Source organism: Sorghum bicolor, chromosome 2 (assembly GCF_000003195.3).
Source record: "Sorghum bicolor cultivar BTx623 chromosome 2, Sorghum_bicolor_NCBIv3, whole genome shotgun sequence".
In the NCBI taxonomy this organism is placed as follows: Eukaryota; Viridiplantae; Streptophyta; class Magnoliopsida; order Poales; family Poaceae; genus Sorghum; species Sorghum bicolor.
The window spans coordinates 20,543,105-20,614,475 of NC_012871.2; the positions used below are offsets into that span (position 1 = coordinate 20,543,105).

General features: G+C 44.5%; 4 protein-coding genes across 9 annotated transcripts; 3 read left to right on the top strand and 1 right to left on the bottom strand.

Moving 5' to 3' along the window:
• Window positions 14,354–16,313, top strand: LOC110432971 (5-amino-6-(5-phospho-D-ribitylamino)uracil phosphatase, chloroplastic-like). Of its 2 annotated transcripts, none has more exons than XM_021454359.1 (2): window positions 14,354–14,541; window positions 14,749–16,313. In XM_021454359.1, the coding sequence occupies exon 2, from the start codon at window positions 14,884–14,886 to the stop codon at window positions 16,030–16,032; it is 1,149 nt and encodes a 382-aa protein (XP_021310034.1). In that variant the 5' UTR covers window positions 14,354–14,541; window positions 14,749–14,883; the 3' UTR covers window positions 16,033–16,313. The 2 variants fall into 2 exon arrangements, with proteins under 2 accessions (XP_021310034.1, XP_021310035.1); XM_021454360.1 differs by having other exon boundaries at window positions 14,537–14,663.
• LOC8062554 (beta-amylase 2, chloroplastic) lies at window positions 20,457–31,569 on the top strand. The gene is made up of 10 exons (XM_002459804.2): window positions 20,457–21,164; window positions 22,022–22,300; window positions 22,392–22,469; window positions 22,554–22,757; window positions 22,823–23,017; window positions 29,662–29,826; window positions 29,948–30,208; window positions 30,392–30,610; window positions 30,820–31,039; window positions 31,134–31,569. Exons 1-10 carry the CDS (start codon window positions 20,745–20,747, stop codon window positions 31,160–31,162), a joined length of 2,070 nt encoding a protein of 689 aa, XP_002459849.2. The 5' UTR covers window positions 20,457–20,744; the 3' UTR covers window positions 31,163–31,569.
• LOC8062555 lies at window positions 31,788–47,916 on the bottom strand. Of its 4 annotated transcripts, none has more exons than XM_021454029.1 (10): window positions 47,668–47,916; window positions 38,739–38,783; window positions 37,489–38,164; window positions 36,927–37,022; window positions 36,307–36,455; window positions 34,984–36,107; window positions 34,820–34,878; window positions 34,271–34,399; window positions 33,738–33,873; window positions 31,788–32,515 (listed from the first exon to the last, which is right to left on the bottom strand). In XM_021454029.1, exons 6-10 carry the CDS (start codon window positions 35,701–35,703, stop codon window positions 32,195–32,197), a joined length of 1,365 nt encoding a protein of 454 aa, XP_021309704.1. In that variant the 5' UTR covers window positions 35,704–36,107; window positions 36,307–36,455; window positions 36,927–37,022; window positions 37,489–38,164; window positions 38,739–38,783; window positions 47,668–47,916; the 3' UTR covers window positions 31,788–32,194. The 4 variants fall into 4 exon arrangements, with proteins under 4 accessions (XP_021309704.1, XP_021309702.1, XP_021309703.1 ...); XM_021454027.1 differs by having other exon boundaries at window positions 37,489–38,198; XM_021454028.1 differs by having other exon boundaries at window positions 37,302–38,198.
• On the top strand, window positions 48,038–53,473 carry LOC8061705. 2 transcript variants are annotated; one of them, XM_021454030.1, is made up of 4 exons: window positions 48,038–48,324; window positions 51,915–52,024; window positions 52,488–52,600; window positions 53,140–53,473. In XM_021454030.1, exons 2-4 carry the CDS (start codon window positions 51,922–51,924, stop codon window positions 53,215–53,217), a joined length of 294 nt encoding a protein of 97 aa, XP_021309705.1. In that variant the 5' UTR covers window positions 48,038–48,324; window positions 51,915–51,921; the 3' UTR covers window positions 53,218–53,473. The 2 variants fall into 2 exon arrangements, with proteins under 2 accessions (XP_021309705.1, XP_002459850.1); XM_002459805.2 differs by having other exon boundaries at window positions 48,041–48,324; window positions 51,928–52,024.

Genomic DNA, 71,371 nt, shown 5'->3' on the forward strand with positions numbered 1-71,371 from the left:
CATCAGTTGGAACCAAGACTAAACTACGTGGCACCCTACAGCAAGCAAACTACAAACATGGAAATGTTGTCCAGATTCAAGGACAAAACCACTAACACATATTTGGTTTCAAAAAGGAAGCCACATAACCTATTTACAGTGACTACCAAAGATTTTGAGGCACTCTGCAAATAATGTAGAAAGATATATGCTATGGAGAAAATGCCACTGTAAATTAGAATTTGAATTAGGAAAGACTGTAGTGTAGGCATACGTTTTATGATCTATGAGGGACCATAGGTTCAATGAAACAATAGCCGAAAAAGTAGCAGCACATGTTTGTAACTTTGTATGAGGGACACAATTTTAAGGCTTTAGTTCGATAATTTGATATGTTTTTTGCCACCTAAAAAATATATAACCTGGTACAACCTATAATAAAAAGGGAGGAACCACAACATTAATAGTACCAAACTGGATGCAAGAGATTAAATTCAAGTGGCCGTTTACTTTGCAGAAGTCCGTAGAACCACCAAGTATCTTTTGGACATGATCCCAAAAGATGCAAAAAGAAAGTTCTAGAGTCAGCAGGACCTGAACACAAGAAGGGTAAGAATTAGATTCAATGAAAAATGCAAAGGAATAGGTGACACCATGTATGATTGTTTTTTATGGTCGCAAAAATTCAGAGCATTGTAGGAATTAGATTCGAAGAAACAGCTGACACCATATATGCTTATTCTGTTTGTTTTTGTTGCATAAATTTAGAGCCTTTTATAGGATCTGTTAGTCTAAATTTTTAAATAATTGGTCACTGTACAGTAAACAACTGATTAATCAGTAGTTTCCTGCTATCAATTGCAAACATGTTATTTTACACAATTTGATTGGTCTACAATTTGGGACAAGGGTTGTTGGAGGTGATGTGCCTCCACTATAAGTGTTTGATGGACGTTGTCCCCGAAAAAAATAGCAAAAAATATATAGAAATAAATTGCTTATTAAACCAAGAACCATGGACAATGTGAGTAATTTATCCTAAGATAATTAATCTGTAAAACCTAAAATCCATGGTAAGTTAATAAGCAAAAGGTAATCACTATTGTCTTGAAGGATCAAACCACACGGCAAAAAAGATTAAAACACATGGAATAAATTAAAGATAACTCAAGTGTGTAAAAACCCTATAAATTAGACAGAGAAGTGTTTCGACCTCTACTGAAAGGCACAACGTGTCCATTTTATTTGTACTTGTTTGGTTAATTAATCAAGTGACAACCGTCTTTGGATAGTGCAAATATGACCAAGTAATCGAACTGTAAAACAGTCAAAGCGTTTGAGAAAGTAATCTTTGGGAATGAGGAATGTGCTCAGAACCAACAATAATTGACATCACAAGCAACAATTATTGATACAAGGGTAGAATGAACAAGAATATATCTATCACTTCATATGCAGTAAACACAAGGTCAGATTGCACAATTATGTGCTTATTGACATCACAGACAATGATCATAAGCAAGTATGAGTTGGAAAGCAAAAGCAATGATGAGATCAAACAAAGGAGGAAATCATCACAAGCAATGACAACAAAAGCCGAGCCTTCATAATTAAAAGGTAATTGCATCTGCATAGTGCGTGACTGAATAGTGAATAGGCAATGAATAATACCTCTCATTGGTGCCTCGAAACTACACAAAATAGAATAGGTAGGAAGAGATGCAAAAGAAAAAAGAGAAACAACAAATTGACCATGGCGTTAAGGTACGAAGAGTTGTGAAAAAACTTTAGTAATACTGATCAGATAGGACTTTGTTTAGGGTATCATCTAGGCTGCTAATCTGTGGCATTTATTTCTCAGAGTCAAAAAAGAATGCAATGCTTATGATGGAAGGATTGTGTGACCGAAAAACAGTTTCTGTTTTCCAAAACATGATACAGTAGACCTAATCATGCTTCTCAGAGACATGCAAAGCAGGGCCAGTGATAAGAACCAATGATTTTTTCCTTTTGAGGACACCTACACATAGATAGATACTAGTATGTCAGCCAAGAGCAAGAGCTGAACCAAAGTGAATGAGAAAATTCTAATGCACTAAATAAGTGTATTTTTAAGCACTAAAGTTTTCTACGTATAGTGCATCAACCCATAAGAACTGTTAAGTATGGAGTTTTTTAAGCACTAAAGCTTCGGACCATAGTGCATCAATCCATGGAAATTATTATGTAGCCTGATTGCCCTTTATGCGCATCAAGAAAATAATATATCTAACTCAGACATTGGGAAGTAATGTCATCTGATCATAATGCCTGTCAACTCATTGGTCCTTTGCTCCTCATGTAAATGAAAAGGACATTGCACGGTCATTGTTCAAAGAAAACAACAGAACTGAACTGCTGATGATCAGTTGGCGCAGGCAAAGCAGATATCAGTTCATACAATGCAGAGCAATTGGATGGCTGAAGAGCACAGATCAATGGGACAGCTGGAAAAAAGTTGCATGTCACATAGCGCTAGAGCAAGCAAGATAGATTCGGTTGACATCAAGGCTGACTGAATATATATAATATGTGAACACTAGTGAGGGAAATAACATTAACAGGTACAATAAGAAAAAGGAAAAGAATAACAATAGTTGGAACCGGTAATATGGTGATATGCTTAGATAATATAGGTAGCACTTCAGATCAAACCTCACGGCAAAATAAGAAGACATAGATGGTAAGTAAAGATTCAGATCCAAAGAAGCCATCAAATAGCATTGTCTCTAACACAACATAGATGGTAAGTAAAGATTCAGATCCAAAGAAGCCATGAAATAGCATTGTCTCTAACACAATGCAGATACAATACAAGAGCATTATCCTATATGTTGACCTAGATAATTGGATGAAGAAGGAACAACTGTATTGGGATGCAAGCAATGCAAGATATGTTTCAAAAGCTAAAAAGGCTTCACCCTTTGGGAACGAGGTAGGAGGTAGATAGAGAATGAAAGAGGAAGAAAACATGCAGGATTGATCCAACATATAGAAGGCACTTTATGCAGACATTGTACCTACGGAGCACAAATTTCTAGGCATCAAATGCATGCAAGGCAGAAGGAAAAGTAATTAGGAATAGAGGACATCACCAGCCACACACAACAAGGTGAGGATACTGCATAATCAGAACCAAAAAGTCCTTGAGCCTACAATCTCTACACCATTCGAGTACACATTTTATCAAACCACATTGGAAATAAACCTAAGATTATATTAGATGAACTTCAAAAGCAAAGAAACAATGACCTTTGTTGTATTTCTTCTTCAGGCATGCAAGCATTTCACTTGAGTTCACATAACAAAGAACATGTTGAATAATAATGATAGCAAAAGTATGGTACAAAAGAAGAAGGCAAGAATGTTGCTGACAACCGGTTTACCCTTAAGAATCGCAATGATATTGTAACACCCTAGTGTTAAGCATGCATTAGGGCTTCATAAACCTACATGAGCATTTATATGAGCATGAGCATCTCATTGCATGTGCACTTCATGTGTGGTGTGATTTTACGTGCATCTTTAAATATGAATTAATTTGTGATAGTTGCCATGCTATGTCTAAAAGTGCTTGTTATGCCTAGATTAAATTGTTTTATGCTTAACCAGAAATATTAAGTAGCATTTTTGGAGCACTAAATTTGAAGGATTTGATTTAAACTTAAAATCCTCCAAAATGAATTTATTTAAACCTAGAACTAGCTTTAATATGTGATTCAAAATCCAATTGGATTCTTGGTTTATATCTTAAAGCAAAGTTGTAGAGAATTTTATTTAAAATAACTTTTGTTTTTTGGACAACTTCTGAAAATACTTTTAAATTACTCAAAAAGGCATTTGAAACCAATTTAAAAAACAAATTCAAAAAAAGAGGATGGGGGCGCCCAACTGGGCCGAGCGTCCTGCTTCTGGCCCAATAGTCGAAGTCGGCCCGGCCTGTTCAGCCCTCCCCTCTCCTCAACGCGTGCTCACGCGGCTGATGACACCGGTGGCCGACCACCATCAGACCCTGGCCGGTGCGTGGCCGGCGCGTGGACACGTCAGTGTTCAGCCGCGGGGTGAAGTGGACGCCGAGCCTCCACTCTCCTCCCTCCCTCCACTTCGGCTCGTCCTCGCCCTCTCTCTCGCCCCACAGTAGCAACAGCGCACACGCGCGGTCCACCATTGCTGCCGCAACACGAAGCTCCTCTCCCGCTCGCCGTCACCTCGCTCTATCCCCTTCCTGCAGATCCAAGGCTACCACGAGCACCGCCTTGCCCTCCCACACCGAGTGCGCACGCTCAACCACGAAGGTGAGCCCCGACGAGGCCGGTAGACCTCGCCGGAGTGCTTGGCTCGCGTGGACAATCTCTTTCCCCTACCCTCTTCTCCTTGATCTTGCACGCATCATCTCCGCCTTAACCCCGCGAATCTTCTCCGCTCGTCCCCTTGCGCTCTACTGGTCAGACATGGCTGGCCGGCGGTGACAGGCACCACCGCGCTACCATTCCTCGTGAGAAGCTCACCTCGGAGCTCCTCCGACCACCCCGAGGGGCACTAATCAGTGCACCTCGTCATAGGGAACACGAGGGAGCCAACCACGAGGCCTGGGACCTCGCCGGCGGTGAGGTTCGGCGCCGGAGCTCGCCCCCGCACGGTGTGGCTAACGGGTCGGGCCAGGGACCCACCTCTCTATCCCCAAGTGCGGTCACCGGTGCACTGCACCGGGTGCACCTAGCAGATCCGGCCGAGATTTTGATTTTGATTTAAAATAAATGTTTTTGAGAAAAGGTTTAAATGTTGAAAAATCTATAACTTGAGTTCCAGAGCTTCATAAATGTTGAAACAAATTTTGTTGTACTCTATAAATGAAGATCTACAGTTTCATGTGCTTGCATATTATGTTTGTGTAACTTTTCTGTATAGATTTATTTTAATCTTGAAAATGCTGATTTCTTAGGAAATGTGTAGAAAATAAAATATAAGTCAGAAAAATGTGATTCTTGTTTTGGTAGATTTATATGACTATTTAGCTTCTGTAAAAAATTTGGAGATGAATATGTTCTGTACAAAATTATTAGAGAATTAAATGGTTGCATGATGATGGTTTTAGATTTTTAATAAATAATCTATACATGGGATTAATCTGAGAATTTTTGTAGAGCTTTCCTATGATATTGAGTAATTAAGAAAATTAAGAAATCTGTTGTTTGACACTTTTGCATTTGAAGAGTATTTTCTATTAATTATATCTAGACTGTTTGTGGTTTTTGTGTGGGCCATGTTACTTGCTCAAATGCAGTAAAAAAATTATGGTAGACTATGCATATGATCTGTAGGTTACTGTAATTTTTATGGGATTTATTGAATACCAGAGATATGTGTTGCTGTTGTATGCATATTAGCAAGTAAATAATTAATTAATTACTTTATGTAACGTAATTAAATGGTTTGATGTATCTTTGAAGCATTTCAAAGTATGCTGGTTTGTCTTGGTAAGGTGTAGAAGAGAATGCAATAGATAACTGGTGCTTAGGGTACATGTTCTTGGATGATGTTGACTATCTAATAGAACTTAGTCACGTTGTCTTAGTGTCACAAATCCCCTCCACCGGAGAAGAAATATGCACTTACTTAGTAAATAGCATATCATGATCATCTTGTGATTATCTTCACAACCATGCGCCATGAGCATCCTGCTCTTTCCACTTACTTAAGCATATACATCATACAGGCTCGCAGAAGAATGAAGTGGTGATTGAACCCGAAGAGCCGAAAGTGACTGAAGTGCAAAAAGTTCCCGAATGGGAAGAACACGGAGAAGAGCTGTAGGAGCGCCCAGACCATCGTCCTAGCTTGTTTGAGAAAGCCAAGCCTCGGAGCATTCTAAGTCTCTCCTAATTTTCACTAACACTTTATATATATATATATATATATATATATATATATATATATATATATATATATATATATATATGACAGTTGTATTGTTGCATTAAGTAATAGGAGTTACTTGCAATTGTTGATGCATTAATTATCCTGTCTACTTACCTTGTCCTATGTAGTATAGCTCGAAGTCAATGCTTAGCTTTGCTTACCATGGTAGAAGTCGGGTGATTCACTATCACCTACGAACTATAGGTGGATACAAAAGGGTTGGCGGTATATTTGCTATCTTGAGAAATAACCAAGTGTTGAAAAGTAAGCTGAGACCGGGCAGAGCCTTATGGAGGATGTTAAACCATAGTGGTGGACTGATCGTTGACGACCCTATTATCATGTTGAACGCATGCCTCAAAAGGATAAATCATTCCGACTATAAAGCCGGAACACTATTCGGGTCGGGAATCGATCCGATTCATGCACGACCGGGACACTATTCGGGTCGGGAATCGATCCGATTCATGCACTGTATTGGAGATGGTTGAGACTGATGAGGGCGTGTCGTGCAACCTTGGTATCCCTTGTGAAAGGTCCTAATATGATTAGAGGGGGTGAATAGTCTATTTAAAAATTCTGCAAACTCACTAGAGCAAGAGGTTAGTAAATAACAAAGCGAAGTTTTTTGCTCTAACTCTAGAAAGGGTGTTTACAAGACACCTATCCACCAATTCTAGTTGCTATGATCACTAGGCACACAAGAACTAAGTCTCTACAAGTTACACCAGTGAGCTTAACTACGCAAGGCAAGACTAGCAACTAAACTAGTTACTCTACTTTGCGGTAAGTAAAAGGAGAGGAAGAGTGTTAGTATTTTTAACATCACTTCATATTAAGTTGTCATCCTTAACATAATGCCAAAAATCAAGGATAAAAATAATCTACACGCAGTGACTCTAAATAGAATAGCATTTCACCAGGAAGTATTCTGAGTATCATTGATTTATTTTATGCCAAAAGGATAAAGCAGCATTCTATTCATTAGGCTTAGGTAATCTTATAAAGACTAAAGAAATTATAATTATGTAAACCTATCACAGTCAATAGTATTAATGCTTTAGCGATAACTAGTCATTAGTAAAATATGATAAATGATAAATAATAACTGAGTAATGAAGTAAATGGTATTCTAGAGATAGAGAATAAACCCTCACTAATGTAGCAAGGTGTGGGGGTATAAACCCCTATACCCTCATGGGCCGATATGGGCCACACCATCAGAGGTGGCTCGGCCCACAAGATGAAGACGTGCGGCGTACGACGCTGGTTAGCGTGCACCGCAAGGCTACAAGATATTGTACCAAATAGGATAGTTTACTTGTAACTCTGTCCCTTCACGATATATAAGGAGGGGCAGGGGTCCCCTAGAGGACACATCATACACATTACTCTCTCAACACAAATCAATACAACCAGACGCAGGACGTAGGTATTACGCCAACTCGGCGGCCGAACCTGGATAAAAAGCTTGCCTGTGTCTTGCGTCACTATCGAGTTCGTAGTTTGCGCACCGTCTACCGATAAACTACTACCGTGGGTATACCCTAAGGTAGACTGCCGACCAGCTTTCGTCGACAGTGGCGCGCCAGGTAGGGGGTGTGCGTACAGCTCTCCCGACGAACAAGATGGCCATCATCGCCGACTTCGCGGCCATGGCGGGCGGCTTCATGTTCACCGTCAGCTTCAACAGCTTCACCACCACGACCGCGAAGGAGGCGTAGATCCAATCTGTGCCGATCACTTCTTCACCGACGTCGGCTGGAGCTCCAACCACGCTGGCTACGACTTCGACCACACCAGCAACGTTTCCGACCACGCCGACAACGCGTCGCGCGCTTCCCTGCTACAAAGGGAGGCAGATCGACAATACCGACCTGCTCGGGCCATCGACCAAATTGTTTGGCCTACTTGCTCTGACCACCAGTCGCAATAATAATCGCCGCGAAGAACGACCCTATGACAACAGCGACCACCGTCATGACAAGTCGAAAAGCTCGAGGGCCGGACAATTTTGTCGTCACCGACTAGACTTTCTTTCAAAGATAAGTACACTTTTAATATTTTATTTATTTTTAGCATAATATTTTCAATATTATTATTCTTCAAAACAACTTTTTAGCCGACTAGTTTTTTCTCCTACACGAGCTTTCCAGAGCCGGTACTGTCTCCGACTCCTCCCTACACGTGCACGAGATCCGCCCTCTGCGTTCCGGGTGGTCGGCAGTAGCTCTCTGACGTGGTGACAATCCTACGCGTGCCTAGGTTCCGCACTTTATGCTGATTGTTGGCTAGACCAGAGCTGGTACAAGCTCTAGGATGAATTAACAACTCGTGCTAATTTTATAAAAAAAAATCTAAAACTTGTCTCAGTGCTGATTTTTTATCTAAAGTTTATTTATACATCATGTACTACTTATTCTTTATATTTATTTTTCAGAAGTTTGGCCCAGTCGACAAGCTACGCTCGGGGACTCGTCGACTATTCCCTACGCTGTGCCCGGAGACTGCTCCGACCACCGAGCACGTTTACGTTCTCAACCACGCTCGGAGACTTGTCGACTACTCTCTATGCTGTGCTCGAAGACTGTGCCGACCACCGAGCACGTTTACGTTCCCAACCACGCTCGGGGACTTGTCCACCGGTCCCTACGCCGTGCTCGAGGATTGTGCCGACCACCGAGCACTATACGCTCGGGGACTGTTCGACCAGCTCACCAATTTGAGAGTTTGGGGACTGCACCGACCACCGAGCACTATACGCTCGGGGACTGGTCGACCAGCCCACCAATTTGAGAATTCGGGGACTGTACCGACCACCGAGCGTTATATGCTCGGGGACTGGTCGATTAGTCTATTCAATTGCAGACGAGCATGATATGCTCGGGGACTGGTAAATTCAATTTTTTAGACCTTGCTACAAGGCTCATACTTCGCCTTTCAGCAAGCTCGGGGACTACATCGGTACGATGCATCTGGCGATGCATTTCAGTATCAGATTTTCTATGTGGTTTTTCTCTTTTGACCCTGGCACCACATGCCTACGTCACCTACTACCAGGCTCGGGGACTAAGTGGGCACACTTCACCTTGCGGTGAACATGCTTGCTTTTTGAAAGTCTATACTTATCAGAAAAGTAAAGTGGGCACACTTCATCGGGAAAGAAATATTTTTTTAAGAGCACCATGCATTCTTCGAACAACCTGCTTCTTCGATGTCAATGTTGATCAACTGTTTTTAAAGTTGGTCAAAATACCGTTGCAACTGTTTGGACGACTTTCCTGTTTATTGAAGACGTCAAGCCTCACTGATCGAAGAAGCTCAAGACGGCATGTTACATCACAATACATGTTGCTCGGGGACTAGTTGTGGGGGTATAAACCCCTAACCCTCATGGGCCGATATGGGCCGCACCATCAGAGGTGGCTCGGCCCACAAGATGAAGACGTGCGGCGCACGACGCTGGTTAGCGTGCACCGCAAGGCTACAAGATATTGTACCAAATAGGATAGTTTACTTGTAACTCTGTCCCTTCATGATATATAAGGAGGGGCAGGGGTCCCCTAGAGGACACATCATACACATTACTCTCTCAACACAAATCAATACAACCAGACGCAGGACGTAGGTATTACGCCAACTCGGCGGCCGAACCTGGATAAAAAGCTTGCCTGTGTCTTGCGTCACCATCGAGTTCGTAGTTTGCGCACCGTCTACCGATAAACTACTACCGTGGGTATACCCCAAGGTAGACTGCCGACCAACTTTCGTCGACACAAGGCAATGTTGATATTCAAATAAAATAAAGAAACCTATATAATTACTAATATAAAGTCTGCCCCTCTATTTATAGCCTGGTGGAGTGCACGTGCGCTATAGGATCAAACCAACTTAACCAAAGGCCGAGATGCATCAAGAGAGGAGGTGGAGGAAGCTTCCAGAAGAGGGGGCCGAAACCCTAAAGGGGGCGCCAGCCGGCGCTAGGTGGGGCCGGCTAGCCCCACCTAGCAGCCGCCAGGCCCCCTGTTGCTTCGGGTGTCTTCTCGATCCTTTCTGAGTCTTCCCGTGGCGGATAAGTTTCGTGTTTATTTTGCATTAGAATCCTTCTTTTCAGCTTTCCTGAAATTCACCCTGGAAAATATAAAATATGCAAAACTCATGAAAATTATTAGTTTAAACCCTATACTAGTGTGTATTCATGTTCTCCTTTGGGTTTAAAGTTCTAATAAAAGTTGATGTTATTGACCATCAACAAAGAGATATTTATACCGTTGTGTAGGGGATCACCAATATATGAACAATCAAGCACCGGGAGAATGCCAATCAAATACAATTGAGACACCGATTTTTCTCCCGAGGTTCATATGCTTGCCAGCACGCTACGTCCCTATTGTGTCGACCAACACTTGGTGGTTCGACGGCTAAGAGGTGTAGCACGAACCTCGTCCTCACTAGGACGCCGCAAGAACCTATCCACAAGTGAGGTAGCTCAATGACACGAGCAATCCACTAATGGTTGCCTTTGGCTCTCCGCCGGGGTAGGCACAAAACTCCTCACAATCACCGGGAGATGGCCACGAACAATCATCAACTCATGCCAATGCTCCTCCGCTGCTCTAAGCCATCTAGTTGGTGGCAACCACCAAGAGTAACAAGAAAACCATAGTCAAATCGATCCCCAAGTGCCACTAGATGCAATCACTCAAGCAAATGCACTTGGAATCACTCCTAATCTCACAAACATGGTTAATCTATAAAGGAGATGAGTGGGAGGTGTTTACTTAGGCTCACAAGGATTTCAAGGATGCTAGAATGCTAAGAGAGTGAGCTCGAAGCCGGCCAACATGTATTTATAAGCCTCTCAAACAAATAGAGCCATTGGCTCTTTCACTGGGCAGAACACGGGGTCACCGGACGCACAACACGTGACCACCGAACGCTCGAACCCTACGTCCAGTGCTTAGAAGACAGCCACGTGTCCCCAACTCAAATCATGCGCAATAATCTCTAACAGACATATTCAAACAACCGGACACGGTCAAGTGAGCACCAGACGCATCCGGTACACACTGGACCCGTACGCAGAGAGGTTCTAAATCGCGCGGGGTCACCGGACTCACGCCACCAGATGCTCCTAGTCAGAAACACTCGCAAACTTCCATGCTGATGTCATGCATCACCGGACGAGCCAACAGAGTTTGACCAGCGTCCGATGCAGAGCGTCCGATGCACCCTTCACCTCTGCTAGAAACGAGAGCGCACCAGACACGCAGGTGCAGCGTCAGGGCCTCTGAGGCCAGCGTTCTCCCGCAAATTCTCCAAACTTTCCATCGGCGTAATAGAAAATATGCATTTCATTTTCTCAAAAGCGTCAAATCTCACCTTGCAAGCTCGGTGGGAGGGAGAGAGGAACCCAAACACCTCTCTACCCTTCAAACTCCACCTCATTCTCAAAGTGTGCCAACACCACCATATGTGTACCAACATGTGCAAGTGTTTTAGCATTTTGACAATCATTTTCTTCGAAGGAGTTAAGTTAGCTCACTAGGTTCTAAATGCATGCACATGAACAATGACACCCAGTGGCACTTGATAACCGCTTAGCCAAAGAATTCCCCTCTTTATAGTACGACTATATTTCCTAAATGTGATCACACCCTCTATGGTGTCTTGATCACCAAAACTAAAACCCTAAGCAATACCTTTGCTTTGATATCCATAGGGTTTTGTTTTTCTCTTTCTTCTTCTCCAAGTTGAGCACTTGATCATCTTGTAGTCATCACCATCACCATCATGATCATCACTTGCTCTATCACTTGGCATATTCCAACCTCATTAAGTCTACACACACTAAGTATAGAGGTTAGTACTAGGGTTTCATCAATTATCCAAAACCAAACTAGGGCTTTCACCTTGGATACCTCGATCACCAAAACGGTCCTCGGATACGGTGGTTCCTGTCGAACCCATGATTTGGTCCTGAATAGTGAAAACGATGACCTATAGCTCATTTGATCAGTGAGTGTGGTTTGTGTGGGGAATAAAATTACCAGCTAGTTAGGAATCGATTCGAATTGCCATCGCTCCTAGATAGTGAGCACTTGACTTGAGCTTTGTCATCATAGTAATTACTATGGAACATGTTATGGTATGTGATGAAGTTGAGTATGCTACTTTAAATTGGTACTCTTGTATTGAATCAAATGATTGCTATAGCATAGGTGCTAATCTAGATGACAGGATAATGATACTAAACTTGAGCTAAATACTAGATAGGTTACTTACTTAGTAACTTAAGCTTTTACTCAAAGTTGTGTCAAGCCATCCCACTATACAGCCTTACATGATCCTTAGAGTCATTTATTTCTGGATTACGATGGATAAGTCTAGTTGAGTACAATTCTCATACTCAGGGCTCTGTTCCCATGTTGTTTTGCAGATGGTCAGATGTACTATGGGTATTGCATTAATTGTCTTTACCCAGCTATGGGAGATGACTAGACCAAGGGCGTGGTCATTTTGTCTCATCTTTTGCTTTTGCGGGATTGATCAGACTCTGGCACTGTAATAAAACTATGTGTGTGTGTGTTTTTAGAAATTAAATGCTTCCGCTACTTTTGAACTTAGTCTGTAATAACTTTTATTTGAACTTCGATGTAATCTGAAATGTTGGGAACGTTATGTAACTTATGAATGCCGACGCTGAACTTATTACGATCTTGGTTGTGTATGTAAAAAAGTTTGAGATCCTTTGAGATTTTATGGACTACCAGGATTATATGGGTTTAAGTCCAATGGTTCGACTGTAAAAACGGTTACTATTAGACTTAATCTATTATAATTTGGACGATTCTGTTACAGATGTAAGGAACAACCATGCCAGGTTCCTCATAAGCAACTGAACATCAGATCATATTATTGAGCAATAGATATGAAATTTTCATCACAGGCTGAAGCGAGGAAAAATGGCAAATGGCAAAGTGAAGCTCTTTGGCAACATCCTCTGAGTTATCACTTCGTGACAACAAATCAGTGAAATAACAATGGCAGGGAAAGTATATTGCTACAATAAAGAACGCAAGAATCTTTTTTGAACGAAGACAAGACTTTTAGAGGCTCTAGAAGCATAGCAATCATCATTCGTTCATCAACTTGGAGCTTTAAGGCATGCCGACAACCGGTTTAACCTCAAAAATCGTATGATATAAGCTATAGCCATGCCCAAGTACCTCACAAGCAATCAGTGAAATAACAATGACAGCAAAAGTATGATGCTGCAATGAAAAAGGCAAGAATTTTTTTTAAACGAAGACAAGATTTTTAAAGGCCCCAGAAGCATAGCAATCATCATTCGTTTATCAACTTGGAGCTTCTAGGCATGCTGACAACCGGTTTAACCTCAAAAATTGCATGAACATTAGGGCTAGCATCCGTATGGTGGCTGTGTTGCCGCCGTCGTCGCACCGCCCGCATGAGGAGGGAGAGCCAGGGAGAAAGAGAGAGAGAGAGGAAGCAGAGAGTGAGAGGGCGAGGAGGTGGAGGCGCCGGCACGGCTGGTGGTCTCCCAAAACGGTGAGGCGACAGAGGTGGACCATTTTCATTTTTATGTGAAGCAAAATTGTAAACAACCAGATGACATAAAATTCTACTACAACCTTTTAGAAGTTTCCTAATTCAGTTAAACAGATTTTTTTGGCAAAGATATCCTAATTTTAAATTTATAGAAAATCCAATTTTGAGTTTTATACAAAAGTTCAATTTCAAAATAGTAGTAATGTAGCACCATGTAGAAGGAAGATATATTAAAAAAAACTAGGCAGAATAGTTTTGACGTTGTTTTCGTAATAAATAATAATGTCAACATTAGTAGTAAATTAAATATATTGCTTTTATACTCTTATATAGAACCCAAATGAAAACTGAGTCAACTAGACCTTGTTTAGTTCCTAAAAAATTTTATAATTTTTTTTTTAATTTTCTGTCACATCGAATTTTGCGACACTTGTATAGAACATTAAATATAAATAAAAAGTTAACTAATTACATAATTTATCTGTAATTTGTAAGACGAATCTTTTTAAGCCTAGTTAATTTATAATTGAACAATATTTATTAAATACAAATGAAAGTACATTTGTTTTAAAAAAAATTTAAAAGTAAACAATGCCCTAGCAGAGAGGAGAGAGACTAGGAAGAGAATTCCGATAGAGCTAGCAGATAAGAATCGAAGAGCACGATTCCTAGGCCGCGGGCCTTCTCCTCCTCACGTTTCAACCCACCACCATCAGACGCTCCTCGTGGCGCCACGCGTCACGCATCCGGCGGAGATTCGTCTCCCCTTCTTCCTCCTCCACGGAGGCACGGTCGCACGGACAACCGCGGCGGCTCCAGCAGCACTGCTCACCATAAAATCTCCCGAACGACGCGCGCGACACGAGGAGAGGAAGGGAGGAGGAAAAAAAAAAAACCCACAAGAAAAAGGAAACAAAAGGGAAGGAAACGCGAGGCTAAAACAAGGTTGGCGGCTTCCCGAAGAAACCTCCCGTTCCTCCGCGACCCAGCGACCGACGCCTGCGCCGCCGTCCGATCCCCGAATCGCCGCCGGTACCGCCTCCTCCTTATCTCCTTGCCTTGTCCGCTTCCCCTTTCCTCTCTTCCCCCCCACCCAATCATTGAGCTCGGCTTGAGCTTCAACTGCCGATTGATTGGTTCCTGGCGTTAGTTAGGTACCCGTGCCCTTGTGTTTGCTTGTTGGCCTCTCCTTTCATGTGTCGGATTGGAGTCTGAGCAATTCGTTACTTCTTCTTGCAGTCCGATTCCGGCAGGGGAGCAGACGGTTCGAGCAAATTGGCCCAATAATTTTGGGGGCAGGGCAGCCAGGTTTGAGCTCCGGGATCTCGATTCTTCGTAGCTAGGTGGGGGAGGGCGCCGGATCCAGCGGCCGTCATGGTTGTCGATACGGTCAGCGCGAGCACCTCCATAATTGCCCCCCACCTGTTCGACCACAGGTCCAGGGGCGCCGGCGCCTCCCACCACCACCACCTCCGCCATGTCGTCGCCTGCCGCCCCCTGCCCACCGCCTTCGCCGGCCGCCGCCTCGTGTCCCGGGTCAACAAGCAGCCGTCGCCGCGCCTCGCCGATTGGCCGGTCAGGGCGCTGGCTATGGGTATCACAAAGGAGGCCAGCCCTCGCAGGGAGTACCGGGGGATCCCCGGGGACGGTGGCGACATGGGGGATGTTGGGGTCACCAGCCCCAAGCCGTCGTGGCCTCCGCAGAACAGGGCAGATGACCCCAAGCTGCACAATCCGCTGCTCCGCCTCGAGCGCATGGGCTGCGGGTGGCTCGGCGTCATCTTCGAGTGGGAGGGGGTCATTGTTGAGGATGATGCCGAATTGGAGAGGCAGGCATGGTTGACCCTGGCACAGGAGGAGGGCAAGTCGCCGCCTCCCGCTTTTGTGTTGCGGAGAGTCGAAGGGATGAAGAATGAGCAGGCGATTTCTGAGGTTCTCTGCTGGTCTCGGGACCCCTCGGAGCTTAGGAGATTGGCCTCGAGGAAGGAGGAGATTCACAACAGCCTCCGAGGCGGCTCCTACCACCAGATGAGGAACGGTTCCCGGGAGTTCATGAGCACGCTCGCCAATTACAAGATCCCCATTGCTGTGGCCACCACACGCCCACGGAAGGTTATTGAGGAAGCCATTGAAGCTGTTGGTGTGCGCAGCTTCTTTGATGCGGTTGTGGCAGCAGAAGACGTGTACCGGGGCAAGCCTGACCCAGAAATGTTTCTGTACGCTGCTCAGCTCCTCAGTTTCATCCCCGAGAGGTGCATCGTGTTTGGGAACTCCAATTCGGCGGTGGAAGCAGCACACGATGCCCGTATGAAGTGTGTCGCGGTCGCAAGCAAGCACAAAATCTACGAGCTTAGTGCCGCAGACCTTGTGGTGAAACAATTAGACGAGCTATCTGTCGTTGACTTGAAGAACCTCGCTGATATAGAGTCCCCGGAGTTTGGCATGGAACCTGAACCAGAGATGGAGGAGGAGGAAGTGCCCCCACCATCGACGTCTGTGGGTGTAGATGATTTATTCTGGTAAGAGGCCAGATTGTACATTTGATTGATTCCTCTCCTGCACAGATGTATTATTGTCAACTGTCGTAGCGATCAGAAAGAAGGGCTTATCACCCTTCTGTAATCAGTAGAATGTGATATGTAAAAATGTTGTTTAGAGCTCACACACTGTATATATACTCAGAAAGAAACCAGGGGACTGAATATATGAATCAGGACACTTGAAACTGCAGTTGCTGAAACAATGTATAACACCACAAGGTTTCTGTCTCAGAATCAGTATTCCAGATGCTGTTTATATTGTTCTCTGCAGTCTTCTCGTCAAATATTGTGATCGAAACTGCATTTGATGGAAAGAATTACAGTTTTGATCACCTTTGTGGATGTTTTTTTATTGGAATGATGGCTTTCTTTAGGAGTTTTCGTTACTAAAGCATCTTAGTTCTCTTCTAAATTTTTATATTGAATTGATAGTTCTGCATACAACAATCCCACAGCTGAAGATGTATGTGACCTAAGATCTTATTTTTGAGAAGTTGTTGCCTGAGAATTTATTTTTGATTTGATACTTAGAGCTCACCAAGGTACAAGGTGTCAGCTCAGGATAAGGACTATAGACTGTTATGCTGATGCTGGATTTGGTCTCTGGTGAGTTGATCAACTGAATTGAATTAAAATTAGCCTGGTCAAATATTGCTGTGCACCCGTGCTGCCTGTGCACGTGATGATATGCTAGAATTCAGCGATATGCACTAGTGCATCCTGAGTGAAGGCTTGTGAAGTGGTACAGTTAGGACTTGTTTAGTTCCTAAAAAGGAATATTTTTGGGTACTGTAGTACAAGTGTAACTATAGCAATTAGTGTCCAATCATGGACTAATTAAGCTTAAAAGATTTGTCTTGTAAAATAAATACAAATTATGCAATTAGTTATTTTTACTATATTTAATGATCTATGCATGTGTCCAAATATTCAATGGGATGAGGTGAAAAGTTTTTGGGTGAGCCCGGACTTGTTTAGTTCCCTCCAGTCAACTTTTCATCCATCTCATCAAATCTTTGGTCATATGCATGAAGCATTAAATGTAGAAAAAAAACTAATTGCACAGTTTGGTTGTAAATTGTGAGACGAATCCTTTAAGTCTAATTAGCCCATGATTGACCATAATTGCTATATTAACCCACATGTGCTAATGATAAATTAAGGGCACTCACAATGCATACTCTGTCATAGAGTCTAAAGTTATTTATTATCTCGAACAATGTGGATTTAGAGTCCAAATAAGACTTGGAGTTTTATTTTTTCTACCTCTTTCTTCAATAAATATGCTGCCACATAAGTAAAGTACCATAAATAATATGTAATTAATTGTCTTGTACTTTGTGATAGAGTTTTGTATTGTGAGTGCTCTAATTAGACTTAGTAAATTCTTCTTACAGTTTCTTGGTAGACTATGTAATTTGTTTTTTTATTAGCATTTGAAAGGCTCTCCTAACATTCTTTTGATACCTAAAGATTTTCTTTTCGCGAAGTAAACAAGACCTGCATTATCTCCTAGGCGTTTTCAGGAATTGTGGTTACTTGTGCGAACACATCATTGACACGGCAAATGCAATGATGAGGCTAACAGCTAGCCAATCGTCCAGTCCAAGTGTCCAGCATGAAAAAGATTTCCTTGTCGAGAGCTTGAAGGATGCCAATGGAACCAAAGCAACCAAAGCTCAAAGTCTAAGGCCCTGTTTAGGATGAAGATGAAAAAATTTTGGTGTCACATCGGATGTATCGGAAGGATGTCGAGAGCGGTTTTTAGAAACTAATAAAAAAATAAATTACATAGCTCGTCTGGAAACAATAAGACAAATCTATTAAGGTCTTGTTTAGTTCCGAAAATTTTTGGGAAATCGACACTGTAGCACTTTCGTTTGTATTTGACAAATATTATCCAATTATATACTAACTAGGCTTAAAAGATTCGTCTCATCAATTTCAACCAAACTGTGCAATTAGTTTTTATTTTCGTCTATATTTAATACTTCATGCATGCGTCTAAAGATTCGATGTGACGGAAAATGTGAAAAATTTTGCAAAATTTTCTGGGAACTAAACAAGGCCTAAGCATAATTAATCTGTCATTAACACATGTGGATTACTGTAGCAATTAAGGCTAATCATAGACTAACTAGGCTTAAAAGATTCGTCTCGCGATTTTCAACCAAACTGTGTAGTTAGTTTATTTTTTTATTTATATTTAATGTTTCATGCATGTGTCTAAAGATTCGATGAGATAGATGAAAATTTTTTGGGTAGGAAACTAAACAGGGCCTAAAGCAGAAGCAACACAGCCAAAAGCATCACGGTTGCTGGGCTAGTTGTTCACTGACTCGCTGTTGAAATTCATCCAGTTAGCTACAGCAGAGTACTGCCTGGTGAATCTAACAGCTCAGGCCTTGTTTAGCCCTTGTTTAGTTCCAAAAGTTTTTGGGAAAACGACACTATAGCACTTTCGTTTGTATTTGACAAATATTATCCAATCATAGACTAACTAGGCTCAAAAGATTCGTCTCGTCAATTTCGAGCAAACTGTACAATTAGTTTTTATTTTCGCCTATATTTAATACTCCATGCATACGTCTAAAGATTCGATGTGACGGGGAATCTGAAAAATTTTGCAAAATTTTTTAGAAACTAAACAAGGCCTTACTTCCACCCAAAATCCAAAAACTTTTCAAGATTCTCCGTCACATCGAATCTTTAGACGCATGCATGGAGTATTAAATATAAACAAAAATAAAAACTAATTGCACAGTTTGGTCGAAATTTACGAGACGAATCTTATGAGTCTAGTTAGTCCATAATTGGACAATAATTACCACAAACAAACGAAAATACTACAGTGTCTAAAAAACATTTTGGTAAGGAACTGAACAAGGCCTCAGCAAGAAAGAAGTATCTGATTCCCGTACATGAATCGCTGACATTCCTGGAATGATCGATGTCTGATGCGCAAGGCATGGTTTCTGTGGCAAAATAAGAATCCGATAATCGGTGCATATTCTGTCATGTGTAGTTTTGCTTGCCGCTCCTATCAAATGTAGCACACGCTTTTGTCTTGTTGGTATTTTGGAACAATTGCTTTGTTTCAGGATTTACCGTTGGCTTAGGCCTTGTTTACTTCCATCCCAAAACCTAAAATTTTTCAAGATTCTCCATCACATCGAATCTTTAGACACATGCATGAAGTATTAAATATAGACGAAAATAAAAACTAATTGTACAGTTTGGTCGAAATTTACGAGACAAATCTTTTGAGCCTAGTTAGTCTATGGTTGGACAATATTTATCACATACAAACAAAAGAATTACTGTAGCAATTTTGCAAAAAAATTAAGGAGTTTGTTTAGATGCACCCCAAAACTTTACAAGATTCTCCATCACATCAAATCTTGCGGCACATACATGAAACATTAAATATAGATAAAAAAAAACTAATTGTACAGTTTACCTGTAAATCACGAGACAAATCTTTTAAGCCTAGTTACTCTATGATTAGACAATGTTTGTCAAATAAAAACGAAATAGCTACAGTGTCAAAATCCAAAAAGTTTTTGGATCTAAACAAACCCTTAGTTCGTGACAAATAAGTATCCACTCTGTTCAAGTCAGAATGTTGCAACCTATGCATGGAGCTATTAGTTTCTTTGGAAAACATCTACCCTCGAGAATTGTCTGATAGAGCAGTGGTATGTTTTTCAGAAAAAAAAAAAGAGGCATCGTGCCGTGGAGATGTGAACAACAGAAGCTGTACCTTCAGTCTGCAAATTGTCTGCTGTGTTCGATTCGTTTGTGCATTGGGCATATACATTTGCTTCTCAGTGCATATCACTATACCAGGTAGCAGTTATGCTGCTTCTCCTGTATCTGATCTGCATCGTGTGGAATGGTACATCCAGAGCTAATGCTTGTTCCGTGGAGACGCCAATGTAGCAGGAAAGGAAAGGCGGCATGACGTTTGTCCATTGCTAATCTTTGCTCTGAATGTCTGAATAAACGATTGACATTCTTCAGCGGTAACATCTAATAGAGTAGAGTAGCTGCACAAGACAAGCAAATGCCAGCAAAGCAACCCATGTCTGAAACGCAGCATCAAAAACCTCATGATCTTTGGCTCTTTTGCCCCCTGCTTGCACAGTCACCCAGTAAGAAGAAGAAGAAGAAGCCGGAGATCTGAGAAGCAGCCGCTGGTGATGCACGCCTTCACCTGCACGTATGGCAATTGCCAATGGTCAATGGGAGCGCGTGGCAAGGGGAGAGGCGCGTGCGTGCACATGACATGTGTGTGCCGTGCGCGGCGCCCACTGGGACTGGGATGGGAAAGGGTAACGGTAGCAGCGCGCGGCACGCCCAATCACATGCGCCCCATGTGCGGTGCCAATCCCTTCTTCCCCGTTCCTTCCCAGAGGGCCGAGCGCGCAAGGCGAGCCGAGGCGCCCCGCCGATGCGGAGGCGCTCCAAGCGTGCGTGCCTCCTGGCCATCGCGGCCGTCCATCCTCCCACACGTGTCGCCCCCACGCGGCCACCGTGCCAACCATATCACCCTCCCAGTCCCAGGTCCAGCAGCAGCACGCCGCCGCACGCCTCGCACGCGCGAGCGACCCTAGTCCTCTTCCTCTCCTCCCCCTTGTTCCTGTTCCCCTCTTCCGCATCACCACCCGCGGCGGCGGCGCGAGATCCGGCGGGATGCAGCAGGCGGGGCCGGCCGACGACGACGAGGACGAGGAGATGGGGGTCAAGGAGGAGGAGGAAGACGGCGACGAGGAGGAGGAGGACGACGACGGGTACTACATGGACCCCCGGAGCCCGGCCGCCGCCACCGTCGTGTCGACGCCCGGCGGCGGCGGCGGCAGGGCCGGAGGGACCCCGAACCGGCGGCGCGCGCGCGAGGAGAAGGAGCGGACCAAGATGCGGGAGCGGCAGCGGCGCGCGATCACGGGGCGGATCCTGGCGGGCCTGCGCCAGCACGGCAACTACAGCCTGCGGGCGCGCGCCGACATCAACGAGGTGATCGCCGCGCTCGCCAGGGAGGCCGGATGGGTCGTCCTCCCCGACGGCACCACCTTCCCCTCTTCGTCCTCCTCCTCCGCCGCCGTGGCTGCACAGGTTGCTTTGCTCTCTCTCTCTCTCTGCCTGCTCTCCTTCTTTCCTTTCCTTCCGAGTCTGTCAGTTTCTCAATTGGGAAGAAAGGGAACCAACTGGCACCTCTGCGATGCGAACTGGGAAGAGAAGAGGGGGGACGGCGAAAAAAAAAAAGAAAGAGTGAGCTCAGCTCAGTGTGCGAGTAGTTATACTCTACTGTACTTATGATGTCATAAATGAAATGAAACTCTGTGGTTTCAAAAGAGTGGATAAGTAAATAAATAAATGCTCAAAACTGCAGGGGGAATAGAATGGTCGACCAAATTTAATAATAATTAAACCTTTAAAAAATTAAATATAATAATATAATACACGTAATATTTGTACGTTTGATCCCCTTGCCTAGGTGTCAACTGTTAAGGTCCTTTCGAACCCCGGCCAGGACTATGTGAAAATCCTGGAATACCGTATTATGCGAAAATAGCAAAAGCAGAGAAAAGAATTACCACCGTATTATTTTTAGGTTATCAAATTCGCGTTATGTTGTTTTTCTGGACCGTCCATCGGCCATCGTAATTCGCACGCAAAGGGACGGGAAAAGGGTAGTAGTAGTAGTAGAACAGAAGTGGACAAGCAAGCAAAAGGGACGAAGCCGCAGGGGCCGTCACGGAGCTCACGGCTTTCCATTGCTTGCTGGGTTTCTCCCGTTTCTCTTTTCCTCCCCCGTTCCCGCCTCCCGAGGACGCGCTCCACCACCGGCCAGGCCACCGCCTCCTCCTTCTCCCGGGGCCCTCCCAAATTCGGTGCCACCTGATCCGGATCAAATGCTGACGCGTGCTCCTCCTCCTCCTCCTCCTCCTCCTCCTCCTGTGTTCCTCCAGCCGGCCCGTCCCGTGATGGTCGCCGCCGCGCCGCCCTCCGCCACCCCGCTCGCGATCCCGGCCTCCGCGGCGTTCCCCCTCCGCGGCATCGCGCCCGTCGCCGCGCGCCCCATCTCCCACCGCCCCGCGCCCGCGTCCGCCCTCCTCGTCTCGCCCCCGCGCGCCACCGCGGCTTCGCGACCCCCGGCTGACGACGTCCCCGACGGGAACTCCTCGCACCTCCTCGCCGTCCCCGTCCCCATGGACCCCGCCGCCGAAGACGGCCCCGTCGCCAAGCAGGTCAGGCGACTCCCGCCGCATCCTTTCGCTTTAAACGCCCGCTTGGCTCGCTCATCTGTCTCTCACTTGTCGGACTTTTCTGCCGCTGCAGGTGCCCGATGTGGCGCCGCGCCCGCCGGAGCGGGACTTCGCCGGCACGCCCTACGTGCCGGTCTACGTCATGCTCCCGGTGAGTACCCATCTCTTCCATTTCCTGTCGATTGGACCTGCGCGATCGTGTTCCATATACCAATCAGAAGCGTGTTTTTCGCAGCTTGGGGTGGTGAATGGCAACGGCGAGGTGGTGGACGCGGACGAGTTGGTGGGCCAGCTGCGGGTGCTCAAGGCAGCGGGAGTGGATGGGGTCATGGTCGATTGCTGGTGGGGGAACGTCGAGGCGCACAGGCCGCAGGAGTACAATTGGACTGGCTACAGGCGCCTCTTTCAGATGATCAGGGAACTCAAGCTCAAGTTGCAGGTAAGATGGCTTAACATCTCAATACACCCTTTGGTAACATCTCACTAACAAATTAAATTTGTTAGGTCGTCATGTCGTTTCATGAATGTGGTGGCAATGTTGGAGATGATATATCCATTCCTCTCCCACATTGGGTAATAGAGATTGGAAGGAGCAATCCGGATATCTACTTTACTGACAGGGCAGGAAGACGTAATACAGAGTGCTTATCGTGGGGAATTGATAAAGAAAGGGTTCTGCAAGGCAGAACAGCAGTGGAGGTACAGTCATTTCTTTTTTTTTTTCTCAAACACGCATGAGAATTGTGTATCATTATTTTAAAGGAGAAAGGGTAAATAATCCGGATTACACCAACGCACACCCATAGGTTCACAAAATTAAGTACACGCCTTTTTCTTACAAATACAAACAACCTGGAATGACATAGTCACTAGGAACATTGCCCGACAAGAGATCCCTCGCGCTCCAGCCATATTGTCCAAAGCTGAGCCTCCTCCTCAGCAAGTAGCAGGCCAGCTTAGCCATATTGCCAGCAAAGTCACCAAAGACACATTGATTCCTCATTCCTATGTTTCCAAAGTGTCCAAGCCCCTAGGATAATGAGGAAATCTATGCCTCATTGCAATTGTGCATCGACCATATCATTGGCTCTGTTCCACCAGTACTCAGAAGAAGCACATTCATCATAGGTGCTAGAGTTTGCAGCCCAAAGCGACACAGGAGTCATTGTAGAGAAACACTGCACACCCTAACCAGGGGGTGACCTTCATTATATAGCCAAGAAGGCTTGCAGTACATTTACAAGTTACAATGTGGTACTAATACAAGTCAGGCTAGGAGTACAAGGCTAATGGGCCGTAAGCCCAATATGGGCGGTGATAATTATATTGTAACACCCTCCCTTAGTCTAAGCGGGACTGTCACGAACACAAAGACTGGACCTCCCTTTGGTCATAATGTCCGCGAACTGATGAGACGATGGAACATGGAGCACCCAAACCTGTCCCAAAGCAACCTTCTCACGGATGAAGTGAATATCTATCTCAATATGCTTCGTGCGACGATGATGAACTGGATTCTGGGCCATGTAGGTAGCGCTGACATTATCACAGTAGACGATCGTCGCCGATGAGATTGGTGCATGGAGCTCCTGAAGTAACTGACGAAGCCAACAAGTCTCAGCCACAGCGTGCGCAACAACACGATACTCAACCTCCGCACTCGAGCGAGAGACCATAGTCTGTCGTTTGGAGGACCAAGAGACTAAGTTGTCGCCGATGAAGACATAGTAGCCTGAAGTGGAGCACCGAGAGTCTGGACAGTGTTAGAATTCTGGACTCTGAAAAGAGATGGAAGGAGAACACACACACGCTATCTGGACACATGAGCTTTGGTGCTGCAAGTGGCAGCGTTTTCTATTGATTGTATTCACTATATAAGGGAATTACATGCCGTGTTACAAGGAAACAAAAGAACCAGCTAATCCCGGCATACTCGTGATCACAGGTTGCCATCCCAACCTCCTGGGCCATGCCGCAATCTGTGGCTTGCCTCTTATGGCTGCGGCCTTCTACAATTAGATGCTCAGGACTTTTTCAAACATTCTCCTCCTAAGTCCTAGAGCTGCTAGACTAATTTCTTCATGCCGATGTGTCCGCGGAGCTCAATGAACCGAGTGCGCCCAAGTGCTTTCGTAAGCATGTCACCTAGTTGCAGTTCGGTGCCGACGAACTCGACGTCGATCAGCTTTTTGTCGCAGCACTCCCGGATGAAGTGAAACTTCACGTCAATATGTTTGCTCCGGTCGTGATGCACAGGGTTTTTCATCAAGGCGATGGCGGACTTGTTGTCCACCATGAGCTTGGTTGCGTGAACCACACCTCCTGTGAGTTCAGCTAGCAATCTTGCCAGCCAAACTGCTTCACACGCGGCTGCTGCAGCCGCTATGTACTCGGCCTCACAGGAAGACAAGGCGACCACCTTTTGCTTTGACGATTGCCAAGCAATCGGACCACCAGCGAGGAAGAAGATGAGCCCGCTCGTGCTCTTCCGATCATTGACGTCGCCCGCTAAGTCGTTGTCGGAGTATCCCACCAGTCTGGGCGGCGTTTCACTCCTTCCAGCCAGGCGGTAGTGCACACCCCAATGCACTGTGCCTGCAACATAGCGTAGCACACGCGTTACAGCGGCGAGGTGCTCTTGTCTCGGTGCCTCCATGAACCTGCTGAGGTACCCGACCGAATAGGCCAGATCTGGTCTGGAGTTGCACAGGTACCTCAAGCTCTCGATGAGGCTGCGGTACTCTGTGGCGTCGACGGCCGTCGTTGTGCCTTCCTTGTGGAGCTTGAGCTTCATCTCCATGGGCGTGGCACTGGCGTTGCAGTCAGCCAACCCGGCCTTCTCGGGGATCTTGGTGGCGTAGGCACTTTGTCGTAGTATGATGCCATGTCCACCTTGAGTGACCTCGAGCCCCAGATAGTAGGACAGAAGCCCGAGATCGCTCATGCGAAATGTGCGCAGCATCTGCGCCTTGAACTTCTTGACGGCGTCGGCATCACCACCCGTGATGATGAGGTCATCAACATACACGCCTACAATCAGGCGCTCAGCTCCTCTTCCCCGGGTGTACATCCCATGTTCATCCACGCAGCGCGTGAACCCGAGGCCCAACAGCTCGGCGTCGAGCTTATGGTTCCACGCCCTCGGCGCTTGGCGGAGTCCGTAGAGTCCCTTGTGGAGGCGCAACACCTTGTTCTTGTGCTTGCCGTCGACGAAACCTGGGGGTTGATGGACGTAGACTTCTTCCTGGAGCTCACCGTTCAAGAACGCCGACTTGATGTCCATATGATGAACGCCCCACCCGAAATGAGCAGCTATGGCGAGCACCAGTCTCACGGACTCGAGTCGGGCAACCGGGGCGAACACCTCTTCAAAATCAACACTGGGACGTTGTACGTACCCTTTGGCGACGAGGCGTGCCTTATACTTGGCGATGTTGCCCTTCTCATCACGCTTCACCTTGTACACCCATTTCAAGCCGATGGCACGGTGCCCTTTAGGGAGTTCAACCAGCGACCAGGTCTGATTGTCACGGATTGATTTCATTTCCTCCATCGCACCGACCCAGTTAGGATCCGCCTCAGCCTCCTTGATTGATCTGGGCTCCTCCACACTCACCGCATGACTGACAGTGTGGAGCTCGGCTTCAACAGCGTCGCGGTGCGCTAGTCCAGGCGCTGCATCCGAGCCGAGGATGTTTTCCAGCATCCGGTACCGGTGCTCCGCTTCCTCGTCATCGTCAGCATCAAGGTTGGGGTCGGTGGTGAGTGGCGTTGCGAACTCGATGCGAGTCCCTGGTGCCTGCGGTGTCGAGGGTGCTGACGCCGTTGCGCTAGGTGCCATCGGAGGCACTGAGCACGGCACCGATGAGGCCGACGCAGAGCGCGGTGTCAATGCCGACGAAGTTGGCGTGCGCGCCTCGGGAGAGACGGGCTCTGGGGCCGGTCCCTCAACTTGTTGGCGCCGTAGCTCGTACTCCTCCGCGACGGTGAAGGGGTACACGCTGATGGTGTCTGTGGCACCTCCCCAGTCCCAGCGCGCTCCCTCGTCGAAGACGGCGTCGCGCGAGACGTGGACGCGCTCGGCGACTGGATCGTAGAAGCGGTAAGCCTTGGCCCCATCTTGGTAGCCGATGAAGACCACCTTGCGCCCGCGATCGTCGAGTTTTCCGAGGGCCACGCATCCGAACACACGGAGGGCTTCTTCCCGTACCACGCCTAGTAAGGGGTTTCGCCGTCGAGCGCGCTGGTGGGCGCCCGGTTGAGGTGAAAGACAGCAGTATGCACTGCCTCCCGCCAGAAGTGTTCGGGCACTCCTCGTGCACGTCTGGTTTCGGCGTTCCACCACGCCATTTTGTTGTGGCGTGTATGGAGCCGAGTGATGACACTGTATCCCTTCTCCTGCACAGTATTCACCAAACATGACAGAGGTGAATTCACCTCCATTGTCGGTCCGGAGTACCTTCAGCTTCTTGCCGGTTTCACGTTCCACTCGCGCCTGGAATGTCATGATGGCCGCCGGTGCGTCTGTGGTCTGCCTTGGAACGCAGCAGCGTCAGCCACATGTACCGGCTCATGTCGTCAATCAGCAGCAGGAAGTAGGCGTTTCCGGCCGGTGTGTGTGGCGTGATCGGGCCACAAAGGTCTCCATGGACCAGCTCGAGCTCCTCCTGAGCTCGGTACTTGGCGGCCTTGGGGAACGACTTCCTCTTTTGTTTTGCCAGGACGCAGTCCTCGCAAACTTGGTCGACATGATCGATCGCTGGCAGTCCGCGTACCATGCTGCCGCGTTCCAGCTTGCAAAGTGCCTAGAAGTTGACGTGGCCATACCTCTCGTGCCAACACCACGCCACATCCCTGACGCGCGCAGTGAGGCACACCGGAGCGGCGATGTTCATGTCGAGGAGGTAGAGCCGGTTTGGTGACCGCAGCACCTTGGCGAGTAGTTGCCGCTGCAGGTCGAAGAGACGTAGGATCCCTTCCTCGATGACGACCTTGAAGCCTTCCTCATCCATTTGCCCGAGACTCACAATGTTTGTCGTGAGCCGCGGTATGTAGTAGACCCCGTCGAGGCGGCGGTGTTCACCGGATTTGAGGGCGAAGAGCACGGTCCCTTTCCCCTCGATGTCGACCACCGATCCGTCACCGAACCTCACAGTTCCAGTGACGCTGGTGTCAAGCTCGGCGAAGAGATGGCGCGAACCCGTCATGTGGTTCGTCGCCCCGGTATCAAGCACCCACCGGCAAGGGGCCACCGCCTCCTTCTCCTCGTCACTGCTGAGATGGAGAACCTTGCGCTCATGGATGTGGATCGGAGCCTGCAAAGATAAGGTAGGCTGTGCCGACGTGGGAAGTGGGCACGAGCGTGGCGACGTGACTACCTCTGTCTCTGCCGCGAGATACATCAGAGCTCGCTCTTCTTCTTGGGCTTCAGCGACATGAGCCAAGTTCTTCTTCTTGCCACGACAGTCTTTTGCCCAATGGCCCCCCTTTCCGCAATTGAGGCAGAGGGTGCCTGCCGGTGGCTTCCCACCACCACCGTTCCCGGCGGACGTGTTCTTGCCTTCTCGCCGTTCCGCGACGTGGATCCCCGTCTGCGTCCGCGATCTTGACGCTTGCCGCGGTTGCTGGAGTTCGAGCCGCCACCGGAGTTCTCCTGCTCGCGGCATTCCTTGCGGCGGGCTTCCCAGTCTTCCTCGCACAACATCAGGCGCCCCATGGCGTCCGTGATCTGTGCAGGCTTGGCGCGCTCCTCGAACACACGGAGACGACCAATCACCTCTTCGATTGTCACCTTGTTCAGGTCAAGGAACATCTCGAGGGACACCGCTGCTTGGGCCAACCGTTCCGGTACCACCTGCAACAACTTCTTTACCACTTCGGCGTCGGTGATGTTGTCGCCGAGGGTGCGGAGGTTGGTGGCCAGCGTCGTGATGCGGATGCCGAACTCGGTGACGCTCTCGCCTTCCTTGAAGAAGAGGATGCCGAATTCTCGGCGAAGCTGCTGCGCGCTAGCAACGCGCGCGCGCTCGTCGCCGATCCGCAGGATCTTGACCGCGTTCCACGCCTCCTTCACGGTCCTTTTCCTGGCGAGAGTGCTCCAGAGCTCAGATGGGACTGAGCGCAGGAGTCCTGCCATCGCCTGACGATCAGCGTGGTATTCGTCTTCGTCCGGATCGTCGTCGATCCCGATGTCGACGGCGTCCAAGACTCGAAGAGTCTAGAAGTTCACCTCCATGACCAAGGCCCACTCCGGGTAATTAGTCCGGGAGAGCATCAGCCAGGATACGTTCGCAGATGACCACTCGATGACGCGCTCGACGACGCGCAATCCAGCGCGCGACGGTCAGCGACGGCGGCTGTGGGAACGTCCCCGTTTCGGCGAACGTGACGGCCAGACCTTCTTCTCACCATCACCAAAGGCATCACCAATCTCAGGCTTCTTGGCAGGAGATTTTGACGACATGGCGACGGTGAGAAACAGGCTCCGGTACCAAGTGTTAGAATTCCGGACTCTGAAAAGAGATGGAAGAAGAACACACACACGCTATCTGGACACAGGAGCTTTGGTGCTGCAAGCGGCAGCGTTTTCTGTTGATTGTATTCACTATATAAGGGAATTACATGCTGTGTTACAAGGACACAAAAGAACCAGCTAATCCCGGCATACTCGTGATCAGAGGTTGCCATCCCAACCTCCTGGGCCATGCCGCAATCTGTGGCTTGCCTCTAATGGCTGCTGCCTTCTACAATTAGATGCTCAGGACTTATTCAAACAGACAACCAGCTCAATCAGCATCGGAGTAGGCGGTCAAGCTGGTGATGCTACCTGTGCCGATGTGAAACCCGGTGGACAGGGTGCCCTTGACATACCGCAGGACACGCTTGAGCATCGCAAGGTGAGGCTCATGTAGAGAAACACCGCACACCCTAACTAGGGGGGGGGGGGGTGACGTTCATTATATAGCCAGGAAGGCTTGCAGTACATCTACAAGTTACAATGTGGTACTATTACAAGTTAGGCTAGGAGTACAAGGCTAATGGGCCGCAGTCATTTCACATTTTCACTGCATCCACACAGCTTATCATCCTATTGATTTCCACTTGTCTCCTTGAGCAAGTTCTGTTACTGCTGGTCTGGGCGATAACTAGAACCTGAAGCAGAGGGTGGCTTCACATGAATGTATACATTGTCATGTCTAGTACTTTGATGTGTGTGTATGACGAGACTATTTTGTTATGCTACAACAATGCCTGTTCTCTATGTTCAAACATTTCAATTCATTTTTGTTGGAAGTTGGATGGTCAATTGTGTGTAATTGTTTCATTCCTATATATCAACGTAGGTATATTTTGATTTCATGAGAAGCTTCCGAGTAGAATTCGATGAGTATTTTGAGGATGGGATTATCTCAGAAATTGAGATTGGACTAGGGGCTTGTGGAGAGCTGCGATATCCATCTTATCCAGCAAAACATGGCTGGAAATACCCTGGCATTGGAGAATTTCAGGTAAATCCTCACACTTTGTTCTTTGTATTACACTTGCTTAGTTGCATTATTTTCACTGTCTCAGGACTCAATACCTATCTATTGGTATATAATAGACAATTGCTAATGTATTTTGCTCCAGTGCTATGACAGGTACTTACAGAAAAGTTTGAGAAAGGCTGCAGAAGCACGAGGGCATACCATATGGGCAAGAGGGCCTGACAATGCTGGCCATTATAATTCTGAACCAAATCTCACTGGATTTTTTTGTGATGGAGGAGATTATGATAGCTACTATGGCCGGTTTTTCCTCAGCTGGTACTCCCAGACGTTGGTAGATCATGCAGACCGTGTACTGATGTTAGCAAGGTTGGCTTTTGAGGGTTCAAACATTGCTGTTAAGGTCAGTTGTCTTTGTTATTTGTCCAAAGCCAATTTCAGTATTTTGATGGTTGAATTGTGGGCATTTTTTCTTGTTTCTGGGAACTTGCTCTTATAAGTGTCAGAACAAACTTATTCTTTATCATTTATATCCAAATCACAAGAAATGACTGTATAGCACTAACCACTTTTGTGATACTTACAGGTCTCTGGGGTGCACTGGTGGTACAAAACTGCCAGTCATGCTGCTGAATTGACCGCCGGATTTTACAACCCATGTAACCGTGATGGCTATGCTCCAATTGCTGCAGTATTGAAGAAATATGATGCTGCTTTGAACTTTACATGTGTTGAATTGCGCACTATGGATCAACATGAGGTATACCCTGAGGCATTTGCAGATCCAGAGGGCCTAGTATGGCAGGTATGGATCCATTGTTCCGTTGCATGTTTTGCATTTCTTAGAAACAGCATACTAGCTGATGTTTTGTATTCCCTAGTGAGCAAACACATGTTACTATTTGGTAGGTTTTCTCTGAATGAGTAGTTGGCACTCAGTACAGCACCATATTTTTTTCTGGAACGGATTGATGATGTGTTAGTGTTTAATAAATTGGGTGCATTGTTTTTCAGGTGCTAAATGCTGCTTGGGATGCTGGTATACAAGTGGCTAGTGAGAACGCTCTACCTTGCTATGATAGGGATGGATTCAACAAGATTTTGGAGAATGCCAAACCACTGAATGACCCAGATGGACGGCATCTGTTTGGTTTCACCTATCTAAGGCTTAGCAATGTTCTGTTTGAAAGACCCAACTTTTTTGAATTTGAGCGCTTCGTCAAGAGAATGCATGGTAAGATGTACCGGCCACTGGAGTAGTCTGACGGCTATCCCCCTTTTAGCGCCTGTTAATCCCATGTTGACCTTCTCGTGCTACATGTTTGCAGGTGAGGCGGTTCTTGATCTGCAAGTATAGATTGGTAGCATATTACATACACATATACAAGTGACTGATTGGCTCCGGCCTTACAAGTGACTGATTGGCTCCGGCCTTATGGCTTACATTTTTTCTCTCCTTTTCCTTTTTATTTTAGGGAGTAGTATCAGCTGATTTTTGAGCTGTTAAATATAGAACTCGCTGGTTGCTGCTCAATTTGTAAAGCCTATTTGCATATACTCTAGTCTTCAAGAAGGAAGACCAGTGGGTTTAGTTGAGTTGCGGATAAATAGTGAATTCACATCCTTTTGTCTCCGGCGGCTCCACACCAAGAGCAAACAATCTACTCCATATGTGCCTTGCATCTCATGGCCATGGGGCTAGGCTACGCAGATCTGGGTGTGAAATCTGAAAACTAAGGCATTCTGCCCATCTCCATCTCCATATCTCGAGTGTCAAATATCCAAAATTTTAAGTTCAAATGACTGCGGATACGCATGGGACAAAACGGGAATAAGTGTCTCGATCGTACTGTCTGGCGTGCACTGATGTTCAGCAATGCAGACTGAGTTTGGCTATGTTACACGAGTACGGGTACGAGTATCCGATACAATACGTATCGGATACGCGGATACACATTTCCTCAAAAGAAAACCCACTAAAATGGTGTATCTGAGTATCCATATTCGTGTATCCGACGAGTATCGGATACGGATACGTCACCCCATTAGAGTATCTGTGTAACATAGGAGTTTGGATCCTACATTTACATACCAAGATCAGCAGGAAAATGATGCCAAAATTGACCTACTTTCACCTTGATTATTCACAAAACTTGTCTTCGCAGCTGATCAGCTCATGTCTATATGAGCCGCGCATACAAGACAAAACATTCTCTTCTATGAATAAGTGACACTGAACAAAAAAAATTCTCTTCTATGAATAAATGACACTAAACAGCCAATAACACAAGAAAATGGGGGCTTCTGCTGGGAGAGAGGCAGCCGGCAGCACAATTGCAAGACCAAAGGAATTTACAACGGCCCAAGTGAGGCCGGGAGGCTGCGCTCTTCAGAGAAGAACTGAGCTGCGCAGCACGATATGGCCGTCCTCGTCTTTGTCGAACACCCGCTCGATCAGGTCGTTCCAGCTCATGCGCTGCCTGGGCCCTGCCGGCGGGAAGCTCTCGCTCCTCTCCGGCTGGTGGTGATGCTGCTCGACTTCGTCAAACGTACCATACGGCGATGGTCCCCGCGCGTCTGGCACTGACAGCGTGACAGCCCGGCGCAGAGCGGCCCTGTGCTCCTCCACGTGCTCCTTCTGCAGGGTTTCGTTCCGCTCCATCTGCTGCTCGGATGGCACTGCCATCGTGTCCTCCTCCTCCAGCATCAGCTGCACACCAGCGGTGGAATCACGTAATAAGCACGGGAAAGAAAAAATCAGAGAAGCAGGTAACTTTTGCACCCATTTGTACGATTTTATCTGCTTGGTGAACAAATCATCCTATGTCTACATTCATATTCAACAACTCCATTTCCAAACATGAACAATTCTAAAGGTGACAACTGCATCTAAAAAAACTCGACCCATGGGGTTAAGACAACCGAACCTAAGACTTGTGCTTTGGACGACAACTGCATCTAAAAAAACTCGACCTGCAAGGGTAAGATAGCCCACAACCGGAGCCGAATCTTAGACTTGTGCTTTGACGTGGGATAGACAAGGAGATTTTTTAAACCCCAACCTGAAATTCACTCCCCATGGGGAGTCAACCCAGGACCTAAAGAATGCTACTAGAGCCACCTAACCAACTTAGGTCATGGGAGTCGAACCTAGGACCTAAGGAATACTACTAGAGCCACCTAACGAACTCAAGTAGAGGACCGCACGACAAATGCATCTTGCTTGTTTTGTTCGATCATCTAGCTTAAAGATAGAACCACAACATGAGATGAGATCCATGCACATACCTTCACCATATGAGCTTCCCATCTCTTCTTTTTTTTTCATTTCTTTATCTCTGTTCTTGTTTCTAGGGCTTGTCTCAATCCTTCCGATGTTTGAGCATGGTCCTTAATCGGTAGAACAGGGAGATGGGCTTAGGTCTTAGTTCCGGTCCTTGTGGGACCTTTCCCCAATATTATCGCTCCACAATAGGGGGCCGACATCTATTAGGCTGGTAGAGATCGTTCGGGGGTCTTTCCAACCCTTTCGATTGCTGACTTGGGCAAACGGGATGGTTCGGGGTGTTTCCACCCTGTTCCACCCCTTTCCCTTACTGACTAAAGAATTAGCCGGGAGATCACAATTTCAACACATGTAACAAACGTGTAACTGTATTTTGGACAAGATTTTTATCATCACTACCTTAGTTGAGTTAGTTCTTCAAATGTTCTTGTATTTTAACATTTCTAGGTTCTATAATGCTAAGAATAGAATCTAAAAGATTCCCTACACGTCCGCACGTGATCCCATATCGTCAATATGCACAGTTAAGAACGAATAAAACAGTGATATGCAAGGAGGTTGACTTATCAGTACCAAAGAAAAAGGCTACAGACAAAGAATAGAAAGTAAGCCTGAGTAGAAGCATATAAGGCTAAAAGCAACTCACATCCAAAGCCTTCTGGGCCTCCCTCTCAATCCAAATAATGGCATGGTCCGCTGTGGCATTGCAGGAAAGAACTATGTGCTCAAATCTACCATCCACCGGCACAGCTGTTTTGACTACAGGTGGATATCTCCCGCACCTGTGCGTTTCAAGAAATTCAGTTTGTGATCAGAAATATTGGACACCATCATTAGCAATGCCCAGCACTCTGACCAAGAAATGTAAAACAGCTAGGAAAGTTCAATATCAATGGTGTACCCAGCAGTATCAGTATGGGTTTACAGTCAATGGTGATATTTTTTTTTTGTAATAGTCAATGGTGATAGTTTTTCTTTATAACAGTCAATGGTGATAGTTGAACTACATATTGGCAAAATAAAGAGGTCATGGTTCTCTTAAAATGATACTATCGAATATTTTAAACTACTAGCATAACCTGTTCTCTATTTCTGACAATTTTAAGAACACCTCCATAAATACGCAAAGGGCCACATGATGTTTCTTGCATTCTAGAATACCAAATGAGGAAAGGGTACCTGCACATTCTTCTTTCCACTATGTGATAAATCCGGCCTGGTGCATAAAGCCTCCTTGGATCCTTTAGCAAGGCGTCTTCGGGTATACATGTATCTCTCAAACATCTCAAACCTAGGAGGCATGGCAAGCTGTCCAAGAAGAGAAGATAGCTTAATGTCAAACTTGCTTGAGCCCAGTAAGCAGCAAACGCATCACAGCTGCAACAGAGCTAGCAGAAACATAAACTGAAAAATCAGAAATTAAGATAAACACCCTCAGGCCTCAGCTATAATAAAGAATCCTCAGTGTACACAGCTCACAGGACTGACTTGCAGAGCACTAAATAAAGATGTGATGTTCACTAACTGATGATATCATATATCCTGAAACAGATATACAGTTTCTGATTTTTGACAAGTGGAGTAATTTGTTCATAAACAAATAGAGCAACTGGGATTATGCATAACAACTTGGGAAACAAAACCTTTTCAGCACTAGATGATTAGACACGAAAACATGCAAATCATTTGTTCATAGTCAAGAAAAGAACAAAGTTATATATAATGTACCAGAGGATGGACTTGAAAATGTCTTCAAGAGGAGTAGCCGTCCGCGGCAAGAAGTCGTCCTGTCATTGGGAGGGAAAGAAAGATGGATAATGGTTGAAACCAGAAGGTAGTAGTTATTAGTGTACATAATTAAGAAACCTGAAACCTGAGTGAGTGACGGTGACCTGAAGGACGACCGAGTTAATAACGTCGGCGTATCTGACGGCGAGATTTAGCGACATGCACCTGGCCGGCGCTATGGCGTAGCAGCGCGTGCGGGTCCTGTCGACGTTGCCAAGCTTGTCGAGGTTGAGCACGAGGACCATGGTGAGCATGGCTGCGATGCCGGCGCCCAGCGAATGACCCGTGAAGGTGAGCGTGTAGTCGGGGTACCTCTCGAGTAGTTCCCTAAGGAGGTCGCACTCGGCGTCGAGCACCCAGGCGGCGGCCCTGAGGAGGCCGTTGTGGACGTAGCCGCCGTCGAAGCGGCGCTTGCCGAGGCGGTTGTCGAGGAGGAGCGCGTAGTCGGACTCCTTGGCGAGGTTGAGGCCGCGGAGCGCGAGGACGATGTCGGCGTGGGCGTGGTCGAGGTAGAGGAGGTAGGGCGTGACGCGGCCGCGGGTGTCGGCGTAGGTCCGGCGGCGGAGGACGCATGCGGGGTCGATGCCGTAGCCGCCGGGCCCGGGCGGCGCGAAGAGGAGCGGCGCGGAGGGGGAGAGGTCGGGCTCGTAGTTGGCCATGACGAGGCGGCACATGCGCGGCACGGGCTCGAAGTCGGCGGCGGTGGCGAGGCCCCAGGTGGCGCTGTCGACCTCGCCGCTGTGGAGGCAGCGCTTCCATGCCCAGCGCGCGCAGGCGAGGCAGTAGACGCACTCGAGCAGCGGCAGGCCGCAGGCCAGCGACATGGCCGGGGCACTAGGCGGCGGCGGCGGCGGCAATCAGTCATCCATCGGCCACCCCGGCGGCGGCGGCAGGTTGTAGCTGGGAGGGAATTGCGTCGAACAAGCGGCGCGCGGCGCGGATCCAGTCGGAAGCCAAAGATTCCGGTACGGACGGTTTATGATGGAATGTTCAAAGGGAAGGAGATGGAGATCCACTCGTGATTTTTTCCCTTTTTTGTTTTGGTTTGTGATGAGGGCGGACGCCCGTGGCGAATTCACTGGTGATGACCGGTGGCGTTGACAATGGATCATTCGGGGCGGGGGGCAGGACCAGGTGCCTTCTTCATCTTCTTCACCATCGTCATGGATTTTGCAAACTCTGGTTCCACCAAGCGTCACTTTCATCTTCCAGACAACATTGCTCAGGCCTTGTGTAGTTCCCAAAAAATTTTGCAAAATTTTTCAGATTTCTCGTCACATCGAATCTTTAGACACATGCATGAAGTATTAAATATAGATAAAAATAAAAACTAATTACACAGTTTGGTCGAAATTGACGAGACGAATCTTTTGAGCCTAGTTAGTCCATAATTGGATAATATTTGTCAAATACAAACGAAAAGCTACCGTGTCGGCCTCGGTTGGACACCGTCAAATCAACCAGGCCAGATGGAATGGAACATCCGGAGCGCATCTTCCTAGTTGGGCACTGCCGCAGGCAGCATATAGCATTCCTGTCCTAATTTCGTCCAACACAAGTCTTGTGAAATAAAGAACTGGAAAAAAGGGAAAAACACATGTCAAAACACCAGAATACTACTTATACATACACAACAAGATTAAAGGTTTTCTGATATTATACACATGTAATCTTATAGTCAGCATGTAATATAATACTCCCTCCATCTCAATTTATAAGGCCTTCTAAGAATCTTAAAAAGTCAAAGCATCTCAAGTTTGATCAAACTTATATAATAAGATAATAATACTTATGATATAAGTATCATTAGGTTCTTCATTAATTACATTTTCATAATACATCTATTTAATTTCATATATCTTTATAATTATTTCTATAATTTGGTCAAACTTGAGATGCTTTGTCTTTCCAAGATTCTTAGAATAACTTAAAATTTGGAATAGAGAGAGTATAATCTAAACAGCTCCCGGCTTTTCTCTGCCTACGCACTCGTCACTTGCCCAACACCACTGGGTTAAATCTACAACCAGAGATGGAGAAGCCGTACATTGCTTAACAGCGTGTATAACTGCAAGTACCAAAGCTCCCTGATCTTGTAATAGGACCTTGGATGACAATCTGCTGAGACCCCGGCCGTGCTGCCCTGCAATAATGTCATCGCATCACAAATGAATAAGGCCTTGTATGGATGCTGTATTATCAAGAAACTACAGTTTTAGATTCCATAAACGTGCAAAATCATGGTTAAGAGAAAAAAAAGATTAGAGTGGAGACAACAGTTTTAGCAACATAATTTTCAAAATTAAAAGGTTTCTTGCATCCAACCACTTCATAACGCTTCTCCAAAACCGAACTATTTTGCAAACCATGGTATTTTATAAAGCTCCAAAAATACTTTGCATCCAAATAGGCAGTCTCATACCGACAGGCAAGGCATATGCAACTATGCTCCTGGAGTCTTGTTGGTATATGTCCAAAATTTTTTTTGAGGCATCTCCGTTTGTCATGTATCATCTCAAGTTCTGAACCATAGTACTTGAACTAGGAGCAGATCAAGTCCTGCCGAAATATGTACAGGAGTGTTGCTCCTAAATGGATGCTGAAGTTACCTTTTGGCTAGAATCACCAATCTTGCACACCATGATGTACTCGCCACATGGTAAAGCACAAGCACCTCAGCAAATTCAACCTGCAGCGCCCCTCCTGTTTCTTTCGAAAAAAAAGAAGAAAAAATCAACCTGCAACAACTGTTTCTTTAGTGACTAATGTCAATGGCTTCAGTATACACCAACAAAGATTATTCATCCCTGCACGCTTAGTATTATCCACCGAAAATACATATGCTGCAGCTTCCATCAATCAGTTCAAATCTATAGGCTATGCCTATGTGAACTAAACAGCCTGTGCAGGTAACAAGTGCCATCTATTGTCCTGCAATGTGCTAGTGATAGTGAAAGTTGACATCATAAATTTCTTCTCAACATACTAACACACCTGAATCTCAACATATTTGATCCTCTCGCGTCAACTGAAAAATCGTACTTAGTAAATGAAATATTCTTCATGTCCACTCCTAAAACTAAAATTTTGGATAATGCCCATATAGGTACAGGGGAAGGTCAAAGACTTAGGAGTTCAATATAATAAAACTACCTGCCATCCTTTATTTTCCAAAAATTTGTTTAAAATCAGACAATTTTAGATCACCGACAAGAACTGGCTTGTGGGGTGGCAGTGTTGACGATGGGGGAAGCAAAATAAGCTTCTCATCTTCTTTTCCAACTTCTGCATCCACCCAAGAAATTTCAAGCTCACCCAACTGCAGACCATGCTGCTGTTAGCAATTCATAACAATGACCCATAGTCAAGTAAGTGCATATAACAAGTACAGTGTTTAAAAACTAACCTTCAAGGATGAAAAAAATGGTAACTTGCCTAACAAAAATCTATAACTACCAGCTCAAACTAGGCCTGTTCTTATGATAAATGGACAACTTTTCGGAATGCAAAGCCTCTGAAGTTGAATAATAAATGCAACTGGTTATTTATAGCTAGCAACCAAACATGCAGTAACAACCTATATAAGAAACACTCAAATCAACAAATGCCATATATGAAAGGGAATGGCAATATTTAGAATTAGAATGTCAGCACCTAAGAAGTTAAAGTTCTGTTGCTGTGTTTTAGAACTCGCAATTTTGCAAGGGCCATTTTTATTCTAAAATAAATTTGCTTGGCTTAATCTGAGGGCTAAACTATACAAAAGAGAAGTTGGACCATTGGATTGTCATAACAAGGTTCTCTGGAGACAGCAACAGAAAGAATGAGTGATAATGATTTAGGGAAAAATAGTGCGTACCTTCTTCGAAATGATGTTACTCATTAACTTCTCTAAAGGGTGTACCTGAGATATCACAAATATCACGTAGATAAGCAAATGGAAGGTTGAAGGAATATGCAACATACCAATTATAATTTATAAATAATGTACTAGTTATATCAGGATTCATGTCAGAGTGCACGGTTAGTTCCAGACCCAAACGGATCTATTAACCGACGAATGCGGAAGCATAATCACCATAAAAGAAAATATGCTAATGAGAACGACAACGAGGCACGATGTTTTTTTAATGAGGTTTGGCGATGTGCTTAATCCTCGGGACAATGACTAAGGGCGCTCCTCCCCATAAAACAATAGTTACACCGGCATCCGGGCGATCCTGTGGCCACGCCGCCACCCAAACCAGCCGCCAAGTCGTCTCATGGTTACAACAGGGGTGGACTCCTATTTATGACCCTCTAGAATACAGAGTTCGACTCAAACTCTATCTTATCAAGTCCAATGTGACCAAAACTATACACATATTCAACACATATCTAACAATTCAGGAGCACAGAATACTAGCTTGATAGTCCAGTAATAGCATGTACACCAGGGTATTATTGCTGCTCACAAGAAGATCATAGTGGTGCGTAACTTAATTAAATTTGAGTGATTAGTACATGACAGGGGTTTGATTTTACCCCATTTTTTCCAACAATAAGATAAGAAGTAGCACATTAGTATATTATTATAGGTTGCCTGACCTTCATGACCTCCTAAGAGCAATCACAATGTGTATGGACCAAGTAGTACATATACATGGGACCCATGTAACTAGTCCATAACTATTGTTTTCTTCTAACAATGTATATGGACTAAGTAGTCTATAAGATAAGATCCAAAGAGGATAAAAAAATATTTATCTTCATTCCACCAGCCACTACAAGGAGAGAGAGATGGGGAGAAGTAAGAAAACAATATTTTTTTTATTCTCTATGGGTAGTCCATATGGGTACCTTTTACTATGGACTACTATGGACTGGTCTCACTGTGTTTCAGCTAGGTGATACAGATTATTATAATGTCTATGGACTACTTTTGAGCAACATTGTGGCTACTCTAAACACACAGAGGCACAAATCATCATCCAGAATTTACACCACTCCTTTTGATTTATGCAATCGATCAAATCAGTGTTGTGCATTGTGTTGGGTCAGCAGCAACCCATCTGAGTGCAGCACCAGCAAAATGTAACACCCCTGGCCGCCGGCGACCGCCGGGACGTGAGCGGGACAAGGTAGATACCGCGGACGACGACGAGCAGAGGAACACCTCTGTCTCTCGTGCTTTTACTGATAAAGATTCGTGCTTTTACTGATAAAAGATAGTCTGAGTTTCTTACACGCAACTGGGGTCCTTATACGGTACACCCCTTGACTGGCATGAAGGCCCCACTGGTCATAGAGTTTAATACATTATAAACGATAATGAACATTTTACGCTATCATCCACTATTGATGTATTCTGGAAGTGCGCCATCATCCCTAGGTCGTGACAGCACCCCTGGCCGAAGAATCTACTTGTCCCCAAGCAGGAGCTTTTGGAAACTGAATCTTGAGGACGTTGTAATCTTCCCAAGTAGCTGATGCTGGCAACAAGCCCGACCACTTGACGAAGACATGTGGAATAGCGGTATTACCCTTGCGTACCAGACGACACTGCAGAATCATCTCTGGCACGACATTGGAGGCCTGGAGGTCGGTGACTGTTGGAAGCTCTGAATAGACTGGAGTGTAGTCTGGAAGAAATGGTTTGAGCTGAGAAATATGAAAGACAGGATGAATCTCACTGTGAGGTGGCAGGCAGCTCCAGTTTATAAGCAACAGAGCCAATTCGCTCAACTACCGTATAGGGTCCAAAGAATTTGTAGGCCAGTTTGGGATAAGACCGACTAGCAACCGATGACTGAGTGTAAGGTTGCAACCGTAGCAAAACCTGATCCCCCACTGAGAACTGACGATCAGACCGCTTCTTATCGGCCTGCAACTTCATGCGATTCTGAGCTTGCTCCAATCGTTGTTTCAGCATCTGCAAGTGAGCTTCTCGATTACTGATGACTTCAGTCACTTCCTGTGGTGTATCTACTGATGGCACTGGATTGGTGCCTAAGTTGGGCTCACAGCCAAAGTATGGTAGGATGAATTATACCACAGTTGTGCCAGAGATAACCAAGACTTCCAGGACTTTGGGGAGTCCTGCACTGAACACCTCAAATACATCTCAAGACACTGATTAATACGTTCTGTTTGGCCATCAGTCTGGGGATCGTATGCAGTGGAAAGATTAAGTTTGACCTTGTAGAGCTTGAACAAGTGTTGCCAAAAGGCACTCACAAAGATTGTCCCTATCACTGACAATGCTCTGTGGAATCCCATGCAACTTCAAAATATTGTCCAGAAAAACTTGAGCCACTGTTGCAGCAGTATATGGATGCTTCAGGGGCAGAAAGTGTGCAAACTTGGTGAGCCTGTCCAAAATAACCAAAATCACTGTATAGCCTTCTGATTTAGGTAAACCATCCACAAAATCCATGGATAAATCTTGCCAGACACCAGCTAGTATGGACAAGGGCTGCAGTAACCCAACTGGGTGAGTATGTGAGTATTTAGTGTGTCCGCAGACCGAGCATTGCTTCACATAGTTGTCCACATCAGCCTTCAACCCTTTCCATAGAAACAATTTTTTTAGTCTGTGGTAGGTAGCATTCACCCCTGAGTGTTCCCCAATTGCTGATGAATGAAAGGCAACAATAATCTTGGTTTTCAAAGCTGAGTTGTTGCCAATCCAAATGAGGTTGTCCTTCCTGATCAGGCCCTTATCCAAAGTGAAACCCTAGGCATTGGGGATACTGAGGGCTAACTGAGAAAGTAATGTCTGAGCCTCCACATCAGTAGCATAGGAATTAAGTACTTCCTGAACCCACTGAGGACGTACCAAGGAAACTGCTTGTAGGGCCATCATGTGAGGCATCCTTGAAAGTGCATCAGCAGCTATGTTCTCTTTACCTTGTCTATAGATAATTTTGAATTGGAGCCCCATAAGCCTAGTCATGGCTTTTCTCTGCATATCAGAGTGCAGGTTCTGTTCATTCAAGTAAGACAAGGATTTGTGGTCAGTTAGAATTTCAAATTCTTGTTGCTGCAAGTATGTCCTCCATTTCTCCACAGCCATAATGAGGGCTAAGAACTCCTCATAGATTGATAGATGTTTATGCTTGTCTCCCAAAGCTCTGCTGAGAAAAGCAATAGGTTGTCCCTGCTGCATGAGGACAGCTCCAATACCCTCAGAGCAAGCATTAGTCTCCACCTGAAACTGTTTTTGAAAATCTGGTAAAGCTAGAACTGGTGTGGTAGTCATTGCCATTTTCAACTTTTGGAAAGCTTGCTGGGCTTCAGGTCCCCACTGAAATTGCTTGAGCCTCAAGACATTTGTCAATGGTTTGGCAATAATACCATAATTCTTGACAAACTTGCGGTAATAACCGGTGAGACCCAAGAATGCTCTTAACTCAGTCATGTTAGTAGGTGAGGGCCAGTGCAACATATCCTGGGTCTTGGCAGGGTCAGTTGCCACTCCTGCATCTGAAATAATGTGTCCCAGGTATTCCAACGAAGCTTAAGCAAATGTACACTTGGAAGCTTTGAGATAAAACTGATTGGTTCGCAGGACTTCAAACACTTGCTAAATATGTTCAAGATGTTCATCCCTTGTCTTGCTATAAATCAGAATATCATCTAGGAAAACCAACACAAATTTCCTCAAATAAGGTTGAAGGATTTGGTTCATAATGCATTGAAAGGTTGCTGGAGCATTAGTAAACTGGTAATGACCTTGATGGGTCTTGAAAGCAGTTTTATCTTCATCCTTGGGCAGCATTCTGATCTGATGATATCCTGACCTCATATCCAACTTAGTAAAAAATTTGGAACCAGCCAATTCATCCAAAATCTCCTCTACAATGGGCATGGGAAATTTGTTCTTGATTGTCAGAGCATTAAGCTTCCTATAATCCACACAAAATCTATCTTTCTTTTTAACCAACAGAAATAAGGAAGCAAAAGGACTATGGCTATGAGTGATGAGACTTGCCTCCAACAATTGTTTGACTTGATTCTCTATCTTAGTTTTATGTTGTGGAGAGTAATGATAGGGTCTGGCATTAACAGTAACAGGACAGCATCAGGATACAATGGTATAGCATGATCATAGACTCGATGTGGGGGTAACTGTTTAGGTTCTTGAAAGATATCAGCATACTGTAACAGCATGTCCTTGATATCTTCTGGAACGTCAGTAGATGTTGCCTGCTGGGGCACCAAGGTTGGACTGTCCACCAACACATAAGCCCAAACATCATTGCCATGTATAGACTTAAACATTTGCTTGGCAGACATGGATGTAAGTGCCACTGGTGGTTCGTGCAACCCTTGCAAAGTAACCAATTGGCCCTCATGCTGGAACTGCAAAGTCTTGGCGACCCAATCACAATGCATAGGACAGAATTGTTGCAACCAATCAAATCCAAGTATGGCATCATATGGTAGTTTATCCAGAATAATCATATCCTTGGTGAATGTTTGGCCCTGAATGTACCATTGGAGATCCTTGACCTGGTGAGTAGTAGACATACAACTCCCATCGGTTAGCCGTATCCGCTGCTGGGGCATAGGCAATGTGGGTAGCTGAGTCATATGAACAAATTGAGAGCTCACAAAACTGTGGCTGCTGCCAGTATCCACTAGAATCAACATGGTCTTGTTCTTTACAGTGGCTTTCAACTGAATTGAATTTGCACCCTCAATGCCGGCTATAGCATTTAAAGATAACTGCCCAAAAGTTTCTGTCAACATTTCATCAACAACCATTTCATTAAGTAATTCTTCAGGAATCTCCCTGTCCAAGTCATTGACCACCAAAGCATGCAGATGTGGTTTGTTTCTTTTAGCACACACCTCAACATGACCAGGCTCATACTTCTCCCCACATCCATAACACAGATTGTTAGCCTTTCTGTAATCTTTGAGTTGTTTGTCCCTCCAAAGGTTCCCATAGATAGAAGGTGACTTAGTTTCAGGCTTTGGCTGTTGGACCCTTGGGTTAGGATGCCTTTGCTGGTATTTCATTTTACCCCTCTCTATAACTTTGTGTTGGATCTTAGCAATAACCATGGCAGCTTCCACAGTAGTTGGTCTTTGAGGCTCAACCACAACTTTGATATCTTCTCTGAGGCCTCTAACATAGTGAGTAGCAAAGAACATGTCATCATAGGAACATCCATGCATGATGACATCATATTGCAGCGATTTGAAGTGAGTGGTATACTCATCCATAGTGTCTGTCTTTTTCAAGTCTAGTAGATCATTGAGAGCGGACCTGTGATCATTAGGGCCAAAAGTAGCCTGCAACTCTGCAGAGAATGTTGTCCATGTAACATTCTGATGGTGAAGCTTGTATGTCTGCCACCATTTGGCAGCATTATCTTGCAGATGCATGCTAGCAGTCTCCACCCACAAACTTTCTGGCATCTGGTCGATGTGAAAGTAATTAACACACTTGTCCAACCACACCTTGGGCTGAGTACCATCAGTTGTTGGAAACAGTAACTTGGGAAGAGCGTGACGAGGGATGCTCTCAGACTTCTGTGTTGGCCGAGGTGGTTTGAAGTGGTGACTGGGACCAGGCTGAATTGAAGCTTTACCCTTGTGAAAGGTCCTAATATGGCTAGAGGGGGGTGAATAGCCTATTTAAAAAAAACTACAAACTCACTAGAGCAAGAGGTTAGTAAAAACAAAGCGAAGCTTTTTGCTCTAGCTCTATAAGGGTGTTTGCAAGCCACCTAACCAATAATTCTAATTGATATAATCACTAGGCACACAAGAGCTATGTCTCTACTTACACTAGAGAGCTAACTAAAGTTTCTATACAAGTAAGTAAGCTACTCTAGTTTGCGGGAATGTAAGAGAGATGGTTTGATCTTTATACCGCCGCGTAGAGAGGATGAACCAATCAATAAAATGAAGTCCAATCTCCAGGAGAAATCCAATCAACAAACACAATGGAGACAAACAATTTTTCTCCCGAGGTTCACGTGCTTGCCGGCACGCTATATCCCCGTTGTGTCGACCAACACTTGGTGGTTCGGTGACGAAGAGGTGTAGCACGAACCTCGTCCTCACTAGGACACCACAAGAACCTACCCACAAGTGAGGTAGCTCAATGACACGAGCAATCCACTAATGTTGCCTTTGGCTCTCCGCCGAGGTAGGCATAAACCTCTCACAATCACCGGGAGATGGCCACGAACAATCACTAACTCGTGCCAAAGCTCCTCCGCAGCTCCAAGCCATCTAGGTGGCGGCAACCACCAAGAGTAACAAGCAAACCCGCTGCTCAACGATCACTAGTGCCACTAGATACTCAAACTCTAAGCAAATGCAACTAGGATCTCTCCCAATCTCACTTTGGATGAACAAATCTTGAACAAGGTGAGTGGGAAGTGTGGGAGTATGCTCACAAGGTGTATCGAGTCAAGGGAGTGAGCAAGAACCAGCCAAGGCATATAAATAGAAGTCCCAAGCTTCAACTAGCCGTTGGTAGGAAATCCCACTGTCTGCGTTCACACCGGACGCGTCCGGTATGAGCCAGACCAGCGTCCGGTGCTCCTGACCGTTAGAAAAGTAGCCGTTGCCTCTGACACTGACAAGGCACCGGACTCTCGCTTTTGAAAATACCGGACGCGTCCGGTGTGCACCGGACCCAAACTCAGGGAGCTTCGCACGAAGAACTTGCACCGGACGCTAACTCGGACGCGTCCGGTGTGCACCTGACGCAAACTCAGAGAGTTTTCACCAGAAGCGATCTCACCGGACGAAATACACCGGACTCCACGAGGTTACTGTTCCTGAGTCCGGTGCCTCAACTCGGACGCGTCCGACCTCATACCGGACGCGTCCGGCTTGAACGCGCTGCACGAAAAGATCCTCAACTTCTTCCCTTGCTTCCATGTGCCAACACCAAAGTGTCTCGACACTTGTGCACGTGTGTTAGCATATTTCAAAAATATTTTTCAAGGGTTACTTAAATAGTTCACTAGGTCCTAATGCATATGCAAGGAATCCAATCACCTAGTGGCACTTAGACAACCGTTTTCACAACGAGATTACCCCTCTTAATAGTACGGCTATCTATCCTAAATGTGATCACACCCTCTATGGTGTCTTGATCACCAAAACCAAAACTCTAAGCAATACCTTTGCCTTGATCTCCATAGGGTTTTGTTTTTCTCTTTCTTCTTTTCCAAGTTGAGCACTTGATCATCTTGTGGTCATCACCATCATCACCATGATCATCACTTGCTCCAACACTTGGCATGTATCAACCTCATTAAGTCTACACACACTTAGTATAGAGGTTAGTACTAGGGTTTCATCAATTATCCAAAACCAAACTAGGGCTTTCACCTTGTTGGCGAACACATTCTCGAACAATGATCTTCTTCATGTGCAATGACTGAATCTTCACTCACTGAGCCATGATCATTCTCAAACTGACGAATTGTCAACTGCGCCACTGCTTGACCATTGGCATGAACTTGTTGAGAAATAAGACGCTGCTCGGCAATACACTGATCCACTTTCTGATTATTGTCAGACCACTGTTGTTTCATCTCTTGCTGAGTAATGCCCACATCATTCAAACGCTTCGATAGAAGATCCAAGTGCTCCAACAGATCACCCCAAAGTTGTTCTTCGACCTGCGCTCTATCCGCCATTTGTTTTAGTAGGAGTTGCGTCTGGGCCGAAGGCTTGGGTTGTTTGGATGATGCCGTTGTGAAAGTGAGATCAATACCAGAAAACCAACGAGATGTAGCAACAGGTTTGGCCTAGCCTCCCCTATCGCGTGCTACACCAATACCGACTCCTGGAACTAAGGCGCGATCAAGGGATTTTACCATAGAGACGACGCGAACGGCGCTCTGGAACCCAAATTGACGGATAGTTCCTCGCCAAACGCCACCGCTCCACAGTCAAAACTAGCTTACGGAATTTTACACAAAGACAAGCGCTCTGCAACTCTGGGCTAGGAATCGAAGTGAGCTAGAAGAGGAAGTGTGAGCGAGGATGCAGTACTCACAATGGTTCCCGCCGCCGAACCAACACAGTCGATGTCGAACCCCTGTTGAAGAAGATGTTGTCGAAGCAGAACGCGCCGCGGTCCGCGACTGCCGGATCCCGTCACGCCGCCGCTGTGCGTGCACCCGCTGGTGTGGATGCGAGCCGCCCTGTCACGCCGCCCCCGTGCGCATCTGGTGGCTGGAGATCGGATCGATCCAGCAGGACGATGGTGGACCGAACTCGTATGGATCTTGATCAGAAACCACGGGGATTTGGGACCTTCGTCGATTCGATCGAAGGACGAGTTGGGTGGATAGAGTTGGGCCGAGGAATAACTGTCTTTGATACCACCTGTTACACCCTTGGCCGTCGGCGATTGCCGGGACGTGAACGGGACAAGGTAGATACTGCGGACGACGACGAGCAGAGGAACACCTCTGTCTCTCGTGCTTTTACTGGTAAATAAATAAAAAAAGATAGTCTGAGTTTCTAACACACAACGGGGGTCCTTATACAGTACACCCTTTGACTAGCACAAAGGCCCCACTGGTCATAGAGTCTAATACATTATAAACGATAATGAACAGGTTACGCTATCATCCACTATTGACATATTCTGGAAGTGCGCCATCATCCCTGGGTCGTGACACAAAACTACCGCCTTGTCGTGAGAAGCAATTTGTCGAACAGGTGTACTACAATGGGTCCGTCGGGCGCGGCAGCCATTTACACGGGTAGTTGAATCGACCACAAGCTAAGCTTACGAGAGCAAGAAGAGGCGTACTCCGTACTTGGCAAGGGGTTGAAGTTGCGCGGTATCCCAGAGGTCGGTCCATCCGCAGTCGAGGAGGAAGCGGAAGCCGTCTACAGCGAGCAAGTAACACAGGGTGCTCTCCCCGTACGCCCCGCTGAGAGGTGTCACCTGCACCGACGTCCCCATCTGATATGATAACCCCTTCCGCGGCAGCGGCGGCGGCGGCGGCTCGACGGTGAGCAGAGGTCGGAGGGCCGGAGGCGTTGGGGCTTGGCTGCTTGGCGGTCGGAAGCTGGCAAACAGCGAAGCGGGCCTGCTCACTTCTGACTTAACGGCTGTTTGGGCCTGCACAGCCTGCACAGCCCACCAGCCCCTCCTCTCTCTCGTTGCTCTACCTGTTCGGCTGTTCCGCGAGCGCAGGGGAGAACGAGGCATTCACTCGGGAATCGCCTCCGCTAGGGTTTAGAGGCCAACCGGCGCCCGGCGCCTCCAACCTCCGGCCAGTATTCGCCGCGGCTAGGAGGACACCAAATCGAGTCAGCAACGCCTCTCTGATCTGATGCTTGTCGGCGGCGGGCTCTCCTAGTCGCCCGCACCACCGCCTCTGGTCTCCTCAAGTTCCGACCTCCTCGGCTCCAACCCCGCACCTCGCCCACTCCTAGCCTCTCTGTGCATAACGAGGCGCCCCATCAAGGTAGCTAAATTTTGCCGCCCCTGGTTCTTTGGATTTTTCTGTGTACTGTTGGTAGAACGTGATTCCGGTGGCCGAAATCCCGACCAATCGTGCTGCCCGCACTCAACATGTGTGCCTGCTTAGGACTGCTACTAGTTAATTTGGTTTCGTGTAAATTTTAAGCTCGAAGGGTCTACAATTTAAGGTGTTAACAAACTGAAATAAACCAAAGTACTAGAGATTCAAAATGTGTGTTAAATTATGGCACTGAATGCAGATATGTTATGCTCAAACTGCCTGGCGTAATGACATCAGCATTATTCAATTTATAAAGCTTTGAAGTTCTCCTATTTTACAGACCTGAATTCCATTACCTTATGTTTCCATTACATCAGAGCTTTCCTCCTCTCTAAGAGGATATGGATCCTTGACATAACACAACAGCACCTGAAACATGGACCTTTTGAATGGAAAAGGTATTAGAAAGGAATTGAACAAATGAATCAAGAGAAAAAAGGAAAAAAAACATAGATCACTTACAAGGTGATGCACTGAAACATTGTGTTGGACTTGCCATCTTCACATTTATCTTTACTGTATCTTTTAAGTCCTGTCAGTGTCTCTACTCCTAAAACCTGAAGCCATGACCCCCAGGCTGCCGCCGTCCTACGCTTGATGGGCTTGTTTGGTTGTGGATTGGCTCCAGCTGCCTGGCCTAGGCATCACTCCTAGGCATTGGATTTTCCAAGCCTGAGGTTCAGATGGATGCCTGGCTATGGCCTGGTTCACGGTGCCAACCAAATAGCCCTGAACTGCTCTCCGCCTCTCTCCCCAAACCAAAATGAGTCACTGATTGACGCCTGCAACGAACGAAGGCACGCATACCGGCCACCGGCCACCGACCACGCTCTTCACATCTGTCCCTAGGACTGAGATCCGTCGACCAGACTTGCTCTCCCCAAGGCCGCCGTCGAACCGACCTGCTCTCTATCCGTGATCAACGATCACCACTAATTCTCCATGACTGCACCACCACCAATGGTAGCTTTCTTTGAACAGTCTGTGTCCGAGGTGTGCCACAGTTTGCATGCTAGTTACGACAGCTGTGGGAGGCAGTGACAATCCAGGACCAGTACAACCTGCTGGAGCACCTGAGGATAACGCAAGGCCGGACGTTGACGCCCCTTGGTCTAGGCTGCCTATCCTGTGAGGCTTTCATCAGCCTCCACCTTCATCGACACAAAACAAGGCCTCAAAGCATGCACCTCCTACATCTCCCAGTCCTTCACGTTATGTGTATAAAAGCTTTTGTCTATATAAAGATGTGCAGTTATGTTAAGCAAGTCTATATACACCTTGTGCGTTCTTGTCCTTGCTTCTGCATGTTGCCATGGTTTTGGTTATTAATAGGGATGAAAACGGATCGGATACGGACGGATATCACCGATATCATATTTGTTTTCACATTTCTGGTCGGATTCGGATTCGAATACGGATAATATCAATTATGTCGGATAAGTTATGATTGGATGTCGACATCATAAATATACGATTTAAGTATTCGGATACGGATACGGTATCGGATGTTAAACATTCGGACTCGAATACGGACAGATCTGAACCTCTCTAAACGAATTCGGTCTCGAATACGGTCGGAAAATATTCGTACCGTTTTCATCCCTAGTTATTAACATCAAGCCTTAGATTTGTCTAGGATTCTATATATTTTTTGTCCATGTCCCATCCAGGATAGGCAGCAATTCACGCTGTAATATTTTTTCCTAACCTCGCTTAAGTGTCAAACAGTCTGAACTCTGGAGGTACTCCTTCCGTTCCAAATTGTAAGTCGTTTTGGCTTTTTTAGATACATAGCTTTTGCTATGTATCTAGACATAACTTATATCTAGGTGCAATGGCGCATAGCAAAAGCTGGAAAGGATGGAGTATTATTTAACTCTGGAGCTATTATTTACAGAGTTTGTGATCATACGGCTTGATCTTTAAAACTTAGTGCCGCTATGTCTGTTGATGATGGATTAATTCTCGTACTAAAATCAATAAAAAGGTTGTTTTCCAATGTTTAAATAGAGTGGCAGTTTAATTAATTTACTGTTCAGCCAATTTTTATGTTCCACAATTTACTTAAGGGCCTATTCGGCCTTGAACCGAAGAATTTGCAAAACTTACTAGTTTTTTTTTGGTGTGTAGAGAAACTTAACCGGTTAGTATTTCAACTGACTAATAAATACTAATGTGTTTATGAGGTCTGCAGTCTCCAGGCAGGACATGGTGCCTCTTGTATTGATGCCTGTAGCAAAGCACGTGCATTCAACTAGTAATTCTAGAAATTTGTTGGACTCGATCTTTCAAGTCATGCTGCTTTGGTATTACATATGCAAGGGATGAAGCCTAAATTTGTTTTACAATTTTGTTTAACGTATGCTGGTCTCTTGAGTTGTTTGGATATAGGTGATAAAAGATACACTAGGCTCTTCTAACAACAAGCTGCCCTTCTGGTCTAACATCTTATAAATTACAGGCTTCTTCATCGATGTCACTAAATAATTACTGCATAACTTTTCAACGCTGGCAACCACATTTCATCTCAGAGTTATAATATCAACAATTAGATAAATCTGCCACCTTAGTGGCTTAGTCAACCAAATTACAGAATAAGTGGCAGATTCTATGAGGGTTACAGCTGTTTTCTATGGAGAAGCAATGAAAGATTATTGTGGCATGCTTTGTGCTGCACAATTTTACACTAGACAACAATGGATGACATGTTTCGTCATGACACATACCTAAGCTGGGCGGGTGAATGAAGGGCCTGATTGGTATCCTGCACGATGCTGAGCCAGGCTTCCAAGATGCAGCATATTTATGCATTCGCGTGTTTGGCTCAGCCTGGCCTGTGTGGTGCAAGATGCGCTTGTTTGGATGACTACATCTCTAGCTCAGCCTGTCTAGAATAATGCAAAAATGGCAATCGAACCTGGCTCGTGAGATATAGGATCCATCTGTATTTCTGCAGAGCCTGGTTTGGGCGAGGCTGTTCCAGCTTATCCAGGAACCAGGATGCCTCATCTGGGAAACCAATCAGGCCCAAAATGAAATTGGTGGCAGATTGGTTTGTGACTACTGCCCATGACGCTATTGTCACCATCCTAATTGAATTGCAGCTGGATTATATAGTTTTGCATGATAGGTATATTTTGCAGCTGTCTATTTTGGGTGTAAAATATGGCTACTATATGTGGTGTAGATGTCTTAATTTAGGACAGCGGTGGCCTCATTTGTGTGTCTTTTATTTATTCCAGTGAAATATGCATGGCTGCTTAGCTGCTGTGGGCCGGCTGCTGCAGTAGCAGCCTCAGCAAGCTGTACCGAGCACACCCAAACCTTTCCTAAACCTGCGAGTCAGTATGTTCACTTGTTCAGGCCTTGAGGGTCCCATGTTGGGCCAATGAACTTAGTCCATTGAATCCTTTTGTGTCCACGTGTTTCCCCAACTCCAGTGTGGTGGGCAATGTGCCTTTCCCTCGCTGCTGGCAACAAATGTGAAGTGGTGTCTGGTTGGATGGATTTAGGTAAAACCCTAACTCGTGCAGTGTGTGGATGCAGTTGCTTCCGATGGATGGTGCCACAGCTGCAGGAGGAAGTAGGGAACCGGCAGCCAACGGGTCCAAACCCGAGGAGCAGCAGTTTGATCCCAGCCGAAGTAAGGAGCTCCTGTCTCAACTGGCAGCTTCATTTCACTTCAGTAAATTATTTTGTATTTCTAGTACGAACTGTAGTTTGGTTCCCGCTTTTTCTGTAGGAAATAGGAAATCATGATATCTTGCTCTCATTCCTGGGGAATTCGGATGGAAGATTGATTACTATTAGCTTTTATGTTGGTTATCTGCAGTGCAGAGCAAATTATGAACATCGCATTCCCTAGAATATTGTTTTTGGTAACGGCTTCAAGTTCAGAATTTTTTGAAATGGTTTTGCTAGATATTACTTTATGGTACTATACTGTGAGGATGGTATCTTTATGATGTTGTCAAACTCAATGCTTAGATGTGTCATTTGGCATTATCTTGAAAAGAGCATCCACCAACTGCTCATTTCTCAAAGATATACACTTGACATAGTTTATTAATCTTGCAGTAATCTGACACCTAATTGATGTTTTGAAGTGATAGGGATAGTTAAAAGGAAGGCCTTGATTAAAGATCTGGCCATGGCGTACCAAGCTGAATGTATAGCATCCTGTAAAGAACTCCTTCAGCTTCAGAGAAAGTGGGAGGAGGTCCGTAGCCTTCATCTTCCAAAATCTAAACTGTAGAGTATTTTCCTCTGTATTGCTTATAGCACTATAATTCAAGCTTTATTTCTTGTGTATTTGCAAGACAAATATCAGTTGCTAATTGCTACCCATTTTGCATCAGTCAGTGTGGCCGCAGTTTGTTTGATATTTTTTATATGAAGTCAATAAGTCAAATGAGCTGTAAAACACTCCTATTGTTTTCAGAGACAGTAGCATATTGTTTCAGTGTGGCCGCAGTTTGTTTGATTTTTTATATATATGAAGTCAATAAGTCAATTGAGCTGTAAAACACTCCTATTGTTTTCAGAGACAGTAGCACACACATCAACAAGTCAATTGAGCTAGGGTCATGAGTTGACCTATACCAGTTATTGAGAAAGATATTAATTTTATCTAGCATCCCAGAATTGTATGTGTTGTTTTACAGTAGTAAAATTCTTCGGTCGAAGTTTGCTTTTGCTTGTTAACCCTGACAGTATATTTCCTAATGAGATATGTCAAAATGTTAATATTGATCACAGGAACAGCACATCGAAGCCAAAATGCCTGAAGAACCAAGATCGTTGATGATCAAGACCTCGAAGCATAGGAAGAAGTAGATTTAGGAGACTAATTTCTTACTTTCTTTCGAAAGAACACTTTTCGGCTCTGTCAATGCTGTGATTGTTAGCTTGACAGTAAACAAAACGCAAGGAAACATTGCCGTAAGGTGGGTTTATGCTGTAAAGCTTCATTTGCCTTTTACCGTTTGCTCTTTAATTAGCATTTTTTTTTCATCTTTAAAGACTTAAAGAAATACTAACATGCTGGATCCTTTTACAGTTGCATCCAATAATGAAAAACAATTACAAGTCTCACTGATTTTCACTCTAATCGTCACAACTGTTCTTTTCTTCAAAGATGACTCTTACAAATAATTAACCTGTTGTAATGTAGTTTCAGGCATTTAGTTGTATTACAATGGCTTTAGCTCTAGTCATTTTGTGATCAATCTGTGTTCTCCCACTTGTTTTCACCTCGAACTGAATGAACTCTGTAGACAGATCAGTTCTGAGCACTTTTATTTACAGAGATTAGAGAAAAAAACTGTTATTTGATTTTTATTAAATGTTCTCTCTCGGTGGCTCGGTGCTCAAAGGCCTGTAAATCAGTAGCTCACTCTAGCAGCTCTGGGTCTGAATTGTAATATTGGTCTTTGATTCGGATGGACCATGCACCAGAACATGTGGCTGATTTAGAAATGTGTTTGATTCCGGGGATAGTTAAGGATGAGATGGGATGGGATGATCTCCATTTCACTCATGTTTGGTTTTGGTGCCAACGGGTCTGTCTCCGCCTCTCCGGAGGCTCCTTGATTTGGGTTGTCCATGTCCCTAGAGATCGAGGGGATGGTCGTCCATCTTGTATGGGTGGGCTTTTCTCTATCATCATCGTCTCGGATAAACTCGTGAGTTGTGGTGGCGTAGCTCCTCATATTCTCCACTAAGCTCGCGATGCCATGGTTCCTCCCCTTCTCAATGGCCTTCCTCTTTCGAGCCTAAGCCAACACTAGATCTGAGGCATAGGGGGTGAGTGGCAAGAAGATGAAACAGTAAAAACAATAAAAAGTGATAGTTAGAGAGAATGACAATTGGGGCTTGTTGATAACTATTGCTAACAGTACAAAAAAATTATGCTATCACATCCCTCTAATCCCTCCAAGCAAACAAAAATTTTGGAATGGAACACTATCCTCGCCATACCAAACATAGAAATAAGATGGTTCAATTCTAAAAATAGGGGTAGAGCCATCCCATTCAACCTTGTTTCCAAACCAAATACATGGTTAGTGTCACGAGATTTGTTTAGACATATGACTTGTTTGGTTCAAATTATGATAAAATTGTCTAGCTCAGACAACAATCTTAGGCATCTAATCAATTTTGATTGTTTATTATTGTGGTTGGATGAAGCTTTGTGAATTAGAAAACTTTCCCAACACTTCAACTAATATAGGTCCGAAAGGCCCTGTAGCTTAGTGATTACAAAAGTCTCAGTAGCGCCTTAGGTCTTAATTTTGACTTCTCATGGAAACGAATTTTTCAGTATTTAAGTGTGGTGTGCTTTTAGTGGTAGACGACGTTCCCGTCGGCAGCGGGCGCCTGTGGTGACTTTGTCAATCTTGAAGATATATCGAGCCAGTACTCAAAGATGTTCATAGGGATAGGGTTTGGGTGCGTGCTTTCATAGCAGTGAGTATGCGTGCGTTGTGAATGTTTATGTTGTACACTGTGTAATTGCAAAAAAAAAAACTCATTGGTATTTAAGGTACTATTTAGATCTCATAATCAGTGAGTGTGCGTGCGTTGTGAATGTTTATGTTGTACACTGTGTAATTGCAAAAAAACTCATTGGTATTTAAGGTACTATTTAGATCTCATAATCTAAAGTTAGACCTCTTTTAGCTCTTGAGACTTGAAACAGGTGGCCTAAAGTTTAGCTAATCTGCATAAAAATTATGTTAGTTTATTATACGATAAAAGTGAGATAAAGTGGTCTAAAGCATAGTTCTCAAGGCGTCGCCTAGGCGACGCCTAGGCGTCCAGGCGCCCCCCATCGCCTTGCAGAATGGGCACCTAGGCAGGCAAGGCGGGCGCCTAGGCGTCCAGGCGCCCCCCATCGCCGTGCCTCGCCTTTACGCCGTAAGAACTATGGTCTAAAGTTTAGCCTTTGACTTTAGCTAACTAAACTTTAGATCATGAAATCTAAACAGGGGTTAATAAAAGTTGTTTTCCATTTAGAGCCAGTTTGGCAGGACTTTTGCTCCTCCTAAAAGGGCTTTGCCTTTTCTTGTGGAGCAGTTTCTTTGGTTAAGCTAAAGACAATTTAGAAAACATAATGAAAATGACTTCAATGACAATTTTATAATAATTTATGTTGTGTAGAGAAACCAAAAGAAACCACGATTTCGCATCTCCGTCTTCTCAGAATGGCTTGACTCTCAAGGACTCCATGCAAGAAACCATTCATTATAGCTGATTGGCGTGGCAGCTCCAGAAAAAGAGTCGTGAGAAGTCAAAGTTGTGCCAAAGTGCCTTGCAAATCAGCTGACCAATCAGCCCAAACATCGATGCCCTCCCGCACTGCCACCGCTTCGCCCACCAATGCCATCATTGGCCCAGCTCACTCTCATGCGACGACACTTTTGTTAAGGCAATCTCGATACATGTTTTATAACAGTGTCATGCACATTAAATAGGGTGTCACATAAGCACATTAAATGAAGGAGTTTCATCAGATGAGAGAAGAGTTTCATCCTCATAAAACTCATGTGGCTCGGTTACCTAGTTTATAATCTTGATAACTGTGTCATAAAACTATGCATTGAGACTGGCCTAACACGTCCTCTCTCACACATTTTAGCCAATGTGGCACTAGCCGCCGGATCGACCACTACTCAAACAGTGCCCCTCAGGGCACTCAAAATACATGACTCTATCATAGAGTCCAAGACAATTAATCACATATTATTTACGGTATTTTGCTGATATGGCAGCATATTTATTGAAGAAAGAGGTAGAAAAAATAAGACTTCATGTCTTATTTAGACTCTAAGTCTATATTATTCGAGGTAATAAATAACTTTAGTCTCTATGATAGAGTCTGCATTGTAAGTGCCCTCAAAAGCATGTTTGGTTAGCTAAACTCTGTCTAGTGGCACGCAAAGACAAAGGTGTTTGATTTCCTGACTCGTGCCAAGCTTGGCCCAAAGCAGCTATACTAATCCTAGCCATAGAAATGATTACCCGATCCTACGAGCAATCAACGCTGTAACCATTAACTCTGTAATGGTTTTGTCAGCCTCGTGCTGTTAATGCAATCCTGTTCATTGTAAAAAAAAAACGTATGCAAAAGGACTTCTGAAGTCTGCCTCCCTGAAAACGCTAGTGAACTCTGTTTCTCCTTAGGTCTCGTTTGGATATATATGTATCCATCTCACATATGTATTGAAGTGGATTGGAGTAAAATTAAACTAAGTTCCATTCCAATTCACTTCAATACATATGGATTGAGGTGGATACACATACATACAAACAAGGCCTTAGCCTAGCTCGCGTGAGGAGAAACAGCTTGCATGCGCATGTATATTTTGGTCATAACTTGTTTCTAATTCAACTAACCAAACATAATCAGGACACCCTGGTCATATGGATGTACTAAACCAAACAAGAAGCACCCGAATCCAATCAATATGTCCCTATTTAACATGACTCGTAGATGTGACCTAGGCTTCTGGATAGGGATGACAATGGATTTTGTATCCAGTGGTTATCAACCACCCACACCCATGAATATTTTTTGTACACATGAAGAAACCCGTGCCCATGTTTGCGTGCAATTCTATGCCCATACCCATACCCATATCTATAGAGATAGGGGATACCCACGGGTTGCCCATTCCTGATAATTGTTGGATTTATTATGGGTTGGACCCATTTATATATTCAATAAATTAATAAACTCTATAGTGTGTAATTATGGATAATATATATTGTACCAAATTGGAAGTCCAAGGGTTGGAGTGGTAGGCTGACGGAATGGGAGTTTCAACTCAATTATGTGGGAGTTTCAACTCATTATCTGCGTTCGATAAGGGAGTTTCAACTCCGTGTGAAAACCTTTCAGATGCCTGTCTCCTCAGCCGCCAATAGGGGAGTCCCTTCTGCTCCTCTCCTCTCCAGCCATAAGGATAAATAGGAGACTCATCTCTTTGGTACAATGAGGGAAGAACACAATCCAGAGACATAATTCCACAGCAACGTAGGCTTCTCCATCTCCTCGATCCGCGCGCACAGAGAAGGGAGAGGGCAGGTGCCAACAAAGCCCTTGCCGTTCGTGATCCTTGCACGGGGAGGACGGCAATTAGGTTTTTGGGGAGCGTCTACGCGACTGCCCAACACCGCCACCGTCGATCGACGTCTTCTTCTTCTTCTTCTTCCCGGTGTATCGTCGGGATCGCTTCTTCGTCACGCCAGGAGGAGCATCGCTGCCGTCTTCACCCTCTTCCTCAACATGACGCTGGAGACAGGACAAGGGTCGGGATCGTCGGGGTATGAACCGTTCATCTTCTCCCTGTTTTACGTCGTCCAGAGTGTGTTTGTTTCAATAGTTTCTATCTGTTGTTTCATATGCTGTCATAAATATGTTTCATATGGTGTGCTGTTCTGTTTCGTCAGTCTATTGCTGTCTGTTATCATTCTGAAGTATACGCCATGTCTGCATGTTTCTGTGATTCAGTTGTATCATTTCATATACTACTATGAACATGTTTCATTTGCTCTGTTGCATCGTTTCGTAAGATGTCTTATGTCTGTTCCTGCTAGTTATGTCTTCTGCATATTTGTTTCTATCATACAGTCGTTCTGTTTCACATGTTACTGCTTTTGTGTTTCATTAGTTCTGTTACAATGTTGCATATGCAGTACTATTGATGTCCCATGTTTAAATATTCATTTTATATATATGTTGCACATGTTACCTGTTCACATGTTCATTGTTGTTATGAACATGTGTCATACCATGCTATCATTTATTAATAATGTTTTATATGTCATCATCATATTTTAATTTACGGAATTAAAATGATATGGAAATTGCCTATAATTCTAACAATCCAAAAACCTAAATATAATAGGCATTTTTCAGTCAGAGGTTTTGCTGCTACTTTGAAGCCTGATCCTTTTGATGGGAAAAAACTTCTTGCTTTCTGTTGACGGTCCTTAAGTACCAAATTTAATTATCAAATAAACAAAGAAAAGAATCAAAATGCAACCAACACCCAGACTTAGGGTTTTATCTGACAGAATTCCACGAGTTTTGTTGTTTGTCTATTTCTGCAGGGGGGTTATCAGGAAATATAGAGAAAAGACCCACACGTCGGGTTTACATAGAGATATTAACGTGTGCGCCAATTTTCTATCATCTAGAAGAGTCCAGAAGCCACGGAAACGAACGGGAGGCCGAGCGGACCCGGGGATAGGGTGCCCGCCCTCCCCCCTAGGGCGCCCACCCTGCTTTGGCAGCCAATCAGGCTTCGCCTCGCGGATTATGCTCCACTGACCTAAAGGATTAAGGAAAACCGTGCGATTAAGGTTGGTTTGATCCGACGGCCCACATTCATTTGGAGGGGCTATATAAGCAGGCCCCCTGGCCCCTGGAGGAGACACCTCTGAATCCCTACTCATTATTCATAGACAGAGCAAAAGTTAGGGTTTGGAGATGAGAGCTCTTCTCTCTTCTCTAAACTAGAGTAGATCTAGATAGTAGCGAGATGGAGAGCGAGGGAGGATTGGAGGAGAGGCCGGCCTGTTGGTTCTTCCTCCGGTTGTACTTCGCCATGATCAAGCTCTAATCAAGCTTGCTCATGGGATGACTCTGGTAATCTACTACTATTTCATTATGCAATTACTATCCATGTATGTTCTAGTTCACAACTCTTTTGAGTACTTTAATCTATAGGACGCTATAGGTGAGAGTTGTAGTATAGGTGTAAGCGTGGTGCTTAGGCCTAGATTACTTGTGGATGTCCCCTGTTAGTCGGATCGCGTGGTAGGCCGCGTAGGTGACAGCTACGTAGTCCTTTGTAGTCCACCTCCCTTTAGCAGGACTGGTAGGAGTCCTCGACCTTAGGTATAAGCATCCTCTGTGTTGTTTTATACTTATGGTACGCCACAGACAGACATACCCCTTTGAAGTAGAGAAACCCTAGTTATCCTCTCTATTCTCCTATTATCACCCATATATTAGATTGCTCTACTCTATATTCCCCCATTATCATTTTACCTTTAATATTGTTCTTACTCAATTCTACCATCTTTCCTATTTACACCTACCTATCTATCTTGGTTAAGTTAGAGCGTAGTTGGTTCTTCCGTTTCCCTGTGGATACGATAAAACCTTTAACCGCGTAAAAGCTACAACGGTATCCGTGCGCTTGCGGATTTATCTGTGTGTGTATAAATACTGTAGTACACTCTAGTGCCATGCTGGGGATGACAACCTAGTATTCAAGTGGTGTTAGCAAGTGTCAACAAGCTTTTTGGCGCCGTTGCCAGGGAGACGGTTGCTGAGTTGACTACGAACTAGCTTAATCATTTTTCTATATATATATATCCTTTTATCCTTTGTCTCATCTCTACTATTCTTTCTTCTTATCTAATCCTTGATCTCTGGTCTATCATGAAGGCAAACATGTCTATCTATCAGTTTAATAGACTTATGGGCACACATCTCGAACCACCAAAATCTTCAAAGCCTATCCTGACATCTAGGTTTGAGATAAGCCCGGAATACATAGAATTTCTGCAAAAACAACCTTTCTCAGGAGAAGGTGAGGAAAACCCATACACACACCTAAGAGAGTTTTATCGAGTCTGTGACCTCCTTCACATTGAAGGCATGTCCAATGAGACCCTTAAATGGAAGCTCTTTCCATTCTCTTTAACGGGAAAAGCTAGACATTGGTATAAACTCAACATAAGAAGTGCTCATGGAGATTGGAAGGAGCTATACAATAGTTTTCTTTTTAAATATTTTCTGATCTCCAAAGTGGCGGATCTTCGGATCGAGATTCTTTCTTTTAGACAACTAGAAGAAGAATCTCTTGGCGAATCATGGGACCGCTTTATTGACCTTACTCTCACTAGCCCAAATCTTTCTATTCTAGAAGAAGTTCTTCTAATTCACTTTTTAAGGGCCTTAGTAGGGAAAATAAGCAAACCCTTAATGCAGCCTCTGGAGGATCCTTCCACCGCCTGTCCGCTAGTGATGCTTGGAATTTGATTGATTTAATGAGCGGAAAGTCTCCTAGCATTTATATCCCTGAGAAAGAGAAAGAATCAGTTCCTAGACAAGAAGAGGAAGTTACGATAGCCAAATTACAACCACTTCAATCTCAAACTTTAGCTATCGATCCTAAACCATCAATACCCCAAAATTATCCAAGGGAGGAAGGAATTCCGACCTTAAATCTTTCAGATGCTGATGGTTTAGACTTCAGGTTCCATAAGAGACCTTCAAGCAGGGATAATTCAAATCCTTGCAATAATGGTTCTCTTAGAGAATGTTCTGGTTCCTGTTCTGAAGAAGTCGAGGATGACATATCAAGTGAAGGAGAGCTAAACCATATAGAAGATTCTATCTGCTCCCCTTCCATGTTCACAAATTCTAAATCCATCCTTGACCTTAGAGACCCCTCTTATCCCTCTCCTTCTCAGTCTCATGATGATCCTAGCAATCCATCAAGACAATCAAACCATAGAAGTCATAAAGACCATGAGGATGACATGTCAAGTAATGTCATAGAAGGAGAGCTAAGCCATATAGAAAATTCTAACACCTCCCCTTTCCTGATCACAAGTTCTAAATGGCTGGAATGTGTAGAATGGATGGACAAGGAAGAAGCCTTAATGGATCCTGACCTTGGCTCAATTTCAGATGTTGAGTCTTTTAACTCCCCTTGAATATGAGATTCATCCATCTATAGAAGAGGACATAGATGGGACCAATCCATTAGAAACTCTAAACATTCAGATTAGAGACGAAGATAACATTAATGAGCATGAAATTTATTTCATAGCCACTTCGTTTACTGCATGCTCATATGAAACATCTTCTCAATCTATTGGTCTCTCCAACATCACCACATTTGAGATCTCCAACCCCCTCTTCCTTTCTATTTACAAAAACTTTAAAAGGGCGGTTGTCGATGCATATGTCTATAATAAATATTGCAGATCTCGTTGAGCTAATCTTGATATACAAAGGTTGGCGTCGGAGGGGAAACCACTTCGCCAACATAAATTGATGGTTTCCCAAGGACAAGCTTAGTGTCCTAAAATAAGCACTGATCAGATCGTAACATGAGCTTTTAATTATTTGCAACATTACCTTGTGTATTGAGCATATAAGGATAATTGTAAATATATTCCTTCGGGTATTCTTGTCACTAACCTTTCCAGGATTTGAGCAAGAAGATCGGATGAATGACAAGCACAAGGTATGTCCAACCAATCATCATACAACATTGAATTAAATTCATCCAAACTTGAATTTTACAAAATTCAAGCTTGGGGGAGTACTTTACATAAAAACATCCTTTGCCATGTTGCTATGTTGGTTGTCTCTACCTTTGAGACATGCTCAATTTGTTAAATACTAATCACACTACTTCATCTCTACTTGAGTAGATCTCTATAAATGCTCTCATGCTACCTTTATTTGCTTTAGTATATGTCTAGGTTTGGAGTAGTTTCATTTATCTCTTAAATAAGCATGGTGCTTAGTTTAGGAATGATGATCTTACTTCCAAGGGATTTTAAATTAAGCATGGTGCTTAGGTTAAAATGCCCTCCTAAATCAAATTAGACATGGTGTCTAGGTTGATTTTTGAGCCGATAGTATGCTATAGTAGATATTGTATATTTTGTTGGACTAACCCCTGCAGGAAAACTTTCAATATCGACTTGGGAGATCCTGAGATAAACTCACATTGGAGACAAAGAGAGAGACACATGAAGTTTAACAATTTACACAAGGAAGACATAGCTCGTAAGAGATGATCCATGGAGGGTGCCATAAACACGATGCACAACCGCTAAGAAAGGAAAGCTTCCACAAGGTGATACTGTACCATCACTCTTCAAGTAAGGTAACATCTTGAGGTACTTGACTATCATTTTTATAAGCTTCTCCTTGGTTCTGGTGTTCACATGAATAAAAGAGACAAATATGTATGATTTACAACTCTAGATTAACCAACCCAATCGATTCAACATGTTTAGTCCTTCCACCTTTGTGATCCTACACTCCTAATCATATGAGCTAAAATGTTGCACACTCAATCTTTGGAAGATATATAAAGAAAAACATAAATATAGATAGATTATCTTTCCATTAGGTTGAGAGATGTGATCTGACAAATGTTTTAAATGCTACACTCATGATCTTATTATCCATCAACTTTGTCTTGCTCACTATGCTTAAGGTTAGAGAAGAACAAATACACTTTTGGTTCTGTTGGTGTTTTCCACCAACAGAGCCCATGCACTTGATCTCTGCCTTGTCTCTATGAGCAGGTACACTTCGAGCAAAACATGGAGGAGTTTTACAACTCCCAGACTCCACCAAGTGAAGGACCTGGATCTACGAGCACAAACACACTGAGCAGGCTGCTGCCAACACCGCACTTCGAACTGCTGGGCAAACGAAGAACATGGGTGACACTGTATCAAGAGGTGCAGACGTCAAGGTCCACACCTGAATCAAATGACGCACCTAAAGAATGAACACGGTGAGAAGTCTTGTTCAGAAGACTTAAAACATTGAACCCTCGCCGAGAGTTAAAATCGGTAGTTATCCATATTTATCCTTTCTGCATTCCCTTTTTCCTTAAATTATTTACTTTTCTTAAATAGCTTGTTAGTTAATCATGCTATCTTGAAAAGAAATTAAAAGTGTTAAAAACAGTAGCCCATGTGAGTATGCTCGTGGCATAAAACCCATAAGTACATTCACTGTGGTGGCGTAAAAATAAAAATATTCCTGTCCTATAAAAATGAAAATATAAAAATAAATTTATAATCCTACCAAAGAGAGTAATATTTATTAGATGAAGCTCAACATGATAACGGGTAAGAGATTTTATGCTAACACTTAACCAGTTCCACAAAGCTTTGTTGTCTATTTGAGCTCCACAGAATTCAAGGATCAAAGAAGACTAGCAGACGGAGGACATCCTAACCGCTGTTAGGGTGCTGCCGACATTCAAAGACACCTCCGCCACCTGCTAGCTACATCAGAAGAAATTACGTCAAAATCCAGCTTGGGGGAGAGCACCCCCATTTATCCAGCTAAGTGTTTCTATCTACGTTTATACTTATACTTTGTTAAAATAATAAAAAGATGCATAATCATAAAAACCCAAATAAATATTTTATGCTTATATATATATATCTTTGCTTAGTTTGCTAAATAAATAAATACATAAAGTTTGCTATGAACCCTCATGATAAGCTCGCACATGGAAATGATGAATAGTTGCTCTGCCATGACTAGTTCTCAAAATTGAAATCTCTCTCAAGTTTAGGCATGACTGTTATGAATTAAGATTTGCTCTAAACCTGAACTTGTGGGAAGAGTACTTGATCTAAAGTCTAAGTCGTTAGCGGATACGATATGGGAAGGTTGAGCTGTTGTTTATCTGTTCCTAGAGATGCTAGAATTCTGGAGAATTTTATCTTTAAAAATCTTTAAAATATTGCATGATGAGTTCCTGTATGATGAGAGTTTAAAATCCTACCACAGCCATATATACATGCTTATTAGACTATGAACCATACATTTACTTTTTACTGCTTATGAGCATTGAGTGTGGTCAAGCTGTGTAGACCCTTAGGAGCTTGTCATGCGGTTAAAATCAAGATTCACTTGCACGTTCACTTATACATGCTACTTCTACTCCGGAAGTACGCATCCACATACATCCACTTAATTCCATCTCCAGATTCACCTAAAATTATTCTACTCCTATCTGGGAGAGAGTAGCCAAAAGCATTATCCCATTCCTGTTTTTCTCTGTGAAATAAATGCTCGAGATATTTTGGTTACTACCACTTGCTATATTATTCCAATGGGATGAGTGCTCTGAAAAAAATGTGAATATGAGGAAATAAAAAGGGGCAAGTGCCCGAAACCTCAAAGAAAAGAAAAAGTGAGACGAGAGGTAAAAATGGACAAGTGTCCGACAGTAGAATTAGGGGTACAAGATACCCACCTGAGAGAAAAGAAAAATAAAATATAGAGCATCTCATTCACCTCAAAAGCCTCAAGTGCAAGGAAGGTATGTACCCCATCAAAAGAGCAAAAGTAGAATTAGACTTTCACCATTATTTTCACCATTATCACCATTCATTTGCCACACATGCACATCTTGATTTGACTTATTGACTTGTTCTTCTGAATCCATGGTTTGACTATGCAATAAATGTCTTGTAAGTATGTATTAGCTGTCTCCAACCTATGAGCTCTAGATATCAAAACCTTATTAGAGTAGGGTAAGAGAGAAGGCAATGTCACTATGCCTCATACTAAAAATACCACATACTTTGAGAGAAGGCATACACCATTACTGCCTTGGTAAGGATCCAGAAATACCACAAAAGAGAGATTAGAGAGAGTCATACAAGGAATCTCTGAGTTTTATTTGAAAATCTGCAGAAAACTCCAGAGCTATAGTTGATCAAGAACAAGAGACATGGCGCTTGACTTGACCGTTCTATCCTTTAACTACTCAAGACACAAGTGACGGTTTCAAGCCCCAGGGTGGAAGGTAAAATGAGTAATTTTTAAGTCTTAATAGCTGGCTCTAACCAGAGATGAGATCTTGTTTGAACGCATGTGTACCTTTAAGGCATGAAACCACTGCAGAAACTCTTGAGTCCATCCTTGCTCAGGGACAAGCAAGAGGTAAGCTTGGGGGAGTTGTTGACGGTCCTTAAGTACCAAATTTAATTATCAAATAAACTAATAAAAGGATCTAAATGCAACAAACACCCAGACTTAGGGTTTTATATGATAGAATTCCACGAGTTTTGTTGTTTGTCTATTTCTGCAGGGGGGTTATCAGGAAATATGGAGAAAAGGCCCACACGTCAGGTTTACATAGAGATAATAACGTGTGCGCCAATTTTCTATCATCTAGAAGAGTCCAGAAGCCACGAGAATGAACGGGAGGCCGAGCGGGCCCGGGGACAGGGCGCCCGCCCTACTTTGGCAGCCAATCAGGCTCCGCCTCGCGGATTATGCTCTACTGACCTAAAGTTTTAAGGAAAACCATGCGATTAAGGTTGGTTTGATCCGACGGCCCACATTCATTTGGAGGGGCTATATAAGCAGGCCCCTTGGCTCCTGGAGGAGACACCTCTGAATCCCTACTCATTATTCATAGACAGAGCAAAAGCTAGGGTTTGGAGATGAGAGCTCTTCTCTCTTCTCTAAACTAGAGTAGATCTAGATAGTAGCGAGATGGAGAGCGAGGGAGGATTGGAGGAGAGGCCGGCTTGTCGGTTCTTCCTCCGATTATACTTCGCCATGATCAAGCTCTAATCAAGCTTGCTCATGGGATGACTCTGGTAATCTACTTCTATTTCATTATGCAATTACTGTCCATGTATGTTCTGGTTCACAACTCTTTTGAGTACTTTAATCTATAGGACGCTATAGGTGAGATTTGTAGTATAGGTGTAAGCGTGGTGCTTAGACCTAGATTACTTGTGGATATCCCCTGTTAGCCGCATCGCGTGGTAGGCCGCGTAGGTGACAGCTACGTATTCCTCTGTAGTCCACCTCCCGTTAGCAGGACTGGTAGAGTCCTCGACCTTAGGTATAAGCATCCTCTGTGTTGTTTTATACTTATGGTACGCCACAGACAGACATACCCCTTTGAAGTAAAGAAACCCTAGTTATCCTCTCTATTCTCCTATTATCGCCCATATATCAGATTGCTCTACTCTATATTCCCCCATTACCATTTTACCTTTAATATTGTTCTTATTCAATTCTACCATCTTTCCTATTTACACCTACCTATCTATCTTGGTTAAGTTAGAGCGTAGTTGGTTCTCCCGTTTCCCTATGGATACGATAAAACCTTTAACCGGGTAAAAGCTACAACGGTATCCGTGCGCTTGCAGATTTATATGTGTGCATAGAAATACCAAAGTACATTATAGTGCCATGCTGGGGATGACAACCTAGTATTCAAGTAGTGTTAGCAAGTGTCAACACTTTGGAAAGCTAAGATGGAACTGTGGCTAACTGCAATGACATGTTATCATGCCGCTGAGGGCAAACCTGCTAACTTACCTCGTGTGGATGAGGCAAAGTTTAAGGTTGATGACAACCTCTTTTGAGGTGAAGTGATTAGCGCACTTGATACTAAGTTCCAGAAAAGCTATATCATCCATCCAACAGGGAAAGAGCTGTGGGATGCACTTGTGGGAAAGTTTAGAGTTATTGATGATGCTGGTAGTGAGCTGTATCTCATGGAGCAGCTGTTTGACTACCAGATGGTTGAGAACCGATCTGTAGTGGAATAGGCTCATGAGATTCAGGCACTAACTAAGGAACTTGAACTGTTCCCTTGTCTTTTGTCTGACAAGTTTGTGGCTGGCGGTATTATCGCCAAGTTGCCACCTTCTTGGAAGGACTTTGGCACCTCTCTCAAACACAAGAGGCAAGAGTTCATTGGCACTCTAGATGTTGAGGAGAGAGCTAGAGCAAAGGACAATGGGAAAGGTGTTGAGACCTCATCTGCCAATGTGGTGCAGAAGAAAACTCACAAGTGGAACAAGAAGAAGAACCAAAAAAAGAAGGAGAACACTCCTAAACCCGTTCAAACCACACAGTTCAAGAAACAAAATAACAACAACAAGAAGAAAAAAGGTGGCTGCTTTGTGTGTGGCAGTGAGGATCATTGGGCAAGTGAGTGCCCTGATCGTAAGTTCAAACAGGAGAAGAAAGTTGTAAACATGGTTACTACTGAAACTGGAGATGGAACATCTGGGTATGGTAATTCTTTACCATTTGTTCTTTCAGTTTGTAATTCACTTGAGTGGTGAATGGACAGTGGTGCATATATCCATGTATGTGCTGATGTCTCTTTGTTTGCCACTTACCAGGTCGGGAGGTCTGGCGCCTTGCTGATGGGTAATGGGTTGTTGATATTTGGGAACGCAATAAGGAATTGATCCGCAAGCGCACGGATATAGGTGAGCACTTCACCCGGGAGGTTATCCAGAGTATCGTATTTATTTTTTTACCACTAGGAGAAAGAGTGCATCTGACTAACCTGGTCTATTACTACTAACCTTTACGCTACAAAGAATGTTTCTCGATGTGAGTGATAAATAGAGAAGACTACAACCGTAATCTCTTTCTAACCTTGGTAAGGATGATCTACTGTTCTATTGGAGAAGCTTACGGAATCTAGACACCATAGAGGATGTTCAACCCGCACCAATAAACCCTATCCTTCCTGCTAACGAGATATGGTCTGCAAAGGTAACTCGGAAATATCACGTTCCTCGCTACTACCACGGTCCAGCTAGTCAGGGGATATCTATGAGTATCCTAGCCCAAACACCACGTCTACGCTAGAGATGATTACTCTAAACTCTACGCGAAGAGATTAAAGTAAACTCCTAAACCAAAGAACAATAAAACAAGAACTTACTAGAATTTAGAAGTCGAAATACTGAAGAATCCTAGGAGCAAGCTTCGGGTTAGGAGAGCTTGATCCCGTAGGTACAACCTCGGAGTAGACACCGACAGGCCGGGCTTCCTCTGATCTACACCTCCACTCTATCTCTCTCAATCTAGTAGAAACTAGAAGATCTAATTCTACTCACATTGGATGCTAAGCCCTAAGTCTATTTAGAGGAGAGGTATTCCTTCGAGGGCTCCTCTCAACTCTATGATGAACTTGTCTCCTCCAGGGGCCAGGGGGTCTGCTTATATAGTCCCCTCAGGTGAACGTGGACCGTCGGATCAAACCGACATTGATTGAACGATTATCCTTGATCCTTTAGGTCGGTGGAGCTTGATCCGCGAAGAGAGTCCTGATTGGACTCCAGAGGGGGGCGGGCGCCCTGGGCCAGGCCCCGCTCGACCTCCGCTTCGTTCTCGTGGCTTCTGGAGTCTTCTAGATGGTAGAAAATTGCGCGGTGCGTTAATATCTCTATGTAATCCCGACATGTGGGCCTTTCTTCCTTATTTCCTGATAAACCCCCTGCAGAAATAGATAAACAACAAAACTCGTGGAATTTTGTCAGATCAAACCCTAATTCTAGGTGTTGTTTGCATATTGGTCCTTTCTCTTGTTTATTTGATAATTAAAATTGATACTTAAGAACCGTCAACAAATACCCCCATACTTAGGCTTTTACTCGTCCTCGAGAAAAGGATGGTTAAGAAAAATATCTGGGGTAAAACATTGTAAAGCATTCTCTTCATACCTGTAGGGTGTTGTAAAAATTCATTGTGTACCAGGGAAATATAGTGGAGATCCTTTTTTCTTAGTCCTATCATTTGGAGTTTTTGTATATTTTTGAAAAGAAATTTAGCATACCTTTATCATCATAGGTTCTCTCAGATCACTCATTATCTTTTGTATATCTCACTGAGGCTGTTTTAATTTGCAAAAATTCTTAAGCATACTTACCTTGTATTGCTTGATCAAAACGGGATCCAAGGAGAAGAATGCCATACTCTTAGATCAAAGACTTTGGAAATTAAAAACTTGTCAACTCTTGCTGGCATATTGCTTATTAGAGGGACCATGGGCTATCATTTTCTTCTTTTCTCTCTTTTTTTTCAGGTGGATACCGAGGTACCCCTAATTCTACTGCTGGACACTTGTCCATTTTTCTGTGAGGTTGTCGAGCACTTGCTCTTTTTTATTTCCTCGAAATATCCTTATTTTTGCATAGCCCATGCCTCTAATGCAATAATACTTCGGAAGAGTGAATCTTTCTGAATAAATGTCTTGATCTTAGGAGCATGATAAATCTCTCAACAAGGGTCTAACTACCTTTGAACAAACTTAATACAGAGCAGATAGCTTTTATAATTATGATAATTAATATTTTCAGTTTTATCAGACATATAAAACACTGAGGATGGTAGCTAGAATTTTTGAAGATTTTGAAATAAATTCTCCAAGCAACAATGATATCAAGAATAAGGTACTTATACTCTACCATCTCACATTCCACAATGACTTAAGCAACACAGGATTTTAAAATGATTTTTCAATAATTGCAGGTTTCAGGAAATATCATAGAGTGAGATAAATCATGATTAGAAACATTTTAATCTTTTTAATTTATCATGTCGGAGGCAATATTCTGCATAATCCAAGATATATGTATGTGTAAAGTGTGCAGAGTGTGTACCTGAATCGTGGAGTGATGTAGTCGAAGTGTGTTTGGCATGTCGAGGGATCTCCCCCATACTTGTTTTCTGCTTTCTTTCACAAAAATAAAGTAGAGACACACAAGACATAATAATAATAATACTCTTTATTAATCTTGAGGCATTTATTACAAATGACTAGTAGCAAACTGATGATAATAGTAAATCTAAACCGAATTTAAAGATAAATAACTAAGATGCATTGCCTCAAGATCTAATCTAGATAACTTAGCGGCGCTCTAACCCCTTGATCTTCTTATTGGCACTAGCAAGATCATGCCTAAGACCTAGTATAACGGTGTTGTGGTTAGAGAGCTGCCTAGTGATAGAATTAACCGAGGACTGGAGGTCTATGATGACCCTATCTAGCCTGCGAACGTCTTCATCAATATCTACTATAGTCTTGCGACGCTTAGGAGGTGTCTCAAAAGCATTGAGAGCGTGCTTCGGGGCTGCCTTTGGAGGGATGAAACGGACTTTGGCTGCTCTAATCCCTTCAAAGTAAGGTCTCTCCTCCTCCGTAGTGTAGTGGATGCTGTTGATCTCGCCGCTCCGGTTGGTCTTGACTCCAACGACCCTCTCATTGGGTCTAGGTGGAAGGATCCTCGTGCCGGCTGGCACCTTGATGGTGGTCTCTTTCTTGGATGATGGTCCCTTGAGAAGTAGGGGTTGTGGCGGTGCGGTGAGAACTGGTTGAGCATGGTAGGATTGGGTGGAGCTGCGTTGGCGTAATGGTATGGCTTCTAGCTGTCGCTCTGTGTTGGCCTGGACGAGAGCACGGGCGTCGGGGTCTTCCTTAGGCTCCATGTTGAGGTTGAAGGGACGACTTCCCAATCGTCGTGGAACTCTTCGGCCATTGGAGAAGCGAGGGACTAAACAAGCTCTAATTGAAGAAGAAGAGAAGGCTTGGATAGATTGGTGTTTGAAAACTGACGTCAGAGGTCTGTTTATATAGGGGTCAAAAAGTGCCTCTAGGGGTTGTTCGGGTTACTCCCGTCGCTGTGCGTGCGAAACTTTCCATCCGAAAGATTATTTGGTTTTCCTTAAATGTGTTTTCCGTGACGGAGGAAATCGGAACCGAGAGGGAACAGGGGCTGGGCGCCCGCCCACTTGATCAGGGCGCCCGCCCTGTGTCTGGCCCCTCTGTGGGCCTGCTTCCTCGAGCGTGTTTCTAGATGCAAAACTTATTAGGAAAATATATGTGTGACCCTAAAACGTCAGATTAAAAAGGTCGGGCTCTAATTCTCCATGGGAAGGTAAAAGTGGATTACGTCTATTTCTTCTCATTCTTTATTGGGCTCTAAAAATAATTTAAGACGTTGACCATTTACCTTAAATAACGTACCTTCGTCATTTTGAAGTGTAATAGCTCCATGGGATGATGCATTGATTACCTTGAATGGTCCTTCCCATTTGCTCCGAAGTTTTCCATGCTCGAAAAGCTTCACCTTGGAATTAAAAAGTAATACCTTATCTCCGGGTGCGAACTTCTTCTTCTTGATCCTCTTGTCATGCCACCTTTTGACTCTTTCTTTATAGATCTTCGAATTGTGATATGCTTTCTCTCGCCATTCTTCCAATTCTGATAGTTGCATTCTTCTATGGTCTCCAGCGACATCTAGGTCCATATTCCATCTCCTTATGGCCTAGTGTGCTTTGAATTCTAGTTCGACAGGTAGGTGGCAAGTCTTCCCGTACACCAATTGGTATGGAGACATTCCAATTGGAGTCTTGTATGCTGTC

Excerpts from the sequence above, each read along its gene's own strand:
- LOC110432971 (XM_021454359.1), top strand. The coding sequence starts at position 14,884 with ATGGTTGTCGATACGGTCAGCGCGAGCACCTCCATAATTGCCCCCCAC.
- LOC8062554 (XM_002459804.2), top strand. The coding sequence starts at position 20,745 with ATGCAGCAGGCGGGGCCGGCCGACGACGACGAGGACGAGGAGATGGGG. Across the intron at positions 22,470-22,553 it reads CGGTCTACGTCATGCTCCCG|CTTGGGGTGGTGAATGGCAA; the intron begins GTGAGTACCCAT and ends TGTTTTTCGCAG. Across the intron at positions 30,209-30,391 it reads GTTCAAACATTGCTGTTAAG|GTCTCTGGGGTGCACTGGTG; the intron begins GTCAGTTGTCTT and ends TGATACTTACAG.
- LOC8062555 (XM_021454029.1), bottom strand. The coding sequence starts at position 35,703 with ATGTCGCTGGCCTGCGGCCTGCCGCTGCTCGAGTGCGTCTACTGCCTC. Across the intron at positions 34,879-34,983 it reads TTAACTCGGTCGTCCTTCAG|GACGACTTCTTGCCGCGGAC; the intron begins GTCACCGTCACT and ends TCCCAATGACAG. Across the intron at positions 32,516-33,737 it reads AGGCCCAGAAGGCTTTGGAT|CTGATGCTGGAGGAGGAGGA; the intron begins GTGAGTTGCTTT and ends GCTGGTGTGCAG.
- LOC8061705 (XM_021454030.1), top strand. The coding sequence starts at position 51,922 with ATGCAGTTGCTTCCGATGGATGGTGCCACAGCTGCAGGAGGAAGTAGG. Across the intron at positions 52,025-52,487 it reads GCAGTTTGATCCCAGCCGAA|TGATAGGGATAGTTAAAAGG; the intron begins GTAAGGAGCTCC and ends GATGTTTTGAAG. Across the intron at positions 52,601-53,139 it reads TTCAGAGAAAGTGGGAGGAG|GAACAGCACATCGAAGCCAA; the intron begins GTCCGTAGCCTT and ends TATTGATCACAG.